The 72,089-nt window shown below is 36.9% G+C and overlaps 6 protein-coding genes and 1 pseudogene across 6 annotated transcripts; 3 read left to right on the top strand and 4 right to left on the bottom strand.

Moving 5' to 3' along the window:
* Positions 1–790, top strand: part of LOC130980553 (uncharacterized) — a 1,320-nt pseudogene extending 530 nt beyond the window's left edge.
* Positions 791–1,371: 581 nt separating this feature from the next.
* LOC130982580 (heat shock 70 kDa protein 8-like) lies at positions 1,372–4,105 on the top strand. The gene is made up of 2 exons (XM_057906616.1): positions 1,372–1,589; positions 2,103–4,105. The coding sequence occupies exon 2, from the start codon at positions 2,104–2,106 to the stop codon at positions 3,817–3,819; it is 1,716 nt and encodes a 571-aa protein (XP_057762599.1). The 5' UTR covers positions 1,372–1,589; position 2,103; the 3' UTR covers positions 3,820–4,105.
* A 1,246-nt stretch (positions 4,106–5,351) lies between these two features.
* On the bottom strand, positions 5,352–7,982 carry LOC130979787 (uncharacterized). Its single transcript, XM_057903332.1, has 8 exons — positions 7,904–7,982; positions 7,710–7,812; positions 7,517–7,634; positions 7,182–7,270; positions 7,048–7,094; positions 6,871–6,959; positions 6,574–6,707; positions 5,352–6,281 (listed from the first exon to the last, which is right to left on the bottom strand). Exons 2-8 carry the CDS (start codon positions 7,806–7,808, stop codon positions 5,580–5,582), a joined length of 1,278 nt encoding a protein of 425 aa, XP_057759315.1. The 5' UTR covers positions 7,809–7,812; positions 7,904–7,982; the 3' UTR covers positions 5,352–5,579.
* Positions 7,983–21,653: 13,671 nt separating this feature from the next.
* On the bottom strand, positions 21,654–23,554 carry LOC130978960 (uncharacterized). Its single transcript, XM_057902292.1, has 3 exons — positions 22,737–23,554; positions 22,246–22,655; positions 21,654–22,180 (listed from the first exon to the last, which is right to left on the bottom strand). Exons 1-3 carry the CDS (start codon positions 23,494–23,496, stop codon positions 21,719–21,721), a joined length of 1,632 nt encoding a protein of 543 aa, XP_057758275.1. The 5' UTR covers positions 23,497–23,554; the 3' UTR covers positions 21,654–21,718.
* Positions 23,555–30,922: 7,368 nt separating this feature from the next.
* LOC130981894 (uncharacterized) lies at positions 30,923–33,717 on the bottom strand. Its single transcript, XM_057905639.1, has 9 exons — positions 33,513–33,717; positions 33,346–33,440; positions 33,188–33,252; positions 33,048–33,091; positions 32,600–32,677; positions 32,205–32,358; positions 31,641–31,814; positions 31,404–31,463; positions 30,923–31,314 (listed from the first exon to the last, which is right to left on the bottom strand). The coding sequence occupies exons 1-9, from the start codon at positions 33,641–33,643 to the stop codon at positions 31,204–31,206; spliced, it is 912 nt and encodes a 303-aa protein (XP_057761622.1). The 5' UTR covers positions 33,644–33,717; the 3' UTR covers positions 30,923–31,203.
* A 765-nt stretch (positions 33,718–34,482) lies between these two features.
* Positions 34,483–36,152, top strand: LOC130981893 (uncharacterized). The gene has a single exon (XM_057905638.1). The coding sequence runs from the start codon at positions 34,937–34,939 to the stop codon at positions 35,984–35,986; it is 1,050 nt and encodes a 349-aa protein (XP_057761621.1). The 5' UTR covers positions 34,483–34,936; the 3' UTR covers positions 35,987–36,152.
* Positions 36,153–36,236: 84 nt separating this feature from the next.
* LOC130981895 (ferredoxin C 1, chloroplastic) lies at positions 36,237–36,820 on the bottom strand. Its single transcript, XM_057905640.1, has one exon. The coding sequence runs from the start codon at positions 36,750–36,752 to the stop codon at positions 36,309–36,311; it is 444 nt and encodes a 147-aa protein (XP_057761623.1). The 5' UTR covers positions 36,753–36,820; the 3' UTR covers positions 36,237–36,308.
* Positions 36,821–72,089: the final 35,269 nt, after the last annotated feature.

Below are 72,089 nucleotides of genomic sequence, written 5' to 3'. Positions count from 1 at the left end.
TGACGTACAATGCCTGCTACAAATGGCGGAGGGTCGTGGCTTCCCTGGCATGTTGGGTAGCATTGACTGCATGCATTGGCAATGAAAAAATTGTCCAAAGGCGTGGAAAGGTATGTACATGAGTGGTTATCGTGGGGTTGCAACCATAGTACTTGAGGTTGTAGCATCTTCAGACCTTTGGATATGGCATGCGTTCTTTGGAGTTTCTGGTTCAAATAATGATATCAACGTGTTAGATCGTTCTCCAGTGTTTGATGATATTCTAAATGACCGTGCTCCGGAGGTAAATTATACTATTAATGGTAATAATTATACAGTGGGATACTATTTAGCAGATGGTATTTATCCTGAATGGGCCACATTTGTCAAATCAATCTCAAAGCCACAAGGTGAGAAACGCAAGTTATTTGCACAATACCAAGAAGGGCAAAGAAAAGATGTGGAACGAGCATTCGGAGTGTTGCAAGCACGCTTTGCAATTATACGTGGTCCAGCTCGTTTTTGGGAAAAGAAAAAGCTTGCCAACATAATGAGAGCTTGTATTATATTGCATAATATGATTGTTGAGGATGAAAGAGACAGCTATGCAGGAAATTTTGCTCAAGGCTTAGAGTATGATGATGTTGAAAATGGCTTATCACAACCTCAGCTGGAAGAGGAAGATTTTGCACCATACCATCAATTTCTCCAAAGAAATGCCCAACTTCAAAATAGGCAGCAGCATAGACAATTGAAGGAGGACTTGATTGAACACATATGGCAATTTCACAATGCTTGTCGTCAAATATAGAGTTTAATTATATTTTTCTTTGTATTAAGTAATTTTACAAATTAGTGTAACCCCGAATTATCTATTGTGTATTATTGTTATATATGAATTTATTTAATATTAATATCTTTTAATAGTGAATTATTTTTAAATTTAAATATTTAAATTACATTATTAAAAAAATTAATTACATTAATTACAAGTATTTTAATTAATTAATTAAGTGAGACCACAATAGGGACTAAAGTTAGTTCCTCCTAATGGAGAAGAGAGAGATACTTTGAGTTCCTATTTACTGTTTATGATATAAAAGCTGATGTGAAATTACTTTTTATAACAGGTGAGTCATAAATAGAAATTGGGATGAGTTCTCTACTGGAGATGGTCTTAGTTACTTGGGGATTGGGGAGATGAAAGACAAGTGTCCAGAACCATGAAACACCAAATTTGCGTAGCTGCCATTTGCCACGTTATCTGGAAACTTCTGGGCTTCTGGCCTGATTACTACTACCGTGTTGATGGGCTTCTTTGTTTAGGATAAACAAAGCCAAAATAAATAAAAAAATTAGGGGAATTTAAAAATAATTTGAATAATAATGGCATAAAGCACCAAAACTGGAAACTTGAGTGTTCCAGTAAGGTCTAGAAGTGGAGCACCTGTGTTGGCCATGACACCATTTCTGATTTCTCGCAGCTTCTGGTTCTTTCTCGCATTTGCTTAATTCTTTTTGGGACACATACTTCTCTTCACTCAGCTTCAGGTTGGCTTCATTGGCTTCATTCACCTCCCTCTTCCCCCTCATCAGTTTTCTTAATCAAGGTACTCTACTCCTTATTCTTATTTGTTATCCATTCACGGCTCTAGTTCTAGTACATTTTCGTTTTCTTTTCATTTTTCTTCTATGTTAAGCACTGAGCTCCAAAACAAAGCAAATTAGATAATGACCTGCGTTAATAAAATCCATATGCAACATTTAATTTCCATGGTGCATGCTATGTGCTTTTGTTTTCACTTGATTCAACTAAACTCGGGTCCGTAATTGTTCTCAAGAATGGCGAATTATTCGTGTCTAATAACTAGTGATCTCTGCTAACATAGTCACTAATTACACAACTAAATGTCAACGAGTAGTGATAGCTCTGTGTTGTTTCCTCCCTAAGCATCGATCAAGTTAATTGAATGACTGGGAGTGCTCAACTTTAGATGCAATCAAATTGATGATAGCTGCAGAAAGTGCAGGGTGTCATAGAGACAGAGAGACATAGAGTGTTGTTAGTTATGTAAATTTTTCTGAGTTGTGTCTGCTAACTCCATCAACATTGTTAATTGCAGGATGGCAGAACCTGCATATACCGTCGCATCCGACAGCGAGACCACCGGAGAGGAAAAAACATATACTTTACCCGAAATAGCAATTGGAATTGACATTGGCACATCACAATGCAGTATTGCAGTGTGGAATGGTTCCCGAGTGGAGCTTTTGAAGAACACAAGGAACCAGAAGATTATGAGATCATATGTAACCTTCAAAGATGACATCCCTTCCGGTGGAGTCAGCAGTCAACTCTCCCACGAGGGTGAGTTGTTGTCCGGAGCCACAGTTTTTAACATGAAACGCTTGATCGGCAGAGTTGACACTGACCCTGTTGTCCATGCAAGCAAGAATCTCCCATTTCTGGTGCAGACATTGGACATTGGTGTTCGCCCGTTTATTGCTGCATTGGTGAACGATATGTGGAGATCCACCACTCCGGAAGAAGTGCTGGCAATATTTCTGGTGGAATTAAGAGCACTGGCTGAAGCTCAGCTGAAAAGGCCAATAAGGAATGTGGTTCTTACAATTCCTGTTTCATTCAGTCGATTTCAGCTTACACGCATCGAGCGTGCTTGCGCAATGGCTGGCCTTCATGTGCTCAGGCTGATGCCCGAACCGACAGCCGTGGCTTTGCTATATGCGCAGCACCAACAGCAGGCTTCTCATGAGAATATGGGCAGTGGAAGTGAGAAAATTGCTCTCATTTTCAACATGGGTGCTGGTTATTGTGATGTTGCTGTGACAGCTACTGCTGGAGGAGTTTCTCAGATAAAAGCCTTGGCTGGAAGTACAATTGGTGGAGAAGACTTGCTTCAAAATATGATGCGTCATCTCTTGCCTGATTCTGAAAACATATTCAAGAGTCATGGGGTCAAAGAAATCGAATCAATGGCATTGCTTCGGGTTGCAACCCAGGATGCAATTCACCGGCTTTCCTCCGAGAACAATGTCCAGGTTGATTTAGACTTGGGAAATGGGGTGAAGATAAGCAAGGTTGTTGATAGGGAGGAGTTTGAGGAAGTAAATAGGAGCGTGTTCGAGAAGTGCGAAAGCTTAATTATTCAGTGTTTGCAGGATGCAAGAGTAGAAGTTGAGGATGTAAATGATGTGATCATAGTTGGTGGATGTTCTTATATCCCAAGGGTGAAGAATCTTGTTACTAACATCTGTAAGGTAAAGGAACTTTACAAAGGTATGAATCCTTTGGAAGCTGCAGTTTGTGGTGCAGCGGTGGAAGGAGCGGTTGCTTCAGGCATCAATGATCCCTTTGGGAACTTAGACTTGTTAACCATTCAGGCCACACCTCTGGCAATCGGAATTCGAGCTGATGGAAACAATTTTGTCCCTGTAATTCCCAGGAATACTACAATGCCTGCAAGGAAGGAGCTCGTTTTCACTACTGTTCATGACAATCAAACTGAGGCATTGATCCTTGTGTATGAAGGTGAGGGGAATAAGGCAGAAGAAAATCACTTGTTGGGGTATTTCAAGATAATGGGAATACCGGCTGCGCCGAAAGGAGTGCCTGAAATCAATGTGTGCATGGACATTGATGCGGCGAATGTGCTGCGAGTTTTAGCCGGTGTTGTGATGCCTGGATCACGCCAGCCTGCAATTCCTGTTATGGAAGTGAGGATGCCTACAGTGGAAGATGGACATGGTTGGTGTGCTGAGGCCCTGAATAGAAACTATGGTGCTACATTGGATTTGGTTACTATCCAGAAGAAGGCATAAAATGATAAACATCCTTGTACCATTTTAGCTGCGTTGTTTTCATGTGTTTCAGGCAATACAAGTTATGTAACTCCATAGTGTATGTGGTTGGTACTTGAAAAGTTATGTAAATAAAATCAGTAATAATCCCCATAATACGTGTCATATATAAAGCCGTTAGTTCCGGACTGGTTCCTTTGGAAATAAGGATCACCTAGGTGTGTATGTAAATACAAATTAAGTTGCATGGTTTAGTGACTACACACCATCCTTGTCTTATTCCCTGTTGTGATGTGCTGAGTTTTTATCCAAGTTCTTTTATCCTTATCTGAACTCTTTAATTAATCGGCCAAACAAATTAGTCAGTAATAAGTTATTTGCGTATATATTAAAATACAAAATATATGATGATTAATTTTTTATGTGTATATATAATATTTTTTTATTGTTAAATGATACAAATGAGTAAGTTTTAACTATGTATAGTAATTTATATTTTTAGAATGGTTTCAAAGCTACCGATGTCTCTGGTGGACTACTCTTACAAAAAAGCTAGACGCAGCATTCTCCAATCTGAATTTTAGCAGTAGGGCACTCGAGACCTTTAACTTAGTTATTTGATTGGACGATCTTTTCCGCTACTTACTGTTTGGACTACATAATTTAGCAGGAACACTTTCTCATATGGTTCTTTTTAGCACTACATATATATAATCTAGAACTCTCATAATTAATAGTGAAATGGGCCGGTTCGGTACGTAATACACGGAAAGTATTGCACCAATTAAGGTCTTAAGGAGTGTATATGTTGCAATTCAAGTGGATGTCTCCAACATATGTATTTTGGGTTCAAAAGAACTTGAAGAAGAAACAGAGTGATCTCTCACCACCTCCATACTCTAAAAAAAGGAAGGGAAAAAAGGACACTAATCACTTGGAAATCCATAAGGAAACAAACATCATAATCCAAGTTCCGATAATGGGACTAGAATAGGATTTGTCCATATTGATGAGCGTTATTGAGCAAAATTGCAAAGGCCTTCTCAGAATAGGCGAGTGTTCTAATACTATAATCTAGTCCAAGTTGGAGTAACGCAAGCCTTGATTGCTATACGACAAGTGCATCAAAATTTCCTTGCACACTGCGATTTCCCACTTCTCAATAATACGAAGTCACGAAGAAGTTCCAAGTTACCTCACCCTCTTTCTCTTTGACTTCTCAGACAGCAAAATCAGACACATATTCCAACCAAGTACCAACTCTCGTGTGAGTCGACGAGTAACATAAAACAACCACAACGATACAATATCAAAGTTTTCAAATTTGTTCTTTGCTTTTGTTGGATTGTTCAACGAATAACTTCTCCAACGATTCCAAATAAAGCATCAATTTAAAATTATTTACAAACATCAACGCTGCTCATTTTCAACGATTTGGTAATTATCTTAACCTACTTAGTTGTACTTGCATTTCCCACCGTAAGATTTCCAAAGCAGGGAGGGTTCGGCGTTTCGACCACGTTACCTTCTTCCCAGGCATACACACACCAACTCTTAATTACTATTTCACACTCCACTAAGCACTTGGTCGTTTCATTTAATTGAATGCAAGGCATGAAGAAGAACACACACACGCACGCACACATGGAATTGAGCAAATTTAATTAATGAATTATTAGCTACTAATTCAATTCATCGAAATACACTATATACTTTTTTACTTTTGCGAAAGGAAAAAGAAAAAGAAGAGAGCAACGATGTGAAACTCTGTTTGATTCAGGTCAGTATCGTTGAGAGAGTGACACGTGGCGGCGCCTGATGTGAGGAGAGACGATGGAAATGAGTCCACCCAGTGGGGGTCGCATCTTTGACCTGTACACCATCTCGTCGTAGGGTCTACGGTAGAACTTCAAGTAAGCCACGAACGATTCCCGGCACTTCTCTCCTCTGCTCACGTGTCCCTCTCTCCGGAAGAACGTCGCCGGCGACTGCAGAAACGACGCCCGCGGAGTTCGTGGCATCGCCGCCTTCACGCTCGGATCTCTCGGCGTCACGCGCTGCGGCAGAGGAGTCGACGGGAACAGCGACTTCCTGGCGAGCCTGGCGGCATGGATGGTGGCGTCGCCACGTGGCGTCCTGGAAGCTGGAGATGCAAATGAGAAGGAGCGAGCATTGAGTGGGGAGATGCGGGCCTGGCCCATCATAGGAGATGGGCTGGTGGGCCCAACTTTGGATGCTGACGTGTCTGCCATGCTGAGGTACCACGGCTTGAGCGAGTCAAATGATTGGGAGACGGTGAAGGCGAAGCGCGAGGAGGAACATGAGCCAACCTTGGCCGTTGATTGGATCGTGGAGTGGTCGAATCGGAGGGACGAGGCTCGCGGGTGATATGCTGCGAAGTCGTTGTATTCCAGCGACTCTTCGTAATCCAACGATGATACCACCGTGGTTGCTGCTGATAGCTCCACGAAGGCACGAACACCCTGCACCCGCAATCACAGGAATCATATGATAAATGTTTCTCATGTACAATTATATTATGCCCATGTTTGTGTTGAAAACAGGATACTATTTCAGTATTTCAATTATTAGTTGGGTTTGAAAAAGAAGACATGTGGATTTGGATTGTGGGGCATCCTTAAAAACAGAGCAGGATGGTGGTCCATTGACATTGATCGTAAATGGTCAAACACAATAGAGGAGTATGCATAAAGCATAATGCATGAAGATTATATATTTTGAAATTGGAAAAATGGTGATATGAATGTTAGTTACCTTCCAGATGTAAGCAAAGAGAGAAGGAGGGTCTATGACAAATGCTTTATAGAGTCTGCCTGGGTAGTAGTCGCCCACTATTTTCAGCGCTGCCAGCAGCAAGTTCATAAAAGCAGATGCGGATCTGTAAAAGCCTGCGCAACCATCCATCAACTATTAACTCTTCTACTTTAACAAATCTTAATTACATTTCAGGAGAACCAATTGTGAGACAGAATATTAGTGCAATTCCCGATATATAATAGGAGCCTAGATCCTCACTCCGGATACTATTATTTAGTTTCTGGCTGGACTTACTTGCATCCAACAAAATCACAAATTGTTCTGCGTTTTTAGGCATCACCGAAATGGCTACCTCTATTGTGAACACCAACAACCGAGTAAGCCTTCAAAATTTCAAAACAAATCGTGTTAGAAACTAACTCATCAAAACAGCCTCATTTTTCTTGGTTTTTTGGAAGTCTCATGTCTTACCATTTTTGAGAATGTATCTTTTGGTAGTCTTGCTTTATCCGAAAAATCTGTTATACCAATTAACTCAAGTCATTAACTCAGAAAATCAAAGAACCTAATGGAACCGAACCAACAACGGTGCTGAAATCAATTACCATAACTGGCCTGGATTGGTCGTCATGGCCAGCCACATAAGCCAAACCATCAGCCAGTTCAGCTGAGAATTCATCTGCTATCAAATTCTCTGTTTCCAATAGAAAAGCACAAAGAAAAAAAAAGAAGGAAAAACTAAATCAATGAATAAGTTGAAAAAGAAAGAGATGAGTATGGAAGAAGAGGGTGACTTTAATGATTGGGAGAAATGGCCCTGCATTTTACTTTTAAGCCTTAATTCAAGGAAACAGATATTGAAATTTCAAACAACAGAAAAGAGTCCATGTAGTTTAATTTGATGATGATAGCTTTGCAGAAAGAAGAGAATAATATGTACCGGTGCCTATGGAGTCTCTCCAAGAAAGGCAAGACTTGAGTTGCTTGGCAGCTCGTTTGACATTGTCACCCTTTTGTTTCAGAAAGCGTTCCACACAAGCATAGTTGCAGAACTTCTCCTGTATTAATTAGTTAAATGAATCATGCATTTCGATGAAGATTTTATAAATTAGAGTTGGTTGATATATAGATACCTGCTTAACAGTGAGTTGGGTTTGTTTTCTGATGAGCTCAAGAACCGCTTCAACTTTTGCTGTGTCTCTCTGCTTCTGCTGCTGCTCTTTCTTCCCCATGTATCTTTTCCAGAGAAGATCATACAATACAATGATTATAATGAAGCTACGGATCTCCAACAACAGAGACAGAGAAAGAGAGAGAGCTAATATACCAGACTTCTGCTTCACGCCAACACAAATTAAAGCAGAGAGAGAGAGAGAGAGAGAGAGAGAGAGAAAGTTGAATGAATGAATGAATAAATAAAGCAAAGCTAAAGGAAGTGGAGGGAGTGTGTAGTGTATATATAGGAAAACGACGGTATGTAACGGCGTTATATATCAAGCAAAAGGAGAGGGCTTAATTGCTTCCGCATGCAAAATATCGAGAAATTGAAACCAACTACTCTCTCTCTCTCTCTGTTCGAAAACACTGCTTTTTTTGGTCAATCTCATGAAATATATGGGTCACCACTGCAATCATGCCCCGACACCTTTTCTTAACGGAAAACGCCTACTTAATCACACTTCTTTTCTTTCAAGTTCTAATTTATTCTCTCTTTTTTTTCAACTCTAAATGAATGTTTATTTTTTAAAATTAAGTAATATTAATTCATGTGTGTTTTTATAACAATAATTATTTAAAAGGGAATACATGCGCAATCGATATATAGTTGACACAATAAGAAGTTGGTGTATAAGATTTGGAAACATGAATAATGTATGTATGGCAAAGTGGCATTGACTTTTCATATTGACAGTTCAATTATTATGCACGAAAGAGGGGAACTGTCAACTGTGTTGCTATGCATCATGTGGGAAATGCTGCGCACAGTGACATGGCATGCCATGCTCTCTTCTTTCTTTCTAAACATATCATGAATCCATTTGTTATGTATGTGTATATGTATATGTATCATGTATGTACGTAGTATGTAGAGGTGTATGTTACTCATGAGATCAGTAATAATCAGCACGTGAACGGATTTTGCGGGATAACCACTAACCTATTTTGATTTACAAACACATTTTGATTTTCCTTAGCCTCTGAAACAACAGTGACTAATGTTGTTTGTTTATAAATGGAAAACAGCCAAACCCTCTATTTGGTTTTGCTTACCGTGCTACGAAATTCAAAGTTCATGTTTCATCACCCATGCATGCATGTACGCTCTTGCTTGATTTGTTTGTTTCTCGTAAATTTCCACAAACAAATAATATTCACTTTTCACCTTCTTCGCTTTTCTGCATTATTCAACTGTTTTAAACACCTAATTGAACAGTCGTGTTAGTGTGAATGTCATGCTTATTATCTTGATCAGCCTCGGTTTTTGTTTTATTCTTATATCTCTATCTATATATGGTGTTAGTCAAGTTCCTCAATATAGTTTCTCTTGTCTCCAAGTTCATTCATAAGATGATAAGCAATTATATATGGATCGGAGAGAGCTATTCTACGTACATACAACTGAGATTCGGATTATTATTCATTTGACTGGTTTCTTTCATTAGCTTTTTCTGAATTTGAGGTGAGACACATATTTGATTCTTTTAATTATTAAGAATAATGAATTGGAGGTTTGCTATCATTGTTAATATGTATAACTAGCTAGGTTCGTTCATGAATGGTAAACTTCTCCAATGTTATTAATGTCCACTTGCATCTATCAATTATTGGTGGGACAATTTATATATATCAAGCTAGTTATTTTTCCGTATCAAAGCTCACATTTGTTCACACGTTACAAGATTCATTTCTACACCGCCATACCATTTTGCCACATGGGACATGCATTGGAACTGAGCCAATATATATAATATAATACGATCATGTTAAAAATTAAAAAAAAAATAGTCAAAATTTATTCTATTAATAAATTATGTTCATTACAACAACAACAAAACTTTATTCTATTAGGTGGGTCAGCTATATAAATCAAACGATGTTATTGAACTCTATCATATATTATGTCTATAAAGAAATCGTTTACATATAAATCTTGTTTGACCACCTCATAAATAGTCTTCCTAAGTCTTCCTCTATTGTTCACCCCTTATTCATCTTCCATTTCATTCACCTTTTTGACTATGTACTCTGTCAGTCTTTTTCTTACATGTCCAACTCACCTGAAACGCGATTCTACCATCTTTTTCACAATAGGTGCTACTCCAACTCTCTCTCTTATATCTTCGTTCTTTATTCTATCTAATCGTGTATGACCACTTATCCATCTCAACATCTTCATCTCTGACACACTTAACTTATGTTCGTGCTCTCCTTTGGCTGTCCAATACTCTGTACCATAAATTATAGCTGGTCTGATAGCAGTGCGATAGAATTTACCTTTAAAATTTAAAGGCATTTTTTTGTCACATATAAAATAGACGCACTCCACCATTTTGACCAATTTGCTTAGATCCTATGATTTATATCTTGTTCAATCTCTCCATTATCATGTATGATGCACCTAAAATACTTAAAACTTTTAACTTTTCTTTGAATGTTTTCTCCAATATTCACCTCTGTATTATAGTTTTCTCTTCGGCATCTGAACTTACATTCCATATATTTCGTCTTACTACAGCTTATGCGCAGACCATATATTTATAGAGCGTCTCTCCATAAATCCAACTTCTTATTTAGGTTTTCTCTTGACTCTCCTATAAGGACGATATCATCGGCAAAAAACATGCATCATGGCACAGGCTCTTGGATATGTTATGTGAGTATTTCCAAGACTAATATGAAAAGGTATGAAAAATTCCTCTGTTACAATACCTTGAATCTTCACACTAGTTGTAGCCTCATCATACATGTCTTTTATTGCATGAATATATGCGATCCTTACTCTCTTCCTTTCCAAAAGCTTCCATAAGACCTCTCTTGTCACCTTATCGTACGTTTTTTCCAAATCAATAAATACTATATGTAGATCTATTTTATTACTACGATACCTCTATATTATCCTTCTTAATAGGTATGTAGCTTCACTGGTGGATCTGCCTTTCTTTCCAAGGCCCATCTAAACTTCAATCGGAATATTATCGGATCCTACTGCCCTGCCATTTTTCATCCACTTTAGAGATTCTTTTATCTCGAAATCTCGAATCCTTTGATAGTAGTAAAAATTTTGATCTTCTTCCTTCGTGCTTAACCAACCAAGGCTCGGAAGAGTCTTCTATCCTTCATTAAATAACTCGTAGAAGTATCTCTTCCACCTTTCATTGATCTTCTCATCCTGAACCAAAACCTCTCCATTTTTATCCTTTGTGCACTTAACCTGATCCAGGTCTCTCGTTCTTCTTTCACGGCTCTTTGCGATTCTATATATGCCTTTTTCTCCTTTCTTTGTACCTAAAAACTGGTAGAGACTCTCATATGCTCTTGTTCTTGCTTCACTTAGCTTACAACCACTTTTTTCCTCTTTCTTAGCTGCCTTATACTTTTTCCAATTATCTGCATTGCGGCACTAAGACCACTCTTTAAAGCACTCCTTTTTTACCTTTATCTTTTCTTGTACATTCGCATTCCACCACCAGAATTATTCCTTGCTCTTGGTCCTATCCCTCTAGATTCACTAAAACTTTCTTTTGCTGTTCTTCTAATAACTTCTGCCATCTCTCTCCACATCTTCTTCGCGCTTCCATCTCCTTCCCACTTTGCCTCTTTTCCTACCAGTCTTAGGAAGAATCTTTGTTCTCCACCTTTTATCTGCCACCACCTCGTCCTTGAATTCTTCGTATGATGTCTTTTTCTCAACTTTTGCTCAACGCAAAAATCCATGATGAGCATCCTATGTTGTATTGTTAAACTCTCTCCCGGAGTAATTTTACAATTAGTGCAAAATTTTCGATCGACTCTCTTCAAGAAGTCAATTTGAGAGCTTGTCATGCCACTCCTATAGGTTATAAGATGTTCGTCTCTTTTTTTAAAACATGTATTTGCGATGAAAAGGTCAAAGGTTAAGGAAATGTCCAAAATAGTTTTACCCTCGGTATTGACCACCCCGAAATCATGGCCTCCGTGAATACTTCCATACCCAGTCACTTCTCTTTTAACATGGCCATTTAAATCTCCTCTTAAAAAATTTTATCTCCCGAAGGTATGTCTTAGACCAAACTCTCTAAATCCTCCCAAAACCTTATCTTGTGTTGCTCGTCCAAACTCACTTGTGGTGCATGGATGCTAATCACATGAAAAATACCTCATTCCACCACAAGTTTGATAGAAATGATTCGATCACCCACTCTCTTGACATTCACTGTGTCCTTCTTCTACTACTTATCCACGATAATACCTATCCCATTCCTATTCTTCACCTTTCTAGTATACCTTAACTCGAGGGTATCCAACTCTCTAACCTTCGCACCAACCCATCATTTTGTTTCTTGTAGGCACATGATGTTAATCTTCCTCCTTTTTTATAGTATCCACCACCTCCATGAATTTTTCTGCTAGAGTGTCTATATTTCATGTCCCAAATCTCAACATTTTGTCGCTCCAACCTTTACTTTTACCTTTTTTCTTTGTGAACTAGCTTATTTACCCTCGTCCGTTTAGGAAAATGCGGAAACCCTTGCTCATTTAACACTACACCCGGATACTGATGCAGCGGCTCTTGCTCATTTGACATTGTACGCAAGCCCTATAGCGCGTTGCATCCGGACAACAACCTAACTTTAACATAATAACGTCTTTATCTATGTAATGAAAATTCGACTAAGAAGCTTTTATGTTGGCTGTTGAAGGCCTAACACAACTCTCCTCCTTTATCCGGATTTAGGACCGGCTATGTACCGTAAATATAGCATAAGCGGAGTTGTTTATTATTAAATATTTTTAGATATAATAAAATAAAAATTTACAGATAATTGTATTTATATAAAATTAATTTTTAAAAATTGTTTAATAATTTGATAAATTTGACTAAATTATTATCTAATTATTTTTAATTATCAATTTTACGGAAAAACAATGCATATGAATGTTTACTATATAATAATATAATAGTAAAATATACATATGATATGCGAAACGAAACAAAATCTTGTACTATCAAGGTTGTGTATTGCATGTATAAATCTTAACCTTGATATAGTCTCCAAATCTATTAATACAGTGATGATTAGCATTCACAGTTTATATAGGACTCAGTTATTCTATTTCAAGCAGGATGGTCAACTCACCATAAAAACCCCCAAACCCTGGTGTTTCAACGGTTAAATTCCATATTAAAAATAATAACATAATAATTCCCCATAGTAGTAATAATGAAGCACATCGAAGTCCATTTATAATTTATAGAAGTCCAAGCTCCGTTGTCTTTACGGCAACGACCCACAAGAGAGGTCAACTAAAGAAAGAGAAATATATAAATGATGCATGCTTAAGACATTCTCTACATGTCAAATTGAGTAACAAATCTTTCTTACCTCGATCTTCTTAATTAACCCTTCTTTTAAACTTTCACTTCTCTATACATATCTCAACCTTTTGCATTTGTTTAATACTGTAGCAAAAGTCTGGAAGTGTGAAGCCGGATTCCTACTTTCGAGAACCTAAGTCAATATATATATAATATAAGTCAATTAAATAATTAAGAAGCAGAAAAAGTTAAAAGAAAACCAATTAGAAACAGGTTAATAAAAGGAAACAGTGATGAAGCAAAGCTATTAACCAAGCCAAAACGGTATTTAGGGTTGTAATTAAGTTGGGTCTCCCAAGGCTAATTATTCATGGTCCTTATATGGTTAAATTATAGAAATTAATGCCGGAGTTGGAATTTAGTGTGAATGCGGTTTCATTTGTCCTCATTCAAACATTAAATAGATTCTGTACTCTTGTCTCTCATACGATTATCATTGTTTTGTTGAAACAAATAGTCAAGTTGGGACCTTATTACTCATTTGTATTTAAGTCCTGATTAAGTATAAAATTTATCACAACAATATGCTTTTGGGTCAGGTTGGCTTAGTTGAGCTAAAAGGGACGACTTTTGGCTTCAAATTCAGCCACGTGGCCAATTGTACTAAACTTGGTTTCTCTTGTTACACAGCACAACCCCAACTTAAGGAAAATAAAATAAAATAAAATGTTACATATATATCATATTATATGATTTCAAATTTTGAAAGAGCATGCACGGTCTCTGCTTCCCTCCTTGGGCTTAGGCCAATGCATATAACATTACATGAACGCCACCCTTTTAGCTAGAACACCCACATCATGATTGAATCATTACACTTTTTAAATTCGCTTTTGTGCTGAGGCTCACACATACATAGTAATAGTGATTTTGCTAGAAGGAGGATGGTAAGTTGTACAAATAATAAGTAACTTTCCAAATGCTCTGGGTGAAGGACTAATAGGTGGCCTAGTTTTTATTGTCCGAAAGATTGAAATCGACAGAAATTTTTTTAGAGTTGATATATGTTCGGTGGAGGAATATTATTATAGGACGCATTCTGGGACAAAATATGCATGTTATGGTGCATGTTCCCCCACCTGCAAAGTGATAAATCATACCCTACAAACAACAAGGAAAATTTGAAATTTAATTAACACTCACTTGGCTATTGATGGGATAATAAATATAAATCAATCAATATTTCGATGATATTTGAAAGAAAGGTTTTGGTTGAAAAACTTATCGAAATTTATTATATAGATAAATATGGCTAATTGATTATTACAAATCACAAAATCTGCTGTCCCTAAGACTCTTCACTTGTATAATTTAACTAAAAGTGGTTACAACCAATCGTCAATGATTAAGTTAGAAATTGAACGTGATAATGTTATTATAAACACATCGTAAAATATAGATATATATAATTTGTCAGATACTTGTGCAATGATCTTTCAAGTTATATCTAATTTTAGGTTTAGCCCTCCCCTAACTTCTAATTTTAGTTCTCCCTTTTCTTTTATGAAATTAATTTTATATACCTAATAAATTTACTTTTAGGCCCAATGTCTCTAACCTAGCTCCGTTCCATGTGTCAATAATATTTAAAAAAAAAAGTCAAAATAACCTAAATTTATTTTATTTAGTATTTATTAATTATAATAATAATTAATAAATATTAGATAAGATAAATTTAAATTTTTTTTGTCTTTCTAATATTACCGTAATAATATATCTTTATGTTTTGTTTTTAATATATGAACATTACTTTTATAAATAAACACCTAACTCAATCTTTTTCTATTTTTTTTAAGGACAAATGATTTCTGTAAAAAAAAGATATATTGGTCCCTAATAAAATTATTTTTTTAAACAATATAATTTTTCTATTAAAAAATTTATTAAACAGTAATAAAAATTAATTTTGTGAAAATTATTTATAGTTTATAGAGATTTTAAATTTTTATAAATTATTAATAAATTTATTTTTTAAAAATTTCTTTATCAATGGCGGTTAAAGAAAAAAAATATTATAAAAAAATGATATTACAAGAAGAAAAAATAATTATAATATGAAAATCTTTCAAAAAGAAAAAATAATGTTGCATAAGAAATGAGAAAAGAGAATAATAATGATGTTAGTGATGTTGATAGTATTGTTATTAGTGTTGATGGTAGTAGACGAGATAATGGTAATAAGTAATAACACGATATAATTGTATAATTAAAGTAGTTGAGATAATAGTCAGTCTTATTGTTAAAAATAATTTTATGAAATTTAAAATTCTATAAACTACAAATATGTTGATTTCTATTTCTATTTAATGAATTTTTTAATAAAAAAAGTCGTATTATTTTGTTAGGAGTCAAAATATTTTACTTTTTAGATAAAAATGGTCTTATTCTTTAACAAAATAAAAAGAGATTAAATTAAATATTTACTTTTCGTTAATAATGGTCTGAGTACTATTTGATGATTTTCAATTGACAAAATGTGAATAAGCAAGGTTTTATTTTTTGATTATACTATATGTATATCAAAATCAGCTATTAAAACTAGCTATCAATATAAAATACATGTTGATATGGTCACCATCAAAATCATAACTCGTCATTTGCCGTTATTATTCGGCCCTTATGAGCTATAACTCGGCGAAGTTAATAACGTCTCAAAACGGCAGAGATAAAATCGGTTACGAAATTAATCATCAGAAACGGACGAATAATCATCAAAGACGCAACGGACGAATAAATGTCTATAAAAGCGAAGGTAAAATAGCTTTCTGCATTCATTCTGAACTGAATATCATCTACTGACTTAAGCATTGGAGTGCCTTTGCAGGTACACTCCTCCTCCTCGGTATTACTCGCACTCTCATATACACGACGAACACAGGAAAGTCGGACCTCGAAGGACAGGCATTCAACCTAGTGGCACATAGCTCGGCTAATCTCAAGAAGTTATAGCCGATCTACTCACCAGGCAAGATCAATTGGCGCCCACCGTGGGGCCGAGGAAATCACATTTTTTCTTTTGGTCTCATCACTTCCGTCTGCACCCATGGCTGATGTGCCGCCTCCTTCACTGTCCGAACTCATGCGAATGGTAGCTGAGCTGCAACAAGCTAATCAACGGATGGCTGACGAGAACCAGATAATGGCAGCTCAAATTGCCGAACTGAACCATGATCGGATAGAACACAACGATGCTCGTCAGGAGGGAAATGAGGAACATCAGTCCCAACCGACCCATGTTTCAGAAACCACCCAACACGAAGAGCAACAGCCAGAGGACGAGAAAGAAGAGCCTGGAGACTTTGTAGGCCCTTTTACAGAAGAAGTAATGAGTTTCGAATTGCCGAAGAGGTTCACCTTGCCATTGACCCTCACGCCTTATGATGGACTCGGTGATCCGAAGAAATTCGTGAAGAAATTCCGATCAATAATGATCGTCAATGGTGCATCAGATACAGTTTTATGTCGATGTTTTCCGAATTATTTAGACGGTCCTGCACTTGATTGGTTGTGTGCTTTGCCTGCAGGTTCCATCTCCCGCTTTCATCAGTTGGCGAAGTTATTCGAAGAACATTTCGCCGGATCCGCAATATACTTGCACGATTCCGATTACCTGAACACTATCAAACAGGGGCCAAACGAAAGTTTAAAGGACTATATGACTCGCTTCACCAAGGTCGCGATCAGCATACCAGACCTCCACCCCGAAGTCCATCTGCACGCACTAAAAAGCGGCCTCCGACCCGGAAAGTTCCAGGAGACGATCGCAGTAGCAAAACCGAAGACTCTGGCAGAATTCCGAGAAAAAGCGAAAGGCCAAATTGACATCGAGGAGCTCAGACAAGCTCGGAAATCCGACAAATCACTCTTCCGTGACGAAGATAAGAGCTCTCTTAAGAAAAATTTTAAACTAACACCTCGTTTTGATTCTTATACACAGTTTAACACCAAGAGGGAAGACATAATCAAGGAGATCTTGAACTCTAAACTAATCAAACCGCCAAGAAAAGCCGGCACCTACCAGGATACAAGGAACGTGGACAAGTCAAAGTACTGCACTTTCCACCAGAAACACGGGCACAATACCGATGACTGTGTAGTCGCCAAAGATCTTCTAGAACGACTGGCACGACAAGGACACCTTGACAAATACATTGGTGGTCACATCCAAAAGCGTGGCTCTAATTCCACAACAACCGATCTCCCTGACCAACACCGAGGAAAAGAAAAGACGTCCTCAGGTCCATACGAACGACCACGAGGTATAATTAATTGCATTTCAGGAGGATACGCAAGTGGAGGACACTCAAATTCGGCAAGAAAAAGATCGTTTAGAACGATATACTCGGCAGACGTATGGAAGCAAAACACCACAATCACTAATCCTCAACCAGAAGTCACTTTCACACATGCCGACTTCAACTCCAACATACAAAATTTGGACGACCCTGTGGTGATCACCCTTCAGCTAGGAGATCTATTAGTAAAGAAAGTACTCTTAGATCCCGGGAGCAGTGCCGACGTTCTGTTTTACTCCACATTTCAAAAGATGAAGCTCAGCGACAACACCCTACAATCCACAGGAGGAGATTTGGTCGGCTTCTCAGGCGAAAGGGTTCCCGTCCTCGGATCAGTGTGGTTACAAACCACACTGGGTGAGCAACCTCTATCCAAAACTAATGATATCCAATATTTAGTAGTTGACTGTTTTAGCCCATATAACCTTATTCTCGGCCGACCATTTTTAAATAAATTCGGCGCTATTGTATCTACAGTTCACCTCTGTGTCAAGTTCCCACTGCAGGATCACCAGGTCATTACAATCCATGGAGACCACAAAGAGGCAAGACAATGCTACAACATCAGCATGAAACTCCAAAATCGCTCAACAAAACAAGTCAACAACGTCGGCATAAATCAACAGGAGGACACGCTTGCCGAGCTTGATCCAAGAGCCGATTTCCTTGATCGCCCAAAACCCTCTGATGACCTACAGAGAGTGTACTTCAACGATGACCCTAATAAATTCACATATGTAGGCACCTCACTCAATGCATCCGAGTTTCAAGTTATAACAACCTTCCTACAGCAACACGCCGACCTGTTCGCATGGAAACCATCAGATATGCCGGGAATCGACCCACAGATCATCAGCCATAGATTAGCCATAAACTCAGCAATCCGACCAGTACAACAGAAAAAACGCAAACTCGGCGAAGAAAAAAGGAGAGCGTCAATGGAAGAAACACAAAAGTTAATCAACGCAGAATTCATCAAAGAGATCAGGTTCACCACCTGGCTAGCAAATGTGGTAATGGTAAGAAAACAGAACGGTAAGTGGCGCATGTGCGTCGATTTCACTGATTTAAACAAAGCATGCCCAAAAGATTCTTACCCTCTGCCATCCATAGATTCTTTAGTAGACAATGCCTCAGGCTACGCTACTTTAAGCTTTATGGATGCATATTCAGGGTATAACCAAATAATGATGCATCCTTCTGATCAAAATAAAACAGCTTTTATCACCGATTTCGGTAACTATTGTTATAAAGTTATGCCGTTTGGACTAAAGAACGCAGGTGCAACTTACCAACGACTTATGGACAAGGTATTCGCCAAACAAATAGGCAGGAATATTGAAGTTTACGTCGACGATATGGTCGCCAAAACAAAAGTCGGCGATGATCACATCCGCGACCTTACCGAGATATTCGGCCAGATTCGCCAATACAATATGCGTCTCAATCCCGAGAAGTGTGCATTTGCAGTCCAAGGGGGTAAGTTTTTAGGTTTTCTACTAACGTGCAGGGGAATAGAGGCAAATCCAGACAAATGCCGAGCAGTGCTAGACATGACCAGCCCCAAAACAATAAAGGAAGTCCAACGCCTCACAGGACGACTCGCTGCCCTGTCAAGATTTGTTCCCTGCCCTGCCTCAATCTCTATCCCTTTTTTCCAAACAATTAAAAAGAAAAATAAATTTGAATGGAACGACGATTGTGAAAAGGCATTTTCAAAATTAAAAACAACCTTATCACAACCGCCGATTCTACAAAAACCCCTACAAGGGGAGGATTTATTTCTATATCTATCAGTTACTGACTGGCAATAAGCTCGGCCCTTGTTACAGAAAGAAAAAAGGATCAGCATCCAGTATACTTCGTCAGCAAGACCCTCCAGCAGGCCGAACTCAACTATCCGAGGATCGAGAAGCTTGCACTAGCACTAATATTCTCGGCGAGACGCCTCCGACCTTACTTCCAAAGCCACGTTATCCACGTCAGAACCGATCACCCACTAAGACAAGTTCTCCACAAACCAGAAATTGCAGGTAGACTCATTAAATGGGCAGTTGAACTATCAGAATTCGACATCAAATACCAACCTCGGGGACCGATCAAGTCACAATTCCTCGCAGATTTCCTCGCCGAACTTACAATGCCCTCAGAAGAGGACCATCCAAAACAATGGACCTTGTATGTAGACGGCTCTTCCAATAACGAAGGTTGCGGGGCCGGAATTCGTCTGGAGGACAGCGACGGATTCATATTGGAACACTCAATACACCTCGCTTTCAAAGCGAGCAACAATCAATCTGAATATGAAGCACTACTCGCCGGATTACGACTCTGTCTAGATCTTCAGATCTCCTCCATCAAGGTATTCTGTGATTCATTGTTAGTCGTACAGCAGGTAAATGATCTATTTCAGGTAAAAGACCCCCTACTATCTAAATATTTGCTATTAGTAAAAAAGTTAACAAAAAAATTTTTTAAATTCGAGATACAGCATATACCACGTGAACAAAATCAAAGAGCGGATATCTTATCCAAGCTCGGCAGTACACAATCCGATCTATCAACATTACATCAGTTCACAATAAACTCACCCACTGTTACTCTAACAACCGTGTTAAGTGCTTCACAGGAAACAGATTGGAGAAGCGACTTTATACATTATTTACAAACAGGTAACATTCCACCAGGGGCCACGACTGATAAAAAGTTCCGCCGCCAAGCATCTTACTTCACAATACTCAATGGAACGTTATATCGCAGAGGATTTACTCGCCCCCTCCTCAAATGCCTGAGCAAAACAGAAGCAGACATAGCGCTAGCAGAGGCACATGAAGGAATCTGTGGCACGCACACAGGGGCTCGAAGCCTAACATCAAAAATCCTCCGAGCCGGATTTTTCTGGCCAACTATGAAACGCGACAGCGAACAAAAAATAAGATCTTGCAACAAATGCCAAAGACACGCACCACTGATACACATCCCCCCCGAACAAATGCATCATTCAGATATCAGCTGGCCATTTAACCAGTGGGGTTTGGATATACTCGGACCGTTTCCTACGGCACCGGGCCAGCTAAAGTTCCTTATTGTCGGAATTGACTATTTCTCCAAGTGGGTTGAAGCCCAACCTTTAGCAAAAATAACATCACAACACATAATCTCATTCACATGGAAGAACATTATTTGCCGTTTTGGAATACCTCAACATATCACAACTGACAACGGCCGCCAGTTTGCCGATCAGAAATTTCAATCTTTTTTGCAGAATCTTAAAATAAAGCAGCACTTTGCCTCCGTCGAACATCCTCAAACAAACGGACAAGCTGAGGCTGCAAACAAGGTCATCCTGCATGCACTAAAGAAAAAACTCGACGACGCCAAAGGACTATGGGCCGAGTTAATTCCTGAAGTACTTTGGGGATACAACACCACCCCACAAACATCAACAAAGGAAACGCCATTTAGACTGGTTTATGGGTCGGAAGCAATGATCCCTCTAGAAATCTCCCAGCAATCCATCCGAACATATATGAATAATCAAGCAGAAAGTCGGAGAACCGAGCTCGACCTCATCGAAGAAGTACGAGACATCGCCGCCCTGAAGCAACGCGCAGCACAACAAGTAATAGCTCGTCAATATAACAAGTCGGTCAGAAACAGATCCTTCGCTAAAGGAGACCTAGTCCTCCGCAAAACAGAAACTGCTCGGAAGCCATCAACACATGGAAAGCTAGCCGCCAATTGGGACGGCCCCTACCGAGTTTCCGAAGCGCTCGGCCAAGGAGCATACAAACTAGAATCATTAGATGGTAAAATCTTCCCTAACACATGGAACGTGTCTTCTTTAAAAAAGTATTATAGTTAAAAGGCAGGGACAGGCTGGTACTCTTTTTCCTACTACCAAGATTTTATCCCAAAGGGTTTTGCTTGGAGAGGTTTTAACGAGGCCAGCCTACCTGCACCTTTGTGTATAAAAGGTTCACAAAAACCTCCGAATATAAATATGTCTTATCTTTGCTACTCTATCAATTCAATCTTATCAATCTGTCAATACAGCTCGAATATATAGCGCAACTAAAGCTACATATTAAACCGCAAAAATCGGAACACAATCCGAACTATCACAAAACAAGCTTTTATATAAAGCACCAAAACAGACTTTCAACCAAGTCATTTCAAACAAAGTTCAGAAAATCAAGCCACCATACTGTTATCAGCAATAAAAACATATACAAAGCAAAAAACCCAAAAACAGAAATCTCCTAAAAACCTAAACATTATCAGCCTCGCCCTCTGCATCCCCCTCATCTTCAACAAGCTGCCCATCTCGAACAATTTTCCCAGGATCCATGCTAGAAAGATCGGCATCCGGAACCAGAAACTTCACTTGCAACCTTGCCCTTTCGAAACCCTCAACAAATGAATCCAATATCTCATCCGCCTTCTTCTTCTCCATATCCTTGAACTGAGCGGTTACCTCAATCAGGCGACTTTGCAAGCTTACCAAGTCACTCTCCTTTTTCTTCAAGTCCTCAACATCCTTGGAATAACTTTCCTTAGTCTCTTTCAATAACTTCTCTGTCTCGGTTAAACGACCTTGAAGTTCGGCAGCAAGTTTTTTATATTTAACCAGCTCTTCCTTCAAAACAGGTATCTCCCCCTTTTCCGCAACAACCCCCTTATATTTCAACTCCTGACTTCGCCCAAGGCTTGCAAGCCGCAACCCAACAACCTACAGAACAAATAAAATCATAAAATTACTAAATAAAAGGCAGCATAAAACAACAAGCTTACTACCTGCATGTATTGTCCAATAGCCATATCCCCCACTTCTTTAGCAAGAGTTACATCAGCCGACGATTGACAATACTCGTCCACAACAGCCATGTAAGGATACTCCTTTCCCCAAACTGAAAAAGCTTCACTTTCTTCAGACATCTCATGAAGCCTTTTCTGATTTCCCATAAAAGCATGTATCTCTTCTAGAGGGACAGCTAACTCTTTTCCATCTGAATCATCTGATAGCTCCACAAGTTCAGATCCTTTTCTTTTCTTCGCAATCACCTTCCTCCGACCTTGACGGGGCTGCGAAACCTCGGCACCCCCAACAACCTTCTCAGCATTTGACGAAGATACCTCCTTATCCAGATTCTTACTCTTAAACCGACTCCTTAACGATGCCGCAGAAACACCTGGATACTTCCCACCTACAAAAAACAATTCGTTTTAAAGTTTCTCAGAAAAAAAGGAAAACAGAGGAACATCAACATGAACCCTAAAAAACTCACCTAGATACTCTACAACAGCAACTTTATCATCCTCCCACTTCAGCAACTCATACATTGATATCAAATCTTTTCGATCAACATTTTTCACCAAATATTCTATTAAACACTCATTCCTCGGAGATATCACCTCTGGGCCGAGTATATTTTGCGGCTCCGAGCACCAAAACAAAGGAAACTTTTCGCCAAGATTCTCATCTATATAAAACGGAAATTGCTCCTCCGAACTTCTAACCTTAAAATACATCTCTTTGAAATCTTTGAAAGAAGACTTATACAGTTTGAAGATAGCAAAGCCCGGAGTACTATTAAAATTAACCCACCCCCCTTTCCACACCCCTTTAGCTTGAAACAAACAAAAGAATAACGAAACAGATGGCGGTTCCTCTAAATATTCCATCAAGACTTCAAAAGATCTCATGAAAGCCCATCCATTAGGATGAAGCTGAGAGGGAGCACAGTTAAGTTGTTTCAGAATCTGACACTCAAAATCCGTAAACGGAAGCCTCACTCGCAACTCTTCAACTACGCAACTATGCATGTAAAAGAAACCAAACCCCAACTCTCGATGAAAAATCCTATCCTCCACACTACATGGCAACAATTCCACCTTCACCCCAGAACCTGCCCTCACTATCATATTCGCATCAACCTCCCTCACCGCCACCTCATCACAGAAAAGAGACACCCGTGATTTAACATCTTCACTCACCCAGTCGTAAGACCAATCCACCCTATCCTTTTTCTCTTTCTCAAAACCCATTAATTCAAAATCAGAATAACAGAAGAAAGAAGAAAAGGGAAAAGACAAAAGCACAGAAATAAATCAGAAACAGAAAAGAGGACTCGTACCTCTCTTACTCATTCTTCAATATGCAAGCGTATAGCACACAACCAACACAAACAAACGGAAAAGGCTAAATGAAGCCAGGCAACTAAAGGGACGGATAACAAACCCAAAAGGCACATCAAACAGTGAGCCAAGTATTGGGAATCAACAAACTTAAATGCAACCATCACCCTTTCTCTTTCATCGCAAAGTAACGGACACGACTCCCCACGTTCCCAAAAAAATTAAAACACTGAGACATCTTTTAATGAAGTAAGTTGATCTGGGGGCTTATCCACTAACCCACGCAAACCAAGTTATAGCTCATAAAAAACAAAAATAAAGCTCAACCTGCTTCATTAAAATCTTCCTCAGGCTAAGCTTGGGGGCTGTGATATGGTCACCATCAAAATCATAACTCGTCATTTGCCGTTATTATTCGGCCCTTATGAGCTATAACTCGGCGAAGTTAATAACGTCTCAAAACGGCAGAGATAAAATCGGTTACGAAATTAATCATCAGAAACGGACGAATAATCATCAAAGACGCAACGGACGAATAAATGTCTATAAAAGAGAAGGTAAAATAGCTTTCTGCATTCATTCTGAACTGAATATCATCTACTGACTTAAGCATTGGAGTGCCTTTGCAGGTACACTCCTCCTCCTCGGTATTACTCGCACTCTCATATACACGACGAACACAGGAAAGTCGGACCTCGAAGGACAGGCATTCAACCTAGTGGCACATAGCTCGGCTAATCTCAAGAAGTTATAGCCGATCTACTCACCAGGCAAGATCACATGTTAAAATATAAATATATATTAAAAATAAATTAAAATATAAATATATTTATATATAAATATATTAGTGACTAATTTTAATGGCTAATTTTAATATACGAATAATATTTTTGTTTATTTTCTACGGATACATGGACACTTCTCCCGTTGAATGTCTAAAAACAAATAGTTAAAACTATTATATATAAACTGAGTATTAAGAACTCCAAAAGGGAAGTTTCAAACTCAAAGAACAGCCGTAAAGCACATTATAATATATGAAACGGTAACTAATTAATTATTAAAGCTTAAAAGGTCGTTCATGTCTTGTCTAAGCTAAAACCTCGTCAATCATTTCCATTCCTACAATTTTGAATGTAAAGCACGATGCCATCAAGATTTTTCACGAAAAAAAAAGGGAATAGATATTAACTTAACTACAATAATTTCTTATGCAACTAGTTTAACTGAAAGAATGAATTAATAAGAAAGTAATAATACCTTTGGAAGAAAGAAAAAATCTCCATGAACATATATGTCGACGCCGAGTTGTTGCTTCCTACGCCGAGTTATAGATTTAAAATATCCGCCGAGTTGTTGCTTCCTACGCTGAGTTATAGATTTAAAATATCCAAATTTTTTGTCCAAAGAGATATCATGTTAAGGAGAGTGCCAATAAAAAGAGAGCGTACTTACAAAAGTCACTCTGATACTTAAGTTAGGCCCAATTTAAATAAACAACTTAATTAAATTTTTTTTTGATAAAATAGCTTAAACAATAAATGGCTATATTAAAAATAGCTTATAAATAAATTATTTTGTGTGTTGAATTTTTAGTTTTAAAAGTATTTATTTTATAAAAATGTGATAAAAAAATAGTAGTATTATGAAAGAAATTATTTTTTAATTTCTCTATAAACTTCTAAATAGCTTCTTAAAAAGCTACAATTTAATTTTAAAAATTACACCAAACATTAATACTACTACTTTTTATAAGTCAAAAATTCAAAAAAAAAAAAACTTTTAAAGCTTCCAAACGAACCTTTAATGTCGCGAGAATTCAAGTAAGTCTTATAACAGCCCTATCAATATACATCTCTTGCGTTTACTAACTCTAAACTTTGTGACGGATGGCATTTTCATTTCCAAAATGCTAAACTGCATTATTTATAAGTGTCACATTTTAACGGTGAAATTCATGTATGTCCATCAAAGATAGGCTTTTTTATTCATATAAAAAGTTTCAATATTCAAGAAAAGAAATTAAATTCTCGAAACTTATTTACTCTAATTTTGCATGCATATATATGGCAAGATTAATTTAGTGGCATACAGCCCCCTCACACTCACACACACACATATGGATTTGTTTAATAACAATGCTTTTCTTTAGGTAAAAAAAAGGAAAAGAAAAAAATTAAAGGGGATAGATGTTGTGAGGGTGATGATAAACGTTTTGCATAATAAAGTAATACGGTGGTTGATGTATGAACTGGAAATTGGACTTAAGTGGCGCATGAAACAACTGATGATGATGATGGATGACCAAAATTGTCAAATTGATATCAGTTTAATGTTTTAAATTGAAAAAAAAAAACAAAAGAAAAAAGAAGAAGAAAACACTTTTGACTTTATTTGGGGGGACTCAAGTGAAGTGCAGAGGCAAAAGAGGTGTGTTCTAAACCAACCGTTAGAAAAGAAAGCACGTTATTCGTTCTATTATTAGATCCCACCCCAATACTCTTTTTCCCTTTTAACTGTAATTTGTGTTTATGTGTTCACATTTCAGAGAGCAAGTGATCGATCTCCTTCCATGGACCCCGCCGCCTCCCTTTTTCTTTTTCTGCTTTATCCATAAACGGACACATTAAAACAATGATAATATTTGTTATTATTAAGATAAAAATTCACATACAGTTATTTATACATGAAGTTCATAGTTGAGAAGGGTTAAATAAAAATTTAATTAAATATGTTAAATTATTTAACAGCGACTAACAATTTTATATATGTGAGTTTTTATTTATCGTTGATGATAGCTAACTAGAGTTAATTCACCTACACTAATCAACTACTACTATATCACAGTTCCTAGGAGTTGTTGGGTTTAGTTTTACCTTTCAAGAGACGAAGACAATATTGAACATAAAACAAGAATGAAAAATAAAAAAAAGTCAGACATTGCAAGAGCAATTAATTGGAACACAACAAATAGGTATTACATAATCAAATTAAATGAATCATGGGACTGCGAGGCAGATCAGAGCATGAAAGGGAAATCTGAGGAAGCTGTTATTATCGAAGTTCCGTTTTGTATGTGGTACCACAATTTCTTTAATTTGTTTCAACTTTAAGTGCAGCTTTTTATTCATTTGACCACCCCCTATTCAATGCTCTACACTCTTCACCCTCCGATCCTCCATTTCTTAATCCTTCTTCATTGCTTCTCCGTGCGCTTCTTCTTTCCACCCTGACACACCCACCATTTTCTTCCCATTGTCCACTAGTACTAGTACTCTTACACTTGTACTCTTAATAATAATTAGAAAACATAGTGACGACAAACATGTTGATTTACTAATGAACAAAAAAGGCATGATTGGGCTTAATAAGCTTCCACGTTAACCCACTTCTTAATGAACTACAAAAAGCTTGAGTCAATGGGTATTTGGACTGATAATCGAGCCCAAATGGTTATATATGTAAGCCCAAATTGTTATATGGATTCACTCCAAACTAATTGGTAATTACGGAGATTAATAGTTTCTTACGCCATCAATATTAATATAATTAATTAAATTGAAATAGTTAAATTAAATTACCGAATATATAATATACCCATATAGGTTTAACTTTATTCTATTAAGTTGTATTTTGGCCCAATTTTATTCTATTAAGTTGTATTTTGGTCCGTTTGAAAAGTTTTAAAAATTATTTTTTGAGTTTTTGACTTATAAAAAATAATAGTATTAATGTCTGGTACAATTTTTAAAACCAAATTATAACTTTTTAAGAAACTATTTAAGTGCGTATAGAAAAGTTAAAAAAAAATGACTTCTCGAATAATAAATTTTTTTTATCACATTTCTTTTAAAATAAACACTTTTAAAACTAAAAAAAAAAACAAATACAAAATAACTTAATTATTTATAAGTAACTTTTAATCTAAACATTTATTGTTTAAGCTATTTTTTTAAAATAATTTTTTTATCAAAAATAGAGAGACTCGAACTCACAACCTCTTTAATGAGTATGAGAAAATTATATCATTTGAGATATAATTCATTGACTTTTCAAAAGAAATTTAATTAAGCTGTTTATCCAAATTGAACCAAATATATGACATAATAATAAAAAATTATAATTCAATAATTAAGAAATGTCCTTAAAAAATATATATATAGAAGATATGAGATATCTCATATTGACTAGTGATGTGTGTTCCTTAGCATGATAATTGGAGCATACCAACCATTTTAACATCCTTAGATTCAGTGAAGAGCAAGAAAGAGAGAAAAAAGGTACATGAATGGGAGTGACGTGTCAAATCTGAGTCAGCCAAAGAATAGCTCCACAAGATGTGTCTACTCTTGGAAGGCACCCTAGTGGAACAGGTGGACAAATAGGGTTGTGAAGCTTCTCGGAGACTCCTAAAAAGGGAGATTGTACTTGCTTGAAATGCAAGAGGGGAGAAGAGGATCCAATCCAATCCATGTGTCAATTAGGAAATAGGAAACCTTCCTAGTTTGTGCAACATATGCGCCAAATGATGGTGAAAACATAAGACTTTGTCTTCAGCCAGAAGCCACTCTTTAGGTAAAGGAGGAAAATGGATGCCAAGAGAAGCTTCTTTTCTTTTTTGTTTTTTAAAGTGTGAGAGGCAGAGCTCATTGGTGGAGTGCTTTCTTCTTCTACTATAAGGATTAAAAGCTTTGAAAGTGACAATGTACCAGCAACAAATGTGAGTTTCATGAGATTGTCAAAGTGTCCCAAAACATTAAAGGTAAATCAATTTATCTATCTCCACCCTTGTTTAAGCAAAGGGTATTATTATAGAGGTTATTCCTCTCATTTGCATGAGCCACACACCCTCTTCACCAAATGGGGTGGCTCCACTCCCTCTTCTCTCCACTCAAGAAGCTTTGGTTCAGGATGCATTCCACCACTCAAAACAAGAGTACGCTATCCATTTTCACTTTCCATATCTGCATTATTATCCATGTTTTCACATTCTTTTTTGCATAATAAGTTGCTATTATTGAAACACTCAATGAGATGCAGCATATTCTTCTATGCAGCAACAAAATGCATAGCTGCATTCATCTGAATTCTGGAAAAGTCTTTCTCAAATCTCAACACACTTAGCTGCATGTGTGTACTTCTTAATTCCCATTTCCTCAAACATTTTTGGTGAACATTATTATTATTTCAGGAAGAGGGATATACATTCTGTATGAAGATGTCAAATCTTGCCCCTATGAAGACGTGCACGTCCTCTGGTCAATACTGGTGGAATCAAATTCAGCTTCTTTGCCATCCAAAAAATAAAGGCTATGAACAAAACGGAACTTAGAAGAGGATCGTAATAATAATGTACATAAAGTATTTATCAATGTTCATACACACTCTTTTCTTTTACTTTTTTTTTTTCCATCTTTTATAAAGCATTCTAATTTCTAAGTGCTTATCAACAGTCCAACGCTTTTTTTTTTCTCGCATATTTTTAATGGTGCATAAACTTTGAGGGTGGGTAAGAGGAATTGAATTCCTCTCTCTTTACTTTAAAAGAAAAAGATCATCAATAAGTTTTCTTTTTAATTTTATTTATTGGTAAGCTGTCTACGTGGAACAGTTGAGATGGTCATTTGTTCCTTCATTTCCCATTTTTCCCTATTAAAGTTGACTTATGAAAGCCAAGGAATGGATAGCACAACTAAAATATTAAATATATATTTTACAAGAACAACAGTGTACAAAGTTGTGTTGAACTTGGAATAAACTGATAATAAAAGAAGGCAGATACTGAATAGTGTTCTACTCATTCTACATTAAGTTGTGATTAATTAAATGTAGAATGCAATATTCTTCTAGACAGAAACTTATATCTGTACGAAAGTTTATTTTATTTTTTTAAATAAAACATAGAATGGAAAACTAATGGGGATCAAACTCATCTAGCTAGCTTTAATAACCAAAAAAGGGGAGGACAACATTTATTTCCAACACTTGTTTTGAATCAAATCCATTGTGGGCACTGATAAACCTGGAAACACCAATACCTGAATCTAGGACTGGTTTTATATTTTAAGCAGAAATATTCCGCATGCCCGTGCTTAAGAATGAAAGGTCATTGGCGAGCCAAATTCTTAAGTGCTTAAAGAGTAAGATAATATCCTTGTTCTAATCTATTAATTACATCAACATTATAGGTTTATCTTTTTTCAATTTAAATTTTAAAAATTAATAAAATGAAAATTAATCTCAAAATGTTCCACATGATTTTTTTTTTTCCGACGGTATCCCCCAACCCGACAGACTAAGGACTAATCCGTCGCGGATCTGAGCTTCATTTAAGGGTCTGCCGCTGGCCAATGGGTTGCTGCATGCACAAGATAGGAGTCGAACCCCCAACACTTGTTTAAGCAGACGATGAACTGACCACATTGAAAAGGAACAAAATAAATGGCGCATAATAAGAGCATTCATTTGTTCGTAGAGCACACAAAAAATTCTCCATTGACCTCGCTAACTCAATAAATTACAAGTTCTTTTCAAAATTTCAATACTTAACATAGGATTGGCAGATTTAGTTCACAAGAATAAAATAGTAGGGCTATGGCACCATAACAGGCATAACTTAACTTTTAAGATTTTTTGGGGAAAGGGGGGGGGGGGGGGGGGGGGAGAGAGAGAGAGAGAGAGAAAAGAACATTAATGTACTTGAGGATTCAGCCGTGCATTATGGAATTCACACATGCATATATTCAACCCTATTATTAAGTGTTAGGTTGGAGAGGTCGTCATCCACAATCTACAATTATATCAATATAATATAAGTTGACAATGGTGTTCGACCGAGTTTAAGAATTGTCCCATATTAGCAATTTATGTGTTATGCTACATTAGATGAAAATATGGAAACAAGCTCCTTTTTTAATGTGATAAGGATCGATAGAAAACTATGCCAGGGTAAGGGAAGAAAGGAATATCTAGAACAAGACGAATATAATGAAAAAAATAAGCATAAACTCTCTTATCGAAACACTAATCAAAAGTTAAATACACTGCAATGACTGGCCAAAATACAAAATCTTCAGTAACAAGACATCTCTATAGATGAGAAGGTAATATATTGAGGGATTTTTATATTCATTCATGAATAATGATTGATTCATGGGCTAATTTAGCTTATCGAAAATGGGCTTCCTCATTCATTCAATCAAGCAACAAAATGTGATGAAATGCCTTCATTGCCAAATGACAAAAAAAAAAAATACTGGAGCAACCGGACTTCTTCGCATCTAAATAATTGATTTAGCAGCATATTGAGAAATCAAACTGACACTATGGACTAATATAAAGGGTAATATAGGATTGCAATTTAGAGATTATCAAGTAAATGCTGGCTTAGAAGTTTTTATCACTTTTAACAGCTTGGCACGGCATTCTCAAATGCCAGTTTCAGTTATTTTATTAAACACATTACATAACACTGGCTAAATTTTCCATTCAAATCAGAAGAATCATCTTCATTCTTGACCAGCAAGGATGCTGAAAATGTAAATGCAACAATTGCTAGGTATATATTTCAATAGAAGCTGTCATATACACTACAAATACATGACAGATCTTACAGGATTATAAAGCTGATGAAGAGGGGAGTTCAGTGACACTTTGTAGCCATTCTCTAAAATAGGCCTGACAATCGACCTCCGCTGGTGAGAGAGCAGCAAGGGGAGTCACAGTAATCTAAAAAGAATGAAATTGCTTTCTATGTCAGCCACAATTTTGTATTCAACAAATGTGATATATAGTTATATTTATTATTATATACTTACATATCCTTCCTGTAGAGATTTGTGATCTGTATCCTCATGATCAAGTACATAACCTCTTACCTAAAATAGTTAAAATCTTAAAAGAGTATTACATCATGTTCAAGCACAACACTAAGGTGTGTAGAACTTGTAACAACGGGAGGAGTTCATCAAGTGGTATTTGATGATAACCTACCACAAGTGAATAGCAAGAGTTTGAAGTAAATAAAAAGAGAGAAAAGAATGAAAAGAACCCACCTCTCTCGCAAATAAAAGTTGTTCTGATGATACAGATGATGTGCGAGTATCCTTAGGTGTTTCTGTATCTATATTGGTCATATCAGATGACATTTTTCGTTCTTCTGTCTCAGAGGTGACCTGCTTCCATCCCATTCTTACAATACTATTACCCTGCTTAGTCAGCTTGTAACCCTTTTCAGAGGCACAAAACACAAATTAGTTATTAGTGATTCTATGATAGAAGTTTAATAAAATATTGGTCCATATAATATCAATTTTAGTATAGGTTCCTATAATTTCTTACCATATAGGTTCTGATCATTCATGGATCAAAATCAAGATAAATTATACTACAGAGTCCAATCCTTTATGAAAATGGGGACAAATTCTATCAGCAACTACATAACTAAAAACCTAAAAGTGCTAAAATAATAAGGACCATACTTAATTGTAGGGACAACAAACCAAATTTGTGATACTATAGAAAAATATAACTTTCTAGAAAAATAAGACTAGCAGAGTATAACATGTTAACCATTTGTCGCATATGAAACATATATTGCAAAGATTGTCATAACAAACCTTATGATTAGCAGCATTGTTTGGCACATCTATATTCAAGAAACATCTTTGAGGGAAGCTTTGGTTCTTTATCTCAACCAGTACAGCACTTATGATAGGTACGCATGCTTGTGCAGCAAGAGTGAAGTCATGTACATTACTCTTTCCCTTAACCCTGCCAGTACCACAGACTCCAAATGATCAAATGAAAAGTTGTTGCTCATTTTAGTAGGACATAGAAGTTAAAACATAGATTATTGGAATAGCTCATAATATGCTTGACCCTTAATGATATTACGTTTAGACATTGATTCTGCAGCTCGTTACAATTATAAGCTAACAAAATGGTTGCAAACTTCACCCAGAAATAAATATCCAGGATAAATAAAGCAATTTAGCGGCAGAAGCGTACATACCAGTCATATGAAACAGAGATAGCAGGTATACCATTGAAAAAAGCCTCGCGAGCTCCTGCTACAGTGCCCGAGTAAACACTAGAAAGGGAAATACTTAGTACAGCCATGGGAAAAACACTTTCTTAACGGAGTTAAAAACTCCTGAAGCAACAATAGTTGTTTTCTAAGTTTCTTTGCAAATTATACTTTTGTGCATCTCAAATTGCAGGGAATTAATGATCATATGGAGTTAATGATGATTACATTGTCATATGGAGTAAATTACATCTACTAGGCATCTTTCAGTTAGATCAATTGCTATCAAATGGAAAATGCCAATTTTAAGAAGGGATTTGAAAACTGCCTCCGAGTCATCCTCACTTGGTTGGCAAAGATGAATGATTTGCAGCTGAGAGCGCATTAGATTGAATAAAAGTGTGCAGTTTAGGAAGAGAAGAGTGTTACATACATGTGATAGCCACAGTTGCTACCCTTGTTTATGCCACTGACTACCTGTGCAAATGGATAGAGTAAAGAAAAATATGGACGATGATGATAGCTTACAAACAACAACAAAGGTCTGAAATGAGAAGGGAGAGGGTAACCAACCAGATCAGGTACCGTAGGAAAGAGTGCTTTTGAAATTCCGAGCGAAGTACAATCAGCAGGAGTCCCTGCACGTTGCGTAAAGAGAGACGGTTATGAGAAGAAAGGACAGATGTGTATTCTGATTCAAAGGAAGGAATGAAGGAACGGAATATTGGAACCGGAGACGGCGAAGGCGGTGGTTCCGTCAATGTGTACTTGCTTTGCAGCTATCGGGTGGAGCCAAGTGATGCTGTGGCTAACTGCTGACTTCTCACTGCAAAATCATCATCATCTAATTCTAATTCTAAGTTAGTATGAAATGAATTGAACAATTGATTGAACGGACCTATCAGGAGCGCAAACTTGAATTTTGAAGAGATTGGTGGCGACAAGAGAGTGAACCAAAGCTCGCAAGCCAGGAGCATCGATTCCGTCGTCGTTCGTCACCAGAATTGTTGCTCCCTTATCCTCTTCCATCTCTCTTCTACTTTTAGGTTTCAGCTGCCTCCGTTTTTTTTTTTTTTTTTTTTAACTAAGATAGAAAATTTCTTTGATATAAAAATATTGGGTCTAAATATGGGCCTCATACATCAGCAATGTCTATGGGATACCCCACCAGATGAACACACGGCCAAGACAAGAACCAGAACATAACTTTCTTCTAGAGGAAGACAGCGGACCGGACCGGGTTCGGCAGGGCAGGTGAATTTCGAAAACGGAAGAAGACCACACGTGATGCAATGTCCGGCGGCGCAGGAAGAGAGGGAGCAAATCACTTCGTTCCGGCCGGGCGATAAGCACGAAAATTTCATTGAAACTCGACGGCAAAACGTCTTCAACAGGGGCGACAATGGAAGAAGATGCAGTGGGTATCGCATCAACCATTTCAGAAGAACTGGTGGCGACAGATACCAACCGGCGAAGACTTCTTCAATGTCGGCAAGTTCGGGCTTCAAGCGACAACGGTGATGCAGGCTACGGCGGCGTGGCGGGCGGAAATAGAGGCGCAGGGGACGGCGGCAGGGTAGGCAAGTACCACGACGCAGGCGCGGGCGAGGTCGCGGCCGACTATACTGACGCAGGCGACGGCGACGTGGCAGGCGAAGGCGATGAAGTGGACGACGGCGGCGTGACGGGCGGAGACAGGGGCAGTAGCGCTTCACAGAGGAGATGAAGATCGCACCTTAAACCGCAAGCTTCATAGACAAATCCGTGTGTTTTAGAATCCGGGTCGGGTTGGATTTGGAGCTTCGTTCTATTTGGATCTGGGCCGGCTTGGGGTTCGGGTCTTGACCAAAATAATAAAAAACATCAACGATCTACACAGGGGGCTTAGCCTTACCTTAAAAAATATGAGCGTTTCTAGCTTTTCATATGTGCCACAAAAGGTAGGCTGCTTGCAGAATCATCTTTCCTCCATGTCTCTGAAGTTTGAAAATTCCATTTAGGTCCAACCACCATATCTCCATGGGTTTGTGTCTTGGTTCACGTTGGGGATCGCTAATCCAGAGTTCTGCCATATCAAAGAAGACTGAGAACAATTAATCAAGCAGTGTAAGATATTGCCTCCATTTTTGAACTTTGCACTACATCTCAGACAAAGAAAGGAAGGCGAAAGTTTGAGGTTTCACAATCTCGAGTTTCAGTTTCGCGCAATTTCTGTCCCTGCACGCCAACTGTTCGGTGTTTTGCTTCTTTGAGAGCTTTAACATTTTGGGTCGCACTATTCTCATGTAAACGGAGCCATCCACTTCTGTATCCAAAACTCCGATGATGGTGTTCTTCCTCGCAATAAGAGCTGCTTCCTTATACAACCAACGTTTTCTGTTAAGAAAATCCAGTTTCTGGTTCAAGTATCTCACCGCCATTCCCAATAAGGATGATGGCCATGGAGCTGCAACTGTGCCACCTTTTGAGAGCTCCCCTACCCTTCATCTTTCACCATTTTTATCCAATTTTGATCACCCTCCAAGTGGATATAACATTGAGCTTGTAGATGGTGATGCTTGGGGTGTCTCATCTGGGGTGGCACAAGCCTGGCCAGGAAGGCATTCAGCTAGATCAGCAGCTACTACATTTGCACACCATGGTATTGATGAACCTGTTGATTGTAACTCCTCTCGTTTTGAGGATGACATGGATTTGGAAGATATAGATAACATGAGGGTTCGCGGGAATCTGTTCTATAAGCTCGAGCGCAGTTCCAAGGAGTTTGAAGAGTATAATTTAGATTTTCAACGCAAGAAATCTTCCAAGAAGAAAGACGAAAAGAAGGAAAACACTAAGGAAGCAAAGAAAGCTAAGGAGTGTCCAAATCCAAATGTGACTTCCAATTCCAAAGATAAGCTTCCGAAAGATCATATCGCAACAAGAAGCAGAATTGTTATGGCCCGGTTGGATGAAATTAAAGATGTTTCTCCTGAGAACAAGAGGCAGAGGACTCCCACTTTTAACCAGCTTACGGGTCCTTATCATGAACCATTTTGCTTGGATATTTACATATCTAAAGGCTCTGTTCGTGCTAGCATTGTTCATAGGGTAACTAGCAAGGTTGTTGCAGTGGCACATTCCATTTCTAAGGATATGAAGTTTGACCTGGCTTCTACCAAGAACAAGACCACCTGTGCTGCTGTGGGTGCCATTCTGGCTCAGAGAGCATTGGCTGATGATATTCATGACGTGATTTACACTCCAAGAAAAGGAGAAAAGCTCGAGGGAAAGCTTCATATTGTTCTCAAGTCTATCATTGACAATGGCATTAATGTGAAGGTAAAGATCAAGCAAAGATTCAGGAGATCAATTAAACCCCATTCTACCTAGGAGTATGCTAGTTCTATTAGCATTATCTATTGGACTATTGGTGGGTGGATTTTAACCATTTGGAAACTGTGAAGCGCCATTTTATATTCCACCCTTGTAACATGTGAACAAAGTTTAATATTTAAATAAAACTGCACTTCAGTCTTGATCCTAGGTAAACCATAAACATCGTTTCAATATTTGACTAGAGTCAGATATATCTGTTTCATGCATCAAAGAAAATGCCGAACAATTGAAATATACATTAAAGGAAGAAAACTCAATGGCATTGAAGAAAACCCATTAGCAGGATGGAATTACATCTAGAAAAGTGAAAAGTAGATTAGTCATTGGAGGTGGCCAATTGGAGGGAGAGGAGCTCATCCTCCGGGATAATCCTAATATGGCAATCGGAGCGAGGGTAGGCAGCACACAAGAGGGCATAGCCGCGGTCGACGACATCATCGCTGAGCATACCATCGCTCTGATCAACAGAGCCACTAAGAAGACGAGCAGGGCAAGTCATGCAGACACCAAGCTTGCAATCATGGGGGACATCCAAGCCAGAGTCGATTGCCTTCGAGAGTATGGTCTCATCAGGTTCCACTTCAAGATGGGTGGACTGCCCCTGATGCTCAATCAACACTTTATAGGACCGCACAATGAATGATGAACGTGAAGCAAGGCGTGGCCGCACACTGTTGAGCTTGGTGGTGGTAGGGTGGTTTTGTTTCAGAAGAGTAAAGGATGGTTTGAGCGGAGTTGGAGTGAAGTGAAGAGCTGCCATGGTTTGCGCTTTAGACCGATGGGGCGAAGCGTGTGGTGCTGAAAAGGATAAGGCTTCTGCTGCTTGTGCGCTTCTTTCCCTTTGTTAATTATATTCTATATTCTGGATTTGGATTTTCTAAAATTTGAATTTCACTTTAGAGAATAAAATATGATCTCTCACCATTTATTTTATAGGTGGGACTAAGAATAAATATGAGAAAGAAACCATTTAAGGGTAGAAGATTACATTTTACCTTCTAAAGTACAAATTTCAAATTTAGAGGATCCAAATTCCTATATTCTATACCCAATTTGTTTTATAATTTGATTAATTTCACAACATTGAATAAATTTGAGTATGTTAGATATACACTAAAATTATTTATTAAAGTCAGTCATTAATATAAAATATATGTTAAAATATAAATATATATTAAAAATAAATTAAATTACATATATATTTATATACACTAGTGATTAATTTTAGTAACTAATTTTAATGTACGAATAATATTTTTTATATATAACTATGGTAGTAAGAATATTGATTGATAATATATGCTGAAAACAAAATATCAGGGAAGTCACCAAAAAATATCGGCGATCGATTTAATTATTTTTGTTAATCTCTATAATTTTACTAAATTTATAATTAATTTTTATTTTTTTTAATTGAATTTTTTACTATTTTTAATTTTATAATTAAATCTTTTCTAATATAAAATAAGTTAAAATTAGTTAAATATTTTTTTGTAAATTAAAAATATTTATAATTAAAAACATAATTAAATTTTTAATCGTATATATTTTAAGAAAAATATTCTATTAATTTTAATATTTTTCATATATAGAGAATCTAATTAAAAAATTAAAAATAATATAAAAATCGAATTAAAAATTTGATAAAATTATAAGAATTAACAGAATAATTAAACCAAAAAAGTCAACGTGTGACACTCTATTTTTAAGTTACCAAAAGGGTTTGGTAAGGTTTTAGAGACTTTTTGCAAAGCGTCTAGGATGAAGATTAATGTGGAAAAGTCTAAAGCGCTTTGCTCTAAGAATGTCTCTGCAACAAGAAAAGATGTTTTCACTGGGGTATCCTCTATCAGATTTGTTCAGGACTTGGGCAAGTATCTTGGAGTTACCCTTAGCCATTCTAGGGTGACTCGTTCAGCTTTCAATGGTGTCCTGGATAAGATTCGGAGTAGGCTAACAAGTTGGAAAGGGAGTTTACTCAATCGGGCTGGTAGACTCTACTTGGTTAATTCTGTTGCCGCCGCTATTCCCACGTACAAGATGCAGGTATCTATTTTTCCCAAAGGAATCATTAGTAAATTGGAGTCTATGATGAGGAATTTTCTTTGGAAAGGACAAGTTGATGGAAGAGGATTGAATCTTGTTAGTTGGAAGGTACTGGTTACTCCAAAAAAACATGGAGGTTTGGGGATTAGAGATCCTTATTGTGTAAATATTGCTCTTCTTGGGAAGCTAGTTTGGACTTTTTTCCAGCAGCCAAACAAGCTATGGGTCCAATTGTTGGATGCCAAGTACCGATCATCTCTATATGACTGTTTTAGTTATCCTAAGAACAAGGACTCTCCCATTTGGAGGTGTCTTTGCAAGGCTTGGGAAGTGTTGAAGGATGGGTTTGCTTGGTGTATTGGAGATTTGAACCAGAATTTTTGGTTTTTTAGTTGGAGGAGAGAAGGACGGTTATCTAATGAGATGGATTATGTTCACATTTCTGATTCGAATCTCCGGATACAGGATATTTGGTCGGTTGGTAGGTGGCATTTGGATACTCTTTATTCTCCTTTATCGCAAAATCTGAAAGGTAATATTCTCTCTTACAATCCAGATGAACAAGCAGGTCCGGAAGTGGGTTGGTATTGGAGTGGTCTGCTGCCAAAGTCTATAACTCACGCAATGGTTACTTGTGGTTGTGTAAGCAACTGTTTGGTTGGGAGGAGCGGGAGAATTGGCTTTGACTTTGGCGTCAGCTTGTTCCGGAAAAGCATAAGTTTTTGGCTTGGTTGTGTCTTAAGGAGGCTCTTCCTACTGCAAGTTTTCGCTTTAGAAGAGGGATGTCGTCATCGGATAGATGTCCAAGATGTCTTTCTAGCCAGGAATCGGTTTTACATTGTATTCGGGATTGTCCAAAAGCTCAGCTTGTCTGGCATAGGTTGGATATTTCTTGTCATCCTTTGAATTTGAAGAACTGGTTCTTGTATCATAGCAGAGAGCATCCGTTCAAGTTCTTTTTGAGACTTTGGTGGATATGGCGAGCAAGGAATAATGACATATTTAATCCCCATGAAACTTGGCCTCCGAAAAAAGTGATTTGTCTGGCATTAACTTCAGAAAAGGAGCTTAGGAATATTTTTGAATTACAACGTATGTCCCTTCCCTCTACTCTAAATGGTTTTTGGAATCCCCCATCCATTGGTACTTTTAAGATTAATTGTGATGCTAGTTATTTTGGTTCGGGTGATAGTGTTGGTTTTGCTTGTGTTATTAGAGATTGTAATGGGAGTTGGCAAAGGGGATGTTTGGGAATGATTGAGAGTAATAGTATTCTTCAAGGAGAATTGTTTGCTATTTAGATAGGATATCTCTTAGCTTGGGATGTGGGTCAACGAGATGTTATTTGTGAGACGGATTGTGTGGAAGCATTTAATCTTGTTACTCAAGATGGTTTTGAGTTTATTAATCTATTGGTGCTCAAAATAAGAGATATCATGCATTGGAATTGGCGTGTTGACTTTCGTTTGATTATGAGAGATGCAAACACGGTGGTAGATACTATGGCAAAGATGGCGATGAAGTTACAACTTTCGCATGTGGAGCTTCTTGCACCTTGGGAGGAGTTTAAGAGTAGTCTTAAACGGGACTGCCCCTCTATTTAAGCAGTTCCTTGTTTTGTTTGTTTTGTTTTTCTTTGTTTAATTTATTCCAGTCACAAAAAAAAAAAGGCTTGGTAATAATTTCCTGTTTTGTCCTAAATTAAAAAAGGAGCAATTTACTTTATTTAAATGATTGTGAAGATTCTTTACTCAAATGCAACATTTTTAAATTATTTATGTGTGTATCTTTTTTTATTATTATGTAGGTAACCACGGTTTACAATTTGTACATAAATCGTTGGAGTTTGGCACGTTTTACTCCTAAGAAACTTTGAACATAAACTGCGGTTGGTTACCACGATTTATACATAAAAAATGCTAGTTGAAACCATACTTGATTATCACGGTTTATAAAAAAGAGCTGTGAGTATAAAATTCTATTGGCTACCACAGTTTATGCTTAGAGTAGTATAAATACATAATTCGCGAATGGTTATCACATTGTAGCTAATAGTCTAATAGTAGTAATAACAATATTAACAATCTTATTCTGTAGTAGTGTAAATCTAAAGAATGAATGTTGGATTCTATGTCTATTAATCTGGCATGATTGTCTTGGAAGTATAGGCTTAGTTTGGTAAATTTTTTATTTATAAAAATTAATTTTAAAAGATAATTTTTTAAAAAGTGTAGTATTTATATTTGATAAATCAAATTAAAAATAATTTTTAAAATAAATACAAGCAATAATAATTATATTTGATAAAATAATTTTTTAAATTTAAAAATACTATAAAAGACATAAATTTAAGTGTTAAATTTAAAAATTAGTTAATATATAATGTTATATTAGACTTTTAAATTTTAAAAAGTACCTGTCAACTTTAAAAAATTTCACTTTAATTGTTTTCAAGAGTACTCAAATCATTTCAAAACTGTAAGTACAAGCACATTGTCTTATTAATTTACCAAACATAAAATAAGGAGTTTGTATTTTAAAAAAGTACAAACACCTCTTCAAAAAATTTTACCAAACTAAATCTAAATATACTTGAAGCTCATTATTTAAATTTTTATTTCTTAAGTCTAAATATATTAATTTTTTTAATAAAATTAAAAAATAAAAGAGACACTTATTTTAAAATAAAAGGAAAATGACAAAATAAATAGATTCAAATTTAGCAAAGACTATTTATTCACCTCATTTTAAAAAAGGTAATTTAAACAAATCAAGTAAAAAGTAAAGGTGATTTATTAACAAAATATTTATTGACATTCCTTGGAACTTTCCTTTCATTGATAGAAAAATGTACTTAAATGTTAAATCAATGGGATGGACACCGTTACATTGGTTTAGCCAAGAAATATAAGGATGGAGGTTACTCAAATAAAGATGTCTAAAACGTCTTTTTTTAAAGATATTTTTATGTTGTGTTTTAATTGGGTTTTTGTATAATTTGTTCGATGTTCCTCATCACATACTATTAAATTCTTCAAAAGATTTTCTTTCCAAAAACAATAAAAAAAATTTTTAATTTGGAATAAAACAAAAAAGATAATAAATTAACTAATATATTTTTTTAAAAATTATTTACATAAAAAATAAAAAATAATTAATTTATATTCGTACAATATATAAAATAATTACTATATTATTATTATATTATAGATTAAGATTCATTAATTTAAATTTTTTTATTTTTAATATAAGCATTAGAAATAAATAAAATTTTTATAACTAAATGTAGTGTAACAAAATATATATAATATTAATTAGTTCTTAAAAAATTCTAAAAAAATAGTTTCTTTCATTTTAGTAAAATAACTATTTATTAAAGTAGATAAATTAATTATTTTCTTCTCATATACAGTTTTTTAAGACATAAAAGTAATTAATTAGGATATTGGTTAAGATAATTAAAGTCACTATTTCATTAAATTTTTAATTTAAAGAAAAATCCTAGTTAATTTTGGTATAGAAATTTTGAATTTAAAAACATTGATAAAAATTATGTTGAATTTTGATTTATGTGATTCTCATTTAAATTAATCACTACATAAGTTAAAGTTCTGTTTTGAAGTTATATTCGAGCTTTAATCTGATTTTTAAAGTTTCAATTTACTTAGTTTGATTTTTTAACTTAGGTATTTGTGACTCATATTAGGGTTTAAGTGTTTAGTTGAAAAAAAACAAGGTAAAAAAATTTCAATTGTCACATCAAATAGTCGCTAGAATGTATAATGTAGCAGTCGTTAGTCCATCTCAGCATGTCGTTAACGATTTTATGAGACAGTGACAAAAATAAGATTAGGAGCCAATGTGAGTCATAACTATAAGTAGGGAGACTAAATTGAGTAAATAAAAAATTTTTAAATTAGATTGAAACATAGTTGTTAGAACCGAACCAGTGATCAAACCGGTCAAGTTACTGGTTTATTGGTTGAACCGATAAATTACTGGTTGAACCGATAAAACCGGTCTCACGTAAATATAAAATATAAAATAGTTAAAAACTTAAAATTAAAATTTGAAATACATATCTTCACTAACATTTTATGAAGAATCAAGTCTCAACTTCTAAAAATAACTAATATGAAAAAATTATAAAATTTTAATACTGAAATAGTATCTTATTTTGACATAATAAAAAAAATAATTAATTCACAAAGCCTATCATCTAACTATAATATCAGTAGATTTTAACACTAATATCAAAACAAATAACCTTAATCACAGTACTAGCAATAAAATAGATCAAGTAAATTAATAAATTTTTAGTAAAATTTATATTTATATTAATAATGGTATATAATTAAATATAATTAATTTTAAAAATATAAAAAACAAAAATTAAATTAAATTAGATATTTATGTATACTATATAATTAGTATTTGTCAAATATAATACTTAGAAGTGTAATGACTAAGTGGCAAGTATAGGTTTCATTTGCTCCAAGGTTCTTGGTTCGAGACCTTGTGGAGACATTTTAAAAAATTTTTCAAGCAGACCGGTTTGCACCGATTCTTACCAGTTCACACTGGTTTTATTCCTTAAACGGTCCAAGGAGTAGACCGGTTCTAGTCCGGTTCACTAGTTTTTCGGTCGAACCAGCCGATCCAGTTTGGTTTTTACTTTTTACAACTATTTCAGAGACCAATAAGTATTATCTCTTTGTTGACAATTAAGTTGTTTTATTGGTAATTAAGATCTAATAATGGTTTATAATAAAAGAAGCATTTTTTTTGCAACAATGAATCTATAGTAGTCATTAGGGGTGTTCATAGATTAGATCATATCCATATAAATCCACAGTATTTATCCGTATCTGATATGTAATTTGAGGATATGATCTGATCTGTAAGATGATCGGATTGGATCGAATCGGATCCACACTCTAATCAGATAGAAGTAAATATGTTTAAAAAAGTAAACAAAAAATTATTGACTTTTTTTATTAAAATAAAAAAATTTTAATATTTTTTATTTTATGGATATATTTGATATCTGATCCAAACATAAAAAGTGCGAATATCGAATTTGATATAATGAGTTTAGTGCAGATTTGATCGAAATTTCAGCCATATCCCATTTGTAAGCACCCCTAACAATAATAACTAAAAAATTATAATAATTATATTTTTAACTAAGAGGAAGTGCCAAAAAAAGTACTAAATACAAAAATATTTAATCAAATATTAAAAGAAAATTTTACTTTAAAACAGTTGGACTTTTTTTGCTCATATATATATATATATATATATATATATAATGTAATAATAATAATAATATGATAATTGTTTTATACATCACACAAATATAAACGTTTTTTTCTATGATCTTAAGAAATATTTTGTAAGTCCCTAACCTTGTTATCGAGTTTTGTAGTGTTAGCCCTCATATTATCAATTTGATACATATATAATTCGGATGATAAATTATTTGGTGACGTGCTTCCTTTTTTACTGTGATATACTTGTTTATTATTATTATTATTATTATTATTATTATTATTATTATTATTATTATTATTATTATTATTATTAAAAAATAACAAGCCAAATTATTGCCATAACACAATAGAAGCATAGAAGTTTATCATTCTTCTCTAATGGAGGAAACAAAATTCTTTTCAATAGTTTATTTAACGTTTAGTAGAATAAAAATAAATTTTATTAGAATAAATTTTAGTACGAGTTTAATATTTTTATTCATCATAAAATATTTATAGAATTACTCGTAGATAATTTTTGGAAAAAAGAAAAAAATCATGATTTTTAATTTTATTTTTAAATAAATTTTATTTTTTAATAATATTAATTTTTTACCGTATATAATTATTCAATTATTTTTTAATTATATATAAATAAATTACTCTTAATAAGATTTTTTTGTGTTATTCAATATCTATTTTAAAAAATAATTAATTATTAAAATAATTAAACTTTTCACAACAAAAATAATAAAAAAATTATGAACGAAAAAAATTAACCTTCCTGATAATTTTGTATTTTTATTTATATTTTAATTATAAACAAAAATATAATTTAATTATATTATTTATGAAATGTGACTATAGATGTAGATAAAATTTAGTTATATTACTTATATATAGTTTTATTGTACTGTATTGCTTCTAAAGTTAGATTATAATTATGACAATAGAATTGTTCTTATATTTTTATATATGTAACTAATTGGTGGTGTTAAAATATTACTCTAAATTATAAATAAGGTTTATAATTTAAAAAATCAAAGACTCAATTAAAAAGATACGAAAAAAATGATGTTAAAATATTCTAACTCTTTAAAATAAAAATATTCAAAATTCAATTAAAAATTATTTAAAATTTAAACTCAATAAAAATTTATATTCAATGTGTTTTGTATTAAATATATTTAATAACCTATTATATCATATTGGTTGAAATTAGTTTTTATAATGTTAATTTTTTAATAATACTTTATTAAAAAAACCATCTTTTCAGAATTTTTTAAAAATTAATTAATATTATATATATTTTATTACATTACATCTTGTTATAAAAAAATTATTTATTTCTAATGCCTATATTAAAAATAAAAACAAAATTTAAATTAGTAAATTTTAATTTATAATATAATAATAATATAGTAATTATTTTATATATTATACGAATAAAAATTAATTATTTTTTTATTTATAAAAATTTTAAGAGCTTGTTATATATATATATATATATATATATATATATATATATATATATATATATATATATTTTGATGAATGTGATATATTTCTTTATGTAAATAATCTTTTAAAAAAATCTAATAGTTAATTTATTACCTTTTTTTGTTTAATCTAAATTAAATATTTTTTATTGTTTTTGGAAAGAAAATCTTTTGAGGAATTTAATAATATGTGATGAGGAATACCGAATAAATTATACAGAAATCAATTAAAATACAACATGAAAATATCTTTAAAAAAAGACGTTTTAGACGTCTTTATCGCCTCCTATAAGGATAATACACAATTTAGAAGAAAAAAACCAGTAAAATAGAGAATTTCATCATCATAATCATAATTTAATACAATACGTCATTTTATAAGATTTAAATCATAAACAAAGGCACAATGAAATGGCAGTGAACTTCACACCATATTTTTTTTCTTCTTTTGACTTTTTCAGAGCAATGCATTAAAACAAGAAAATTATCTTGTTCACTTGCCATTGTGATAATGATCTTTTCAGCAACTTGAATCTCACTCACATATATATAGAATTATTCTCCTCATAAACCGTGACAGCCAATAAAGGTTTATGCCTTTACAAAACCCTTCATAAACCGTTGTAGGTTAGAGGGTTTTATGCTCATATTTTTGTCTTAGTAAACCGTGGTAACCTATCACGATTTATGATTAATCTTATTCACACGTAAACTATACTTGCCTACAACTGTTTATGTTTAAATTGTAAATCATGATTACCTACCACGATTTATATAATAATAAAACAGAACATGCACGTAAGAATATTGCAATTGTTACAATTCAATAAAACTTTCTGGCTTTTATTTTATTCAATTTACATGTCCTTGAAAAGGTGCATCTAAAACTAGTTCTATAATTTGTATGCATTAGACAGTAGACACACTATTTTTTATGAATTAATAAATTTTATTAAATAAAAGTCGAAAGATATTATAAAAAAATATTAAATTATTGATAAATTTTATACATATAGAACATATTAATACATACATATAAAATATTTTTTATTTATTAAAATTAATTACTATACAATATTATTTTTAATTAAAAAATATAAAATAATTGAATTATTTTATATTGCTTAAAAATAATTAGATTATTTGTTAAAAATAAAAAATATAATAGTAATTAATCTTGTTAAAAATATAGTATTATATAATATAATTTTTTTTCAAATATTTGTAAACATGTATTTTATGCAAAATATTATATATAATATTATTTTAATAAAATTAATTACTTATATAATAATATATTTTTTAATGTGAACAAAATTATTCTCTGATATTAAAATGTTGCTTTTTTTATTTTTTCACACATTTAATTTGTTTTTTAATTTCTTTATTTATATTAAATAAAAATAAAAAATAAACAATTTACATGATTTATTTTTATTTTTGTTTTTTTACCTATATTTTAAAAAAATCAAATTGAGTCTTCTGGCTAAGTTGTACAACTGCTTCTTAGCATAATTCAAGAGTTAGAGATAGAACTAATCAACCTCTCGAGTCTCGATTACTCCATCGTCTTACTCTTGCTCTCTTGCTCTTACTGCCCCTCTCTATACGACACCAAGTTGTTGATGATGATAATGATTAAGTTTGCTTGCTAGGTATAATAATAAGAACAAGTGGAAATTGGAAAAGAAAAAGAAAAAGATGTGCAATGATTTTTTTTTCAATTTTTTATTTTATTTTAAACAGCTAACTAACCATCCTTGAATTTCAACCTCTTCACTTTATTTCATATTTTAAGAAAAACTTTTTTATATATATGATATTTTATATTGATGAATTAAATTTAAAAAATAATATGCTTATCATTTTAATAACTTTTTAGATAAAATTATTCAAGGAATAAAATATAAAATTTTGTTAATTTATTTGTTATCTTTATTAACAGATTACTTTTTAAAAAAAAATACTACATTAGATAAATTTGACACAAAAATAATGAAATAAAATTACAGAAATTATTTATGTTGTTGGTTTATTATTGATGTTGTGTCTGTTAGACAGCGGTGAGATAAACTCTCTGTTTTTTGCCACAAAATTGATAGTGCAATTTTAAACAACACCTGAACAAGCACCCATATTTTTGCAACACTACTATACTGTGGATTTCGGGATGTTCATGTTTTGTAATGTTTTTTTTGTGTATTTCGAAAAGTTTATATTCTGCATTCTATTTCCTTCTCCTCTTATATAAAAAATATTCCTCTTTTTTCTTCTCGTAATATTTTTTTATATGACAGAATGTGAGTATTATAGATAAAAAGTTTGGTGATTTGATAAAACAAGTTAATAAAGATGCTAACAGAATATTTTTTTTTCACAAAAGTGAATTAGAGCGTGATCGAAAGTATTATGTTTTGAACTCCACTAGAGAGACAATAATGAATATAATAAATCACTATTTTATGGTATATTTTGGATTGAATTGAGTGGATTTTGTCAATTATTTTCACACTTATTCATGTAAATAGCATGTTTTTGAGATTCCTTCCTAATTTGTGCTTAAGAATGAAAACATGCTTCCTAGGCTTTAAAAATGTTAATTCTTTATCCTCTCTTATTACCATTCGATGCCGTGATGTGTTTGTTGAGTGATCTCATGTTTATAGGGCAGAAATGACTTAGAAGATGGAAAGGAAGCATGCAAAAGTGGAAGGAACGCAAAGAATTAAAGATTTGAGAAGCTGGTGACGACGCGTACGCGTGGCTGACGTGGGCGCGTGACTAAGTACAGCGTCCACCCGACGCGTATGCGTGACTGACGCGTACAAGTGGCCAGTGCATTATCCAAGCGACGCGCGACAAGCGTCACGTACTTCATTAAAGAGAAAACACTTGGGGTGATTTTTGAACTGATTTTTTGCCCAGTTTCGAGCCCAATTTGAGGATAAGAGGCTGGGAGTGAAAGAGAATGGCATAAATCACCACACACTTTAGTTTTAGTTTTAGTTTGAATTTTAGAGAGAAAAACTCTCACTACTCTCTAGGTTTTAATGTTCTCAATTCAATTTCACTTGGATCCTTTGGTTAGATCTGTGTTAATTCCAATTTTAGATTGCTTTAATTTGTAGTTTCCATCCTCTAATTTCATTTAGTGTTTTTGTTATTCTAGTTATTTTGGATCTTGAATTTGGATCTTGTTGAGATTAACTTCTATTAATGCATTAAGGAATTTCATGTTTATTGTTGTTAATTGCTTTGTTATTGTGAGCTTTTTGTAGTGGATAGCTTTAATTTGAATTGTTTTCTCAATTTTATAATGTCTTTTATTCTTACTCACCAAGTGTTTGAGGAAATGTCACTTATGGCTATGGAGTAGATTTTCACTCTTGGCTTGAGGGTTGAGCAATTGAAGACTTTTGAATTGTCAAAGTCTTTTGTTAATTGATAATTGGAAATTGCTAGTTAACTTAAATTCCACCAAAGCTAGTCTTTCACTGAGATTTGACTAGGATGTATGGATTAGAGTCAATTACATCCCTTGACTTTCCTTCATTGTTAGAGGTTAATTAAGTGGGAGCAATAAATAATTCTTGTCACAATTGATGATGATAATGAGGATAGGAATTCCAATTCTCACTCCTAGCCAAGATTTTTACATTGTTTGATTGTTAATTTAATTGCTTTGATTTCTAGTTGTTTACTTCTCTTGCCTTCAACTCCAAACATTCCCAAAGTATCCCTAACCAATGATGTGCATATTATGCTAACTCCCAAGAAAAACGACCCGGGATTCCACTCCCGGTTATTGATTTTATTGTTGTGACACACTTTCTAACTTTGACTAGAGGATAGATTGTTAGTTTAGACTATGGTTACAACGAAATTCTTTTAGTAAATTCTATACCGACATTTATCCTCGCGTCAGAATCTAAACAATGTGAACAATAGGATGCAAATTTAGCCCAAATACATATAAAAAATAAAAACACTCTACAAATTACCTAAATAAAAAAAACTCACTCAATTATTCTAAAAAAATAACAATCTCAAATCTTAATTTATCAAAACATTTCACTCCAATACCCTCTTCTCTCCCAACCGGCTACCATCCCACCTTCATCAATAATCATCCCACTTCATCGTCGATGCTTGGCTTGCCACATGCCACCATTGGTATCGCTCACCCAAAGTAAAAATAACCATCTACTTAAGGATAAAAATAATAATTCGCATACCTAATAAATTGAGCTTTCAACATATTTTAATTATATATAACTGTTCATACCCTGGCCCAATAATAAAGGCCCAGGATCAAGCAAAAGACCTAATCCAAAGGGTTGGGCCTCACCAGTACTAATATTCATCCTATGAAGTCGGTACGCACCACGACCTGTTCTGAAGAAGTTGGGCACGAGATTAGCTGGCGGATAAACGCTCATTCAAATGAGTAACTGCCCCTAGAATCTCTCTAACCACTTTCACGAGCCATATCTTAACCTCCCTAAGATAATGGGACGGTTAACATCCTAAAAATATGGCACTACTCCAACGGTGGTTATTGGTTCACCACTATAAATACACTGACACCCCTCAGGTATCTCTAAGTCCAATACTCTCTAGCCCTGCTCACACTCTTGCTAACTTAGGCATCGGAGTGTCTTTGCAGGTACCACCCCCATCTCCTCGCACAAACAAGTCGGACAGAGCCTCCCGAGTTGCAGACCCATTCGGAATCCTCCTCCTTCACACATTTGAGCCAACCAACTCCATCCAGCCCATCAATCTCCGGTTACCCACCGTAACATTGGCGCCATTGCCGGGGAACCGAGAGATCAACCAATGATGGCGGACAGATCCCACGAAGAAGGTCATGTGGAGACAGATTCTGAGCAAGAGAATCTGGACACAGGCAATAACGATGCGGACTTCACCCTCCACCAGGAAGTTAATGATCAACACAGAGAAGGTACTTCCGGAGTAAAAAACTCGAAGGTAAACTCTTCAGAAGGGCACGAATCAAAGAAAGAGGGACCATCCCATGTAACTGAACTCATGGGATTAGTCCACAGTCGCCTAGAACAGTTAGAACAAGAACGGGAGCAACAAAAGGAAACTGAAAAGAACCTAAAAGAGGAGATGGAACGACGAAAAGAGTTAGAAAGAAAACTCTTAAAGTTAGAATCCTCCCTCAAAGGTCGCAACTCCCGTGACGAACGAGAAGAGCCGCCCTTAGGAGGGGAGGATCCTTTCAGCGAGGACATAATGAGGGCAAAAGTTCCGAGGAACTTCAAAAGCCCTGATATGGACCTCTATGACGGAACCACGGATCAAAGCATCACCTGAGCAACTTCAAAAGTCGGATGTACCTAGCTGATGCTTCCGACGCTACGCGATGCAAAGCTTTCCCGACCACTCTATCGAAAGCAGCGATGAAGTGGTTCGATAGCCTCCCCCCGAGGTCGGTCACTAGTTTTGAAGACCTCTCAAGGAAGTTTTTGATGAGGTTCTCTTTCCAGAAAGACAAAGTGAAACATGCACCGAGCCTCCTGGGAATAAAACAGGAGGTCGGAGAATCCTTACGAGCCTATATGGAAAGGTTCAATAAAGCATGTTTAGAGATTCAAGACCTGCCCACAGAGGCAGTCATAATGGGGTTAGTCAATGGACTCAGAGAAGGTCCCTTCTCACAATCCATATCTAAAAGACACCCCGTTTCTCTAAGTGATGTACAGGAAAGAGCTGAAAAGTACATCAATATGGAGGAAAATGCTAAGTTGAGAGACCTGAGTTGGCGACCTGGGCTCCCTCCCTTAACAAAAGAGAGGGAAAGGGAAACCAAGAAAAAGGAAGAACTCGGTCTCGAGAGACCAAGAAAATACCACTCTTATACTCCTCTGAAAGTTTCTATAGTGGATGTATACAGAGAGATTTGTAACACTGAAAGACTGCCACCCCCTAGACCCATTAAAAATAAAAAAGGGGGGAGCCGCAGCGATTACTGTGAGTACCATAAAATATATGGTCACTCCACAAACGACTGTGACGACCTTAAAAATATGATAGAAAAGCTGGCTAGAGAAGGTCGGCTTGATAGATATCTCATAGAAAGGTCGGATGGTCAGGGGAAGAGAAATCGAGATGATATGGATAAAAGAGACCCACCGCAGCAGACTCCGGAGAGACATATCCATATGATCTCAGGAGGGTTCGCAGGAGGAGGACTCACCAAATCCTCTCGCAAAAGACATCTCAAAAGAGTCTACCAGGTCGGAGAGGAGTCATCCGACCTCCCTACCATTTCATTCACAAAAGAAGATGGGCAAGGAATAATTCCTGGACACGATGATCCAGTAGTAATAACTATGATCCTAGCAAATGCCCATCTCCACAGAACCTTAGTAGACCAAGGAAGCTCAGCGGACATCCTTTTTAAGCCCGCTTTTGACAAGCTAGGGTTGGATGAGAAAGAATTAAGAGCCTACCCCGACACCCTATACGGATTAGGGGACACGCCAATAAAACTACTGGGATTTTTGCCCCTCCACACCACTTTTGAAAAAGGGGAAAAATCAAAGACTCTGAGTATAGACTTCATAGTCATTGATGTGGGGTCAGCATATAATGCTTTAATCGGCAGAGCTACCCTTAATTGACTCGGAGCCGTGGTATCCACTCCCCACCTTTGCATGAAATTCCCGACCTCAGCAGGGATAGCAACGATAAGAGGAGATCAAAAGTTGGCAAGGAAATGCTACAATGAAAGCCTAAATCTGAGGGGAAAGGGCAGAGAAGTCCACACAATAGAGCTCGGCGGTGCAAGGGCCAGAGAAGAGCTGCGACCACAACCGGGAGGAAAAACCGAGGAGATACAGGTCGGTAAAGAGGAAGGGAAAAATACTCATATAGGAGCCAACCTAGGGGAAAATCTAAAACAAGGATTGACTAAGCTCCTAAGAGATAACTCCGACCTCTTCGCCTGGAAGGCCTCTGACATACCTGGGATAGACCCCGAGCTCATGTTCCACAAACTCTCGGTTTATCCGGGATCCCGACCTGTACAGCAAAGAAGACGCAAGCTCGACCCAAAACGAGCCCTAATAGTAGAAGAACAAGTACAGGCGCTCCTGGAAGCTGGCTTCATCAGAGAAGTCAAGTACCCAATATGGCTAGCCAATGTAGTGCTAGTCAAAAAAAAAATGGCAAATGGAGAATGTGTGTCGACTATACCGACTTAAATAAGGCATGTCCCAAGGACCCTTATCCACTGCCAAGTATTGATACCCTAGTGGACTCCAGCTCGGGGTATCAATACTTATCATTTATGGACGCCTACTCGGGATATAATCAAATCCTAATGTATGAGCCAGACCAGGAGAAAACATCATTCATCACACCCAGAGCTAATTTCTGCTACGTGGTCATGCCATTCGGATTGAAGAATGCAGGAGCCACATATCAAAGGTTGATGAATAAAGTGTTTTCCTCTCACCTCGGGAGTCTAATGGAAGTATACATCGACGACATGCTGGTAAAGACCAAGAAAGAAGTCGACCTCCTGTCAGACCTCTCACAAGTCTTTGACACCATAAGGTTGCACGGGATGAGACTAAATCCCGCAAAGTGCGCCTTCGCGGTGGAGGCAGGAAAATTTTTAGGATTTATGCTAACACAAAGAGGGATCGAAGCCAATACCGATAAGTGTAGAGCCATCCTAGAGATGAAAAGCCCGACTTGTTTGAGAGAAGTCCAGCAGCTGAATGGCCGACTTGCAGCCCTCTGCAGATTTTTGGCAGGATCGGCACTAAAATCCCTTCCACTGTTCTCCTTATTAAGAAAGGGATGTCAGTTTGAATGGACTCCTGAATGCGAAGAGGCGTTCTAGGAGTTCAAAAAGTTTTTAAGCCAACCTCCTATTCTGACCCGACCAGTATCTGGAAAAGACCTCGTCCTGTACTTATCCATAGCAGACAAGGCTGTCTCATCAGCCCTGATAAGAGAAGATGAGGTCGGACAACATCCAGTTTATTTCATCAGTAAAGTTCTACAAGGCCCTGAGATAAGATACCACAAACTAGAGAAGTTTGCCTACTCCTTAGTAATAGCCTCACGAAGGCTACGACCTTACTTTCAGGCTCACACAATAAGAGTCCGTACGAACCAACCCATGAAGCAAATCCTCCAAAAGACGGATGTTGCAGGGAGAATGGTTCAATGGGCAATAGAGCTCTCTGAGTTCGACTTAAGATATGAAACACGGATGGCGATCAAAGCCCAATGCCTCGCCGACTTCATTGCAGAATACGCAGGGGATCAGGAGGAAAAACCAACTACATGGGAACTCTATGTAGACGGATCCTCCAACAAAACAAGAAGCAGCGCAGGCATAATATTGGTAGATGAAAGAGGAACCCAGATAGAGGTTTCCCTAAAATTTGAATTTCCAGCTTCAAATAATCAGGCAGAGTATGAAGCCTTGATTGCTGGATTAAAACTGGCAGAAGAAGTCGGTGCTACAAAGGTGATGATATACAGCGACTCACAAGTGGTGACCTCCCAGATAAGCGGAGAGTATCAGGCAAAGGACCCAAATATGAAGAGGTACTTGGAGAAAACTCTGGAGCACCTTGGGCACTTTGCAGAAACCGAGGTTAAACACATAACTCGGGATCTGAACAGCAGAGCGGACGCCCTATCCAAGTTAGCAAGTACCAAGCCAGGAGGGAACAACAGAAGCCTGATCCAAGAAACCCTCCAGGAACCCTCAGTAGTAAAAATAGAAGACAAACAAGAAGTACTTGAGGTAGTCAGTTTAAACCTCGGATGGATGAACCCCTTGGTCGAATACATGAAATTCGACATCCTCCCTAAAGAGGAGAAAGAGGCTAAAAAGATCCGAAGGGAAGCACAACACTACACCTTGGTGAGAAATATTCTCAACAGAAGGGAATATCAACACCATTATTAAAGTGTGTACCGACCTCAAGAACTGCCGAGGTATTAGAGGAAGTACATAGTGGGATCTGCTGAAACCATCTCGAAGCAAGGTCACTAGCCAGGAAAGTAATCCGAGCTGGATTCTACTGGCCGACCTTGCAGAAAGATGCCACAGAATTTGTGAAAAAGTGTCAGCCATGTCAGATGCATGCAAATTTCCACGTAGCTCCACCAGAAGAGCTCATCAGTATCACTTCCCCATGGCCCTTTGCAAAATGGGGAATGGATTTGTTAGGTCCTTTTCCCCAAGCGCCAGGACAAGTCAAATACCTGATCGTGGGAATAGATTACTTCACAAAGTGGATAGAAGCAGAACCATTGGCCACCATCACCGCTCAAAAAAGTCGGAGGTTCCTCTACAAAAATATCATCACAAGATATGGGATACCTTATTCCATTACTACAGATAATGGAACTCAATTCACCGATTCTACCTTTAGAAGCTTAGTAGCCATTATGAAAATCAAACACCAGTTCACCTCGGTGGAGCACCCGCAAGCCAATGGGCAAGCCGAGGCAGCCAACAAAGTCATACTGGCAGGGCTAAAGAAAATATTACAAGAAGCAAAAGGAGCCTGGGCTGAAGAGCTCCCCTAAGTGCTATGGGCTTACAAGACAATGCCCCAATCCGCCACTGGAGAAACGCTCTTCCGACTAGTCTATGGCGTAGAAGCAATGATACCAATAGAAATCAATGAACAAAGCCCAAGGGTAATTCTCCATGACGAGATCGGAAACATACAAGGGCACAAAGAGGAGCTCGACTTGCTCCCCGAAGTCCGAGAAGATGCCCAGATAAGAGAAGCAGCATTGAAGCAAAGGTTGACTACAAGATACAACAAAAAAGTTATTCGAAGAACATTTGCCCCGAATGACTTGGTCTTAATCAGAAACGACATTGGAGTCAGCAAATCAGGGGAAGGAAAACTCGCTGCTAATTGGAAGGGACCTTACAAAGTCAAGGAAGTCTTAGGAAAAGGTTATTACAAAGTGACCAACCTGAACGGCACTGAGTTCCCAAGGTCGTGGCATGCTTGTAATATGAAAAGGTACTACAGTTAAAAAGTGAAGTCTACTCCCTGATGTACTCTTTTCCCAACTTCATGATTTTTTCCCAAAATCAAAGGGTTTTTTCTGGAGAAGGGTTTTTAACGAGGCATCATAGTAGAGGCTAAGGGAAAAAAGGCTATTAAAAACCCTTAGTAGCAAGAAGGTACCTCCCCAATCAATAAAGATCTTTTTTCATTTACAATATATCTTATAAACTCCTTTCTATTTTCTAAGTCTTTCTACGAAACGCGTCGACTTAAGCTCGACAAAACGTGAAAATCCCATGAACCGACCTAGATGGTCGTCAGGATAAAACGACGAGGTACAAGTCGGTGTAATGACGTTATAAAAGTTGATCGTAAAAAACTCAGAAATATCCTGACTCATAAGTCGAAAGGAAAAAACCGAGTAGAAAAGAAAACGAATCGCAAAAATAACCTAAGTCATAAGAACTCAATAAAATAAAGTTGAGTATAAAGGATAACAAAAAAGAGATTGAAAAAAAAAACCTAGGAAAAAGTTTAAAGGCTGTCAAAAAGTCCTTACACAAAAGGGCTCAGAAAAACAGACAAGCCAAAGGGAAAGGTTTTCAGAAAAAGATCAAGGGGACTTCGAAAAATCAAAATCAGAAAAGCATACACGCATAAGGTAACTTAAACCCTTATCCAAAAAAGGATATTTATTTTGTTAATTTAAAACCCTTATTAAAAAGGGTACTTTTCAAATATTTTGTTTACGGCCTTAAAAGGCCAAAAGAAATTGTCCAAACACCACCAACAAACAACATATAAAGAGTTTAAAAAAGGGGGGACTCACAGGCCGAGCCCCCATATAGCCATAAAAAAGTTATTTCTGCAGAGGAGTAGACGGATCACCACCACCAGAGTCAGGAAGAGCGCCACCAGGATCAGGAAGAGAGGCAACCACGGGAGATGAAGAGGAAGTCGGAGGAGCAACAGAAGAACTCGAAGCGTCCTTGAAACGAGGAGGGGACTCAATAATCCTCTGCCCCCGAGTCTTCAATTCTGACTCGGAAACGATTACGGGGGCAGGAGGATCCACAATAGCACCATCAATGACGACTTTGTCTGGATCTAAAGGAGAAAGATCCAAGTCAGGAGCAATAACTCCGACCTGCTCCTTGAAAATCCTCCAAGCCTCCTCGGCACCATCAGCGACAGAGTCCTCCAACTCGGCATACGCATTCCGAGAGTTCAGCAAATCCTTCTTCACAGACACAAGATCTTGGAATAAACTCTGATAACTCTCCCGTGTTGCTTTCCTCAAACTCGCCTCCATATTGCATTGGGCTTGCAGCTTACCCTCCTTCTCCCGAAGACTATCCCTCTCCGCCCTCAGCTTGGCGACCTCCTCCTTCAACTCCCTCTCATGCTCTTGATAAGAAAGAAGCCTTCCCTCTGATGATTAGGATTTTTGATGGTTTAGAATTCACAAATGAATTCTCGTTGCAAGTATAGTTTCTAAACCAATCGCTAATCCTTTCATACAAAAAGTTGTTTGTCACTAAAACAAACCCATAAAATTTATAAACCGAAGTATTCAAACCTCGGGTCGTTCTCCCTAGGAATTACAATAAAGTGTCTTGTTATTGGTTATGAATTATTTTTGGGGTTTTGATAAGAGGCATGAAAGATAAATGGCAAGAAAGTAAACTAATGGCTAAAAAGGTCTTGGCAAGGGTTGGTGGTCAAGGATCTCTATCCTAATCACTAACCACAATATGAGAATTGGCAAGGATTAATCTCATTAAATCATCCTCTAACTAGTAGTAAAGGAAAGTCAAATGAGCTATATCAATCCTAGTCCATAAGTCCTAACTCTCCACTAATTCAATTAGTGAGAACTAGAGTAAATGGCTCCCAATCATCAATCACTTGGACATTAGTAACTCAAGAATTCCTAAGTTACCTTTCCAAGCCAAGAGTATAAAATTCTACTCTAAACTCCAACCAAGCATTTCATCAAACACTTGGAAGGCATAAAAGGAAAGCATAGTAAAATTGCAAGAAAAGTAAATCTACACTACTCAATTGCAAGGAATTAAACAACAACAAATCAAATGAACACAATTATTATGAATTACCTTGAATTGAATTGAAAGAGAAAGGAAGGAACAAAAGTAGATCTACAACAAAGTATGAGAACAACATAAAGGAAATTACAACAAAAGAGTAGAAGAGTGATGAATGTAATAACAAAGAATTGAGAGGTAGAAGAAGATGAAAGCATGAATTAAAACCTAGATCTAAGATTATTGAACTAAACCTAATCCTAATTTTAGAGAGAAGTGAGAGCTTCTCTCTCTAGAAACTAACTCTAACTACTAAACTAAAAGCTAATGGTAACTAACATATGTTTCCCTCTTCACTCCTTGGGTTAAATAGTATCATAAATGAGTTGGATTGGGCCCACAAGGCTTTAGAATTCGCTGGCCACGTTTTGCTTTAAGTGAACCAGGTGGCAGCAACGGCGCACGCGCGTACTTTACGCGTGCGCGCCATTATACGTGTAGAAACTATGGCAAATCTTATATCGTTTCGAAGCCCCGGATGTTAGCTTTCTAACCCAACTGGAACCGCATCATTTGGACCTCTGTAGCTCAAGTTATGGTCGTTTAAGTGCGAAGAGGTCGGCTTGACAGCTTTCCGGTTCTTTCATTTCTTCATGAGTTCTCCAACTTTTCATGCTTCTTTCTTCATTCCCTTGATCCAATCTTTGCCTCCTAAACCTTAAACCACTTAACAAACATATCAAGGCATCTAATGGAATCAAGGAGAATTAGATTTAGTTATTTTAAGACCTAAAAAGCATGTTTTCACTCTTAAGCACAATTAAAGGAGAAGTTATAAAACCATGCTATTTCAATGGATAAATGTGGGTAAAAGGTTATAAAATCCCCTAAAATCAATACAAGATAAACCATACAAATGGGGTTTATCAACCTCCCCACACTTAAACCAAGCATGTCCTCATGCTAAAACCAAGAATGAAGTAAGGGTATGACATTTAATTCAATGGAAACTAACTAAATGCAATCTACCTATATGCAACTATCTAAATGAATGCAATTGCTTGGTCAAAATAAATCAATTCCCAAGAAGCATATATGCACAAGGGCTAAGGACTAGCAAGTCTAATCCACAATTGAATAGAGTTATTAAATATGTTTACAAACTTGCATGAAAATTATGATCATAGGTGAAAACATGTAATTGAGCATCAAACCCTCACCGGATGTGTTTGTACTCTATTCGCTCAAGTGTTTAGGGTTGATTCTCTCAATTCTCCCCTAATCATGCTTTCTAAGATTTGTTCTTCTTCTAACAATCAACATATATTTCATGCATGCATACATTTATCATGAGGTCTTTTCTTTAGGTTGTAATGGGGCTAGGGTCAAGGTAGGATGCATATATGGTTAAGTGAGCTTGAAATTTGAATCTTTGATAAGCTTAAACTTCCCACCTAACCTATGACATCCTATACAATTAAGTTCTAACATAACTACCCATTTCTCACTTTTTCACATGCTCATGTATCCCTTTTCGTTTCACAACACATATGCATTGATTTTATTAAGCTACACTTTGCTTTGGGGCATTTTGTCCCCTTTTTCATTTCTTTCTCTTTTTTTTTTCTTTTTCTTTCTTTTTCTATTTTTTTTTCTTTTCCATATTATTTTTTTCTTTTTTTTTCTTTTCTTTTTCTTTTGTTTTTCTCATTTTTTTTCTTTCTATATACAAGAGCATCAATGCATAAGGTTTTACATTTGATCAATACATGAGCATATACCCGATTCCCAATATTTTCAATAATAATACAAAACTAACCTTTTATTCCCCCAATGTTCCAAGGTTCCCACACTTGAATGGTGCTCACACACACTAGCCTAAGCTAATCAAAGATCCACATAAGGACATTTATTGTTTTTCGCTTTAAGGCTTGTAATGTGCTAAAATAAGAACAAAGTGGGTTAATCGTAGGCTCAAATTTGGCTAACAAAGGAAGATAAAAGGTAAGGCCATTTGAGTAAGTGAGCTAATGAAATGATGGCCTTAATCATATAAATGCATGAATACACAAAATAATGGATATAAAGAATCAAACAAATCAAAGATTACAATCATAGGAAGAGAATAATGCACACAAGAAGGAAAATAAGTGGTTATAAGATGTAACCACACCATTAGGCTCAAATCTCACAAGCTTGTGTTCTTAGCTCAAAACATGATCCATAGCATATATAATTCAAGCAAGTTTTATAAAAAGTTTTCACTCAAATCAATTGAGATGCCCTATAGAAAATTTTCTCGAAAAATTTTATTATTTTGACTAAGCTTATTTTGTCTATATATGCAAAATTAAGAAAATGCAACAAAAATTCTAAAATCCTAGAATGAAATGCAAAAGTGTTGGGATTAGAAACTTGTCACCCAAAATCGCCGAACGGTCAGACGACCTCCCACACTTAAAAGTTTGCACCGTCCTCGGTGCACTCAAAGATGAGCAAGGGGTACGACGACTCTCCGGATTGCTACGTGTTCTTAGTCTTGCTTCCGTTATTGCTTGTGGTGCATTCATCATGAAAAACAAAAATATAACACCATAAGATGAGAAGATATAAAAGCAAGGAAGCATACATTGTTGGAATGAGGTAAATCACTAGAATTGAGTGAGTGAATTAGTGTGACATTAAGAAATATTAGGTGTGTGAATTCTAAATTGCGTGGTTTAGAACACACATTAGCATAAAAAGCTATGTCACCAAAGAAGCATGCACTTTACTCATTCTAGTATGCTTGAGATGCTTTAAGTAAACTTGTAAGGTAAAACAAGCATTAAAGAAGCATGAAAGCATTCAAGTCAAACACATATGGATGCATATGATCATGAAATACCATGCATTAAGGTAAATGCACATCATCATCCATCATCAAGAGGTTGCCTAATCACAAAATAAGGCTCAAATCACACGGTGACCAAATCATGCAATTCAAAAGAATTACAAGCTCGAAGGCAATTCTCATCACTTGGTATTTTTCAAAAGATAAGCATGAAAAACTCAAGACCAAGTAGCAAAATATAACCTCAATCATAGGATCCAACAAAGATTATCTAAAAACATTAATGCTAAATTAGCATTTAGGCAATAAGGGGGAAGCAATGCATAGTAAACAAAGTCAATAATCCAACACTTATGATGAAACGAGAGAAAATAAAATGAAAACTAAACTAAAACTAACTGACAAACTAACTAACTAACTAATTAACTAACTAAAATAAATGGTTATCAATGGTGTTTGGAAGTGTTGGATGAGAGATAGGAGGAGGGAAAAAGAAAGGAGGAGGAAAGAAATAGAAAGAGGAGAAGAAAAGAAATGTGGTGAAGGAAGGAAATCCACGCGTACGCGCGCATGCCCCGCGCGCGCGGATGGTTTATTTCGAGAGTGGCGCGTACGCGTCATGTGCGCATGCGCGCAAGTGGGGTTGTGCCAAAGGCACAACGTTGGCGTGGCGTAGGCATAACTCTCTGAAAAATGTATGGAATGTGGAACTTCTCAATCCATGCATACGCACGCATGGCGCGCGTGCGTGGATGGTCCAAAATGCATGATGTGCGCGTACGCGTGAAGTGCGCGTACGCGTGGATGGTGCCTTGTTTTTCAAAAATTTTTTTGCTATGTTTTTGCACCAATCCAAGCATTCTAAACCTCCAAGCATCTACCAAAATACCATAAAACCTTATTTGACATGATAAAATACTAATTAAACTCAACCAACTAATCTAAACATGAAATTAAACTAGTTCTACCAATATGTACAAAAAAGAAAACGAAAGAATTTTACCATGGTGGGTTGTCTCCCACCTAGCACTTTTGTTTATTGTCCTTAAGTTGGACTTATGGGGAGCTCCTCTCAAGGTGGCTTGTGCTTGTACTCATCTTGGAACTTCCACCAATGCTTGGACTTCCAATAAGCTCCGTCATTCAAGATTAATATCTCCAAGCTTTGATGGAGTTCTTCACAAACCATGGGCTCCCAATGTTGATCCTCATGTGTTCCCGGATCCCATATTTTGTCTTCACACCCATCTCCAAGTTGATTATCATTAATCCATGTGGGTGGTGAGCAAGGTGAATTCTCAACAAAGTGACCAAACATCCTTCTAGACCCATGTACTCTAGTTATACACCAACCTTTGCTATCAAGCTTTGGACATGTGACCATAATGAACCTAGAATGATGCTTCCAACCACTAACCATCTCCTTTTTACTCTTAAAGCCACAAATATATCTAAGTTGACCATCCGTTTCAAGCAAACCATATTCAAGGGGAATAATAAAGCTTGAGTATAAGGAATTTACCCACTTGAATGAGAGAGTGGATGGTGGTGGCTTGGGGAGAGGTATTTCCAATGTGCTAGTAAGCTCCACTCCCTTATTTTCTTCCTTGATTGCCTCCACCTCCATATCACTTTCAAATTCATTAGGAGAAGGTTCTTCAAATTCAAAGGATTCTTCACCAAGAAGGTTGGATGCATGATCTTCATCACCAAGGGAACTCAATTCTTGCTTTACTCCTTCCAAGTCTTCATATGGGATATGCCTTGGAGGTTGTGCACATTCCTCCTCAACATCAACTTCAATATTCTTGGAGGAGTTTTCTATAACTCTAGGTTCCCATGGAGGTTCCGCATCTCCTAAGTCTTCAACCATTTCTTCCTTTTCTTCAATAATTATAGGCTTCTCCAATTGTTCTAATACAAAGTGGCATTTCTCATTTTCCACCGGAGTTTCCAATCTCTCCTTCATGCTATGTTCCTCTTTAGATTCTCCACATGTGACCATGGGAGTGCTTTGAGTGCTCAAGCATTGGGAGGCTAAAATGCTTACTACCTTGGTTAAGGTAGCCGTAAATTCTAGTGTCTCCCTTTGCATTTCTCCTTGTCCTTGAAGTATAAGGCTAAGAATTTCATCCATTGAGGATTAGAGTGGATAAGAGGGTTCATTGTCTTGGAGAAAGGGTTCATTATAGGAAGGTGGTTCTTCTTGGTAAGGTGGTGGTGTGTATTGAGGTGGCTCTTGGAAGTAGTAATCTTGGAATGGTGATTCCATGTAGGGCTCATATGGTTCAAAAGGTGGTTGGTATGGTGGATAAGGATTAGAGTCATATGGAGGTATTTGGTGAAAAGAGGCTTGTGAGTATAGTTGATGATCATCTTGAGGAGATGATTCATAGGCATATGGTGCTGGTTCTTGAAAGTCACAAGGAGATTCACCATAGCCATTGGATTGGTATGCATCATAGAATGACTCTTCTTTATAGTGGATTGGTGGAGGTTGTTGCCAAGAAGATTAATCATTTGCGTATGGCTCCTCCCACCTTAGGTTATCCCATCCTTGATACATCTCTTCATTATAGTCCTCATTTCCTACAACATGTTGATAACCAATCTCAAAGCCAAGGTGAGAATTCATGATAGCAAGAGAGAGAAAAAAAAAACAAAAAATAGTAACAAATGAAGAGAACAAACCAAAAACTAACAAAGAAGCAAAAAGTAAACATATTCACAATATTCACATATATACAATAACCAATAACACAACACCATTGCAATTCCCCGGCAACGGCGCCATTTTGATGATTAGGATTTTTGACGGTTTAGAATTCACAAATGAATTCTCGTTGCAAGTATAGTTTCTAAACCAATCGCTAATCCTTTCATACAAAAAGTTGTTTGTCACTAAAACAAACCCCTAAAATTTATAAACCGAAGTATTCAAACCTCGGGTCGTTCTCCCTAGGAATTACAATAAAGTGTCTTGTTATTGGTTATGAATTATTTTTGGGGTTTTGATAAGAGGCATGAAAGATAAATGGCAAGAAAGTAAACTAATGGCTAAAAGGGTCTTGGCAAGGGTTGGTGGTCAAGGATCTCTATCATAATCACTAACCACAATATGAGAATTGGCAAGGATTAATCTCATTAAATCATCCTCTTGATGTGTGGAAAGCGATCCAACACAAAACTCACCGGCAAGTGTACCGGGTCGCATCAAGTAATAATAACTCACAAGAGTGAGGTCGATCCCACAGGGATTGAAGGATTGAGCAATTTTAGTTTAGTGGGTGGTTTAGTCAAGCAAATCAAGTGTTGGTTGAGTGATTTGTGTTTAACAGAAAGTAAATGACAGTAAATGTAAAGGGGGAAAGGGAAATGGGCAGTAAATTTAAGAACAGAATTGTAAAAGTGCAGAAACTTAAGGAACAAGAAATTAAATGACTGAAACTTAAAGTGCAAGAAAGGTAAATTGCAGTAGCTTAAATGGCAAGAAAGATAAATTGCTAGAAGATAAAAGGGAATTAAGGAGTGGGATTGCAAGATCTAAACAGAGGAAAAGTAAATTGCAGTAATAAAGGTAGCAGAAATTGAATTGGATGCAAACAGAAATCTAAACAGCAAGGAAATGAAAGTGCAGTAAAGGTTCACAGAGGAACCAAAAGTGATCTCAGGAGCCCAAGGGCTTAGGTAGCAGAGCCTAAAACCCAATTTCCTTCCCAGATCTGAAGTTACTAAGCAATTGACAGAAAATTAAAGATGAAGCAGTAGAAGAACAGAATTTGGATTGAATTATGCAGAAAATAAAGTGCAAGGAGTTTGAATGGGAATTGGGACAGAATTTCCCCAATTTCACACACCCAATACTCAGAAAACAGAAGAGGAGAATTGCCCAAGGGAATTGAGGAAGGAGATCAAGCAATTCTCCTTTGATCCTCTTGGTGCTCGGACAAATCTCTCAAGAAAGCTCAAAAAAGGAAGTTCAAAAATTCAGAATGAAAGCCAAAATTGCAAAGCTCAAAAGTAAAGGTAGCTAAAAGTCCTAATTACATCAAACTAAGTCCTATTTATACACTTTCTATTCTTGGATGATGGGATTTGGATGGGCTTTTGGATTGGTGAAGAAATGAATTCAAATCAATTTTTAATTTGAATTTTGGCCCAAAAACCACTCCCAGGAGGCTGCCCTGCCCTTGTGGAGGGCAGGGCAGAAAATTGATGCTTGGTGCTTGGAGTTGGTGCGGCCATGTGCGATTCTGGTGCGAGTTGGTGCGTGTCTGGCATGAGCTTGGTGCGCCAGAGGCTGCCCTGCCCGCGCCAAGGGCAGGGCGGGAAAGCTGCTGCGCCAGAACGTGATGCGTGCTTGCGCTTGGTGCTGCCAGAATTGAGAAGCGCGCGTGCGCGTGCTGCACGTTGTTGCGTGGGACGGCCAGATTTGAGGAGCGCGCGTGCGCGCGAAGCACGTTGACACGTGGATGCTCCCTGCCCGCGCCAAGGGCAGGGCAGGAATGGTTTGGTGCGCCAGGAAGCAGAGTTGGTGCGCCAAGGTCTTGTGTGTGATGCGCCAATTTCAAATGCTGCCCTGCCCGCGCCAAGGGCAGGGCAAGGTTCCCAATCTCATGGCCCGTGTTCGAATCTGGTGGCTTGCAAACACGCTACTTTTTCTTTTGATTTCTTGGCACGCTATTTGGTCTCAAGGCTTGGCTTCCTCATGGTTCTTGGTTCGAACCTTGTGGCTTGCATGGGAGCTATTTTTCCTTGGATTTCTTTCTCATGGAGCCCGATCCTGCTCTCCACAAGGGCAGGGCAGAGTTTGCTTCTCTTGGCTCCAAGGCACCATTTTGTGCTCTGCCCTTAGAGTGGGCAGGGCAGGGTTGCCTTTGCTTGCTTGGTCACTTGATGCTGCCCTCCTAGAGGGCATTCTGCCCTTGTGGAGGGCAAGGTTGCTTCCCCATTATAATGCGGCACGCCTCCTCTTGATTCGGCCACGCTTTTCTTTCTTTGGCTACACTTTTTATGCCACGCTTTCCATTTTCTTTTCTTTTCTTCACCTAAAATAAACCAAACAACCACTCAAAGCATCACTAAATTCAAGAGGCTTATAAATCAATTAAAATGCAATTAAAGTTAGCTTAAACCTCATGATTTATCATTAATTTCATGGTGGTTGCTTGATTTAGAGAAGTTGTGCATTTTCACTCCAAATCACTAACTTAGGATGCAAGAAAGTGCATAAATGCTAACAAAACAAGTGAAATTAGCTTGAAAAATGGGTATATGATGACTTGTCATCACAACACCAAACTTAAACCTTGCTTGTCCCCAAGCAAGCATCAAAACTAAGAGTAAATGATATGAATAAGAAAAGAACATAAATCCTTATTATGCAGATAGCAGAACTTCAATTTATGGGGCATTTATGCAGACAATGATACTCACTTATTGTTGCTGCTGCATAATACATATCTTTATTCAAAGGCTTGCTAAACTTGCTGTTATAAGACTCACCTTTTACTCACTCCCTTGCTAACTCTTCTTGGCTTATAATGCTTTAATAAGCTTTTTATTCTTTAAGAGGTTTGGTGTTAAATGTTGCAGCTTAGCCTTTGGCTTCATTTTCTTTTATTTTGCTCAACATCTTTCCACCACAGACACTTAGCTCACTAATTCTTCCTAGGATCATTGATGCCCAGCATCTCTTTGGATCACTAAGTGCTTTGTATCTAAGTTGCTCTTTATTGTGGATTTTCAATTGGCCATCCCAAATCAGTTGATCTAAGTGACCGGGTTTCAAAATACCCCTTAGAATTTACTCATCCAAGCAGATCTCAGTACAAGAACACCACAGGCATTTGTCCTAGGGTCCAAACCATTGGTGTCCAACCTTTATTCTTTGTTTTTCTTGCCATTTTGGCTTTTTCTTTCTTCCTTTTCTTTCTGTTTTTGTTACCAAGGGTGTTTCATTATTGATAAAGTCTTTGTAACAGCAAGCTAACTTACAATTGAATGAGAATGATATCATGCAACATTTATTTCATGAGTTATACATTTAATCAAACACATGTGCCACCACCAACTTCCATTCATACTCATGCAACATTGGATTTTTCTCTTTTCAATTCAAACCAAACTCTTTTATTTAAGCATATGGGAAACAAAGCAATATTTAAATCTGAGTGATGGCTACAAGCATTATGCAGACTTATCATTTTCACAAACAATTTCACTTGCACTAGATGAACACTTTAGCAAGGCATATAATGGTTTCCAAATTCAAAATATCACACAGCAGCAAGAGTTAAGTTCAGATACAACCTTTGTAGTTGCAGCCCTTTGATTTTTCTTTCTGCTATGATCCCTTTGAGTCAAAATGCATAGTGTCTTCAATTATTGATTCATGTCCTGCATAATCCTCAAAGTTGCTTGCTTCTCAAGCCCTTGATCATATGGTTAGTAAGCATAACTGAGTGTGGTTTCAGGATTTGTTTTGGTGTGTGAACACCAAACTTAATTGTTTTGCCACTGTCTCAGATGTACAAAGTTAACCATATTGGAAACCATGTATCCTTGCTAAAGGTTAATGGAATTAAAGCTAGAAAACAATTTAACAGTTGAGTAATGTGGTTGATTGCTTGGAGTTAGAATCATGCAAGAGGTGAGAATGTATTAAATGATATTTTTGGTGGAACACCAAACTTAGAAGTTTTCATTCTTCCTCAAATTGTTTTGGTGTGCAACACCAAACTTAGCTCCTTGCAATCCATACCAATTACTCAACATTTTTATTGAAAAGTTATGAAAAGAAACTACCTCAGGTTGGGTTGCCTCCCAACAAGCGCTCTTTTATTGTCATTAGCTTGACATCTTCATTTTTGCTTCAAGGAGGTTGAAAATCGCAGTGTCTCAGCTTGTCTTTCTTTACTGTGAATTTCCTTCCGGTTCCCTCTTTGACGACCTCTATAGCTTCTTGTGGAAGAATCTTAGTTACAATGTAATGCTCAGGTAACTGTGGGGACACCTTCAGAGGTTGAATATTGATCATCACTCGATCCCCTGGTGAAAAATCTCCGGTGAGGATTTTTTTCTTTCCTTTAGTTTTATCCTCTGTTTCTTCTTGATAGAATTCCTTTTTGTGTTTTTCTTGGCTTGTGCTTCCTTTGTCTAGTATTTTCTCATTGTCCTCTATGATCTCTTTCCATCCTTCCTTCTTTGTAACATCTTTGTTATTGGTTGGTTTGCCTTCAATGGTTTTGAAGAAGGTATTTGGTTTCTTCTCACCCCTATCTGCAAAGTGCTTTGCCACTTGAGTTATCCGCTCCTCAAGTCTTCTCATTAACATCTCTTGGTTCTTTGCTATCTCCTCTTGATGTTTCATCATTCTCTCCATTAGGATCTCCAGGTTTGTGATTCTCTGAGAGTCTTGTGAGGTTGGTTGGTTATGACATGTTAAAGGTAGGAAGGGTGGGTGTGGTGGAAGCATGTAGTGGTTGTTATTGCTGTAATGATGTTCTTGTTGATTTGTGAAGTTGTGGTGATTACAACTGAAATCCCTTGGTTTGTAGTCTTGGCATTCATTCCTTCTCCAGTTGAAATGAGTCTGGGGGTGTCTGTGTTGTGAATGTTGGTTTTGAATAATGTTGATGGTTGGGTGATGTTGATTGTTTGTGGTCATGGAGTTACCCTGGTGGAAATTTCCTTGTTCTTGACGTTGAGGCTCCCTCATTCTCAGATAAGAATGGGGTCTCCATGGTGGGAATTTGGTAATCTCTGCAGTAGATAGATCCATATTTTGCTGTGGTTGATGATGCATTTGTCTGTTTAAGTCATCGAACACAGTCACCCCTTCGATGTTTATTACTTCTTTTTCTGGGATTGCATTCTGTGATTTCTCAATTGAGTGTTGGTTGTTGACTCCGTTGTCATTGAAATCTGAAATTCCTTGGGTAGTTGTTGTTGCTTTGAGTAACCCATCTGAGAAGTGATCCACTGCTTTTCTTGTTTCTGGAGTGAGTCCTTCATAGAAAGCTCGGAAGCCCACTTTATCAGTTGCTTTCTTGTATCTTTCCCAGGCTTTAAAGAGCGGTTCTTCATCTCCTTGTATGAATAGATGTTCTTCCTTTTTCAGCTGGATGATCTGTCTAGACGGGGTGAATTTGGCCAGAAATTTGGTAACTAAATCATCCCAACTAGTGATACTTCCTTGGGGAAAACTTTCAAACCATTGTGTAGCTTTACCCTTTAATGAGAAGGGAAATAGCAGAATCTTGTAAGTGTCTTGATCTGAACCGTCGGTTTTGACTGCATTACAAGTCTTTAGAAAAGTGGATATGTGCTGCTGAGGGTCTTCCGACGGATTTCCTTCATAGGAACAATTGTTCTTGATGAGAGTGATGAGTGGTGGCTTCATGTCATGATATCCTTTGTATGTAAGAACTTGATTTCCTGTGATATGCACATAATCAGGATGACCAAACAGCTACACGCTTGAGAATTAAGTGCAATTATTTGGGATAAAATGTTAGTGGGTTAATAGAGGCAATTTATCAAATAGTTAGTGTATTAGTGAGAGTTAGAATAACAGAAAAGAAAAAGTGCTTAATCTAGACCTCCACTTCACTTAATCATTGTCAATCTATTTCAATCCCCGGCAACGGCGCCAAAAACTTGATGTGTGGAAAGCGATCCAACACAAAACTCACCGGCAAGTGTACCGGGTCGCATCAAGTAATAATAACTCACAAGAGTGAGGTCGATCCCACAGGGATTGAAGGATTGAGCAATTTTAGTTTAGTGGGTGGTTTAGTCAAGCAAATCAAGTGTTGGTTGAGTGATTTGTGTTTAACAGAAAGTAAATGACAGTAAATGTAAAGGGGAAAAGGGAAATGGGCAGTAAATTTAAGAACAGAATTGTAAAAGTGCAGAAACTTAAGGAACAAGAAATTAAATGACTGAAACTTAAAGTGCAAGAAAGGTAAATTGCAGTAGCTTAAATGGCAAGAAAGATAAATTGCTAGAAGATAAAAGGGAATTAAGGAGTGGGATTGCAAGATCTAAACAGAGGAAAAGTAAATTGCAGTAATAAAGGTAGCAGAAATTGAATTGGATGCAAACAGAAATCTAAACAGCAAGGAAATGAAAGTGCAGTAAAGGTTCACAGAGGAACCAAAAGTGATCTCAGGAGCCCAAGGGCTTAGGTAGCAGAGCCTAAAACCCAATTTCCTTCCCAGATCTGAAGTTACTAAGCAATTGACAGAAAATTAAAGATGAAGCAGTAGAAGAACAGAATTTGGATTGAATTATGCAGAAAATAAAGTGCAAGGAGTTTGAATGGGAATTGGGACAGAATTTCCCCAATTTCACACACCCAATACTCAGAAAACAGAAGAGGAGAATTGCCCAAGGGAATTGAGGAAGGAGATCAAGCAATTCTCCTTTGATCCTCTTGGTGCTCGGACAAATCTCTCAAGAAAGCTCAAAAAAGGAAGTTCAAAAATTCAGAATGAAAGCCAAAATTGCAAAGCTCAAAAGTAAAGGTAGCTAAAAGTCCTAATTACATCAAACTAAGTCCTATTTATACACTTTCTATTCTTGGATGATGGGATTTGGATGGGCTTTTGGATTGGTGAAGAAATGAATTCAAATCAATTTTTAATTTGAATTTTGGCCCAAAAACCACTCCCAGGAGGCTGCCCTGCCCTTGTGGAGGGCAGGGCAGAAAATTGATGCTTGGTGCTTGGAGTTGGTGCGGCCATGTGCGATTCTGGTGCGAGTTGGTGCGTGTCTGGCATGAGCTTGGTGCGCCAGAGGCTGCCCTGCCCGCGCCAAGGGCAGGGCGGGAAAGCTGCTGCGCCAGAACGTGATGCGTGCTTGCGCTTGGTGCTGCCAGAATTGAGAAGCGCGCGTGCGCGTGCTGCACGTTGTTGCGTGGGACGGCCAGATTTGAGGAGCGCGCGTGCGCGCGAAGCACGTTGACGCGTGGATGCTCCCTGCCCGCGCCAAGGGCAGGGCAGGAATGGTTTGGTGCGCCAGGAAGCAGAGTTGGTGCGCCAAGGTCTTGTGTGTGATGCGCCAATTTCAAATGCTGCCCTGCCCGCGCCAAGGGCAGGGCAAGGTTCCCAATCTCATGGCCCGTGTTCGAATCTGGTGGCTTGCAAACACGCTACTTTTTCTTTTGATTTCTTGGCACGCTATTTGGTCTCAAGGCTTGGCTTCCTCATGGTTCTTGGTTCGAACCTTGTGGCTTGCATGGGAGCTATTTTTCCTTGGATTTCTTTCTCATGGAGCCCGATCCTGCTCTCCACAAGGGCAGGGCAGAGTTTGCTTCTCTTGGCTCCAAGGCACCATTTTGTGCTCTGCCCTTAGAGTGGGCAGGGCAGGGTTGCCTTTGCTTGCTTGGTCACTTGATGCTGCCCTCCTAGAGGGCATTCTGCCCTTGTGGAGGGCAAGGTTGCTTCCCCATTATAATGCGGCACGCCTCCTCTTGATTCGGCCACGCTTTTCTTTCTTTGGCTACACTTTTTATGCCACGCTTTCCATTTTCTTTTCTTTTCTTCACCTAAAATAAACCAAACAACCACTCAAAGCATCACTAAATTCAAGAGGCTTATAAATCAATTAAAATGCAATTAAAGTTAGCTTAAACCTCATGATTTATCATTAATTTCATGGTGGTTGCTTGATTTAGAGAAGTTGTGCATTTTCACTCCAAATCACTAACTTAGGATGCAAGAAAGTGCATAAATGCTAACAAAACAAGTGAAATTAGCTTGAAAAATGGGTATATGATGACTTGTCATCACCTCTAACTAGTAGTAAAGGAAAGTCAAATGAGCTATATCAATCCTAGTCCATAAGTCCTAACTCTCCACTAATTCAATTAGTGAGAACTAGAGTAAATGGCTCCCAATCATCAATCACTTGGACATTAGTAACTCAAGAGTTCCTAAGTTACCTTTCCAAGCCAAGAGTATAAAATTCTACTCTAAACTCCAACCAAGCATTTCATCAAACACTTGGAAGGCATAAAAGGAAAGCATAGTAAAATTGCAAGAAAAGTAAATCTACACTACTCAATTGCAAGGAATTAAACAACAACAAATCAAATGAACACAATTATTATGAATTACCTTGAATTGAATTGAAAGAGAAAGGAAGGAACAAAAGTAGATCTACAACAAAGTATGAGAACAACATAAAGGAAATTACAACAAAAGAGTAGAAGAGTGATGAATGTAATAACAAAGAATTGAGAGGTAGAAGAAGATGAAAGCATGAATTAAAACCTAGATCTAAGATTATTGAACTAAACCTAATCCTAATTTTAGAGAGAAGTGAGAGCTTCTCTCTCTAGAAACTAACTCTAACTACTAAACTAAAAGCTAATGGTAACTAACATATGTTTCCCTCTTCACTCCTTGGGTTAAATAGCATCAGAAATGAGTTGGATTGGGCCCACAAGGCTTTAGAATTCGCTGGCCACATTTTGCTTTAAGTGAACCAGGTGGCAGCAACGGCGCGCGCGCGTACTTTGCGCGTGCGCGCCACCATACGTGTAGAAACTATGGCAAATCTTATATAGTTTCGAAGCCCCGGATGTTAGCTTTCTAACCCAACTGGAACCGCATCATTTGGACCTCTGTAGCTCAAGTTATGGTCATTTAAGTGCGAAGAGGTCGGCTTGACAGCTTTCCGGTTCTTTCATTTCTTCATGAGTTCTCCAACTTTTCATGCTTCTTTCTTCATTCCCTTGATCCAATCTTTGCTTCCTAAACCTTAAACCACTTAACAAACATATCAAGGCATCTAATGGAATCAAGGAGAATTAGATTTAGTTATTTTAAGACCTAAAAAGCATGTTTTCACTCTTAAGCACAATTAAAGGAGAAGTTATAAAACCATGCTATTTCAATGGATAAATGTGGGTAAAAGGTTATAAAATTCCCTAAAATCAATACAAGATAAACCCTACAAATGGGGTTTATCACCCTCCAGCTCCTCAACCTTCGAGGTTAACCCCAAAGAGCTGAGAGGAGTCTTCTCAAAAATATCCAAGAGCTTGCCACAAACACCCGCCGCCCTAAAACTCTCCTCAGCCAGAGTGGTAAGGTGGTTCCGAACAGAGACATCATCCATACTTATATGAGGATAAATGTTCTTTCGGACGAATACAAGAGCATCCGCCTTAACCCCACCATCAAAAGAAGAGCCAGACTCTAAAGCCTTGCGCTTCTTTTTCTCTGGCTCGGAAAGAAGTCAGGCGGAGGGGAGCGGCCGAGACAAAGCTGAAGAAGAAATTACAATGGGCTGAGAAGGAGTCCCCATAGTCTGAGGAGGAGGAGGAGGAGGAGGAGGAGAGATGATCGCCCTGGTACCACCAGTCTTAGCCCGAGATCTT

This window comes from Arachis stenosperma, chromosome 5 (assembly GCF_014773155.1).
Source record: "Arachis stenosperma cultivar V10309 chromosome 5, arast.V10309.gnm1.PFL2, whole genome shotgun sequence".
NCBI lineage: Eukaryota > Viridiplantae > Streptophyta > Magnoliopsida > Fabales > Fabaceae > Arachis > Arachis stenosperma.
Note: the sequence above shows the minus strand (reverse complement) of the source record. Positions and strands in the feature narration are given on the sequence as shown.

Bases quoted from the DNA above. Each gene is read 5' to 3' on its own strand.
- LOC130978960 (XM_057902292.1), bottom strand. From the start codon at position 23,496: ATGGGTTTTGAGAAAGAGAAAAAGGATAGGGTGGATTGGTCTTACGAC. The intron at 22,656-22,736 runs GTGAGTTTTTTA...TGTTTTTTGTAG, and splicing joins TGCTGTTGTAGAGTATCTAG to GTGGGAAGTATCCAGGTGTT. The intron at 22,181-22,245 runs GTAGTAAGCTTG...TTTGTTCTGTAG, and splicing joins CTATTGGACAATACATGCAG to GTTGTTGGGTTGCGGCTTGC.
- LOC130981893 (XM_057905638.1), top strand. From the start codon at position 34,937: ATGATGGTGTTCTTCCTCGCAATAAGAGCTGCTTCCTTATACAACCAA.
- LOC130981895 (XM_057905640.1), bottom strand. From the start codon at position 36,752: ATGGCAGCTCTTCACTTCACTCCAACTCCGCTCAAACCATCCTTTACT.
- LOC130979787 (XM_057903332.1), bottom strand. From the start codon at position 7,808: ATGGGGAAGAAAGAGCAGCAGCAGAAGCAGAGAGACACAGCAAAAGTT. The intron at 6,960-7,047 runs GTAAGACATGAG...GAAATTTTGAAG, and splicing joins AAGATACATTCTCAAAAATG to GCTTACTCGGTTGTTGGTGT. The intron at 6,708-6,870 runs GTAAGTCCAGCC...ATGGTTGCGCAG, and splicing joins TGTGATTTTGTTGGATGCAA to GCTTTTACAGATCCGCATCT.
- LOC130981894 (XM_057905639.1), bottom strand. From the start codon at position 33,643: ATGGAAGAGGATAAGGGAGCAACAATTCTGGTGACGAACGACGACGGA. The intron at 33,253-33,345 runs GTTCCAATATTC...CGCAACGTGCAG, and splicing joins CACCGCCTTCGCCGTCTCCG to GGACTCCTGCTGATTGTACT. The intron at 32,359-32,599 runs GTATGTACGCTT...TGGTACTGGCAG, and splicing joins ATCTCTGTTTCATATGACTG to GGTTAAGGGAAAGAGTAATG.
- LOC130982580 (XM_057906616.1), top strand. From the start codon at position 2,104: ATGGCAGAACCTGCATATACCGTCGCATCCGACAGCGAGACCACCGGA.